The sequence below is a fragment of the Pangasianodon hypophthalmus genome, chromosome 18, assembly GCF_027358585.1.
Source record: "Pangasianodon hypophthalmus isolate fPanHyp1 chromosome 18, fPanHyp1.pri, whole genome shotgun sequence".
Taxonomy (NCBI): Eukaryota; Metazoa; Chordata; class Actinopteri; order Siluriformes; family Pangasiidae; genus Pangasianodon; species Pangasianodon hypophthalmus.
In genome coordinates, this window is record NC_069727.1 from 9,464,376 (window position 1) to 9,535,261 (window position 70,886).

The window sequence follows — 70,886 nt, forward strand, 5'->3', positions numbered from 1 at the left end:
TTGTTCCTTAGACCAACATTGCCTAAAGTACAGGACGCAATGATCACTAAAGATATTCATTAGGTTTTTTTCCACTAAGATATATAGATATTCTTTAAAATCTTGCTTATCGGCTAAATGCTAAAACCAGCTTATTATATCAGATACAAAATTGTGTATAGTTAGTTGCCCAACTCAATTCTTGTGTTTGCACGTTCATAAATTGCGTGTTTGCTGTTTCTTATGCAGAATGTTTCATGGTTTAATAAAGATTTAAATTAACTATAGTTATTTGAGGGTGGGGTTAATCACATGGATAGCATAGGGGTTAAGTCGCTTCTTAAATATTTCAAAGACTAAATGTGTGCATTCTGTCTCCGAGGTATGGAAGAATTTTGTGCCAAAAGTATTCAACAAAGTTATCGCACTTAAATTCTCTCTCTGATTGGTCAGTTTGTTAATTTTCCATTACAGCATGGGTCTGACAAGTAATGCCTGCTGCAAAGGGACACTTATATATTAATGTGTTCGTTCTTTGTTATTTATTAAAAGTAAATTGCATCGTTACACAGGATCTAACACTGATCTACAAATGCTCCAGTCTTGCCAAGTTTTGAAATATCTTTTCCTATATCTAATTTGACCATAAAGAGAAACGATATGCAGCTTAATTTATTATAATATGTATAGCAAGGCTGTCTGAGTCTATATTGTTGATATTGCTGATATTGGTTTTTATATCACAATACTGTTGAATTCTTGAATCTGATTGGTCAGAAGGTGTTGATTAATTTTCTATTACAGCAGTTCTGACAATAGTTCTGCTGCAAGACAAATCACTGGTTTATATTAATACACATATTTTTATTAGTTTATATTAGCACACTTTGCCTTTGTTTGAGGAAATGGATGAGATTTAATTCTGATTATTTGCTATAAAATAATATGTTGGTGACTGAAGAGTCTTTTCAGCTATTACAGTTTGTTGTAAAAAAACAAAAACAAAATGCAACCCTGGTAACTCTGTCTTCAACTGTCCCATCTGCTGCTTCTTCTCCACTGAAAATGTTCAGCATGATTCCTGCCCCAGTGGACCTGTATTAGCGCTTCTTGCAGCAGCATTGCAACATCTAGAAGGTTTAAAAAGTATGGAGTTGTGAATGATGAAGTTATGAAGATTAACCTTTGCTGAACTGAGAGAAAAAAGAAGAGGCTGGTGGGGGAACAACTGTTTTGGCTGTTATAATTTCCCAAATTTCCCCTTGGCGATCAATAATGTACATCTATCTATCTATCTATCTATCTATCTATCTATCTATCTATCTATAAGTGATAAAAGGAACCTAATTTGCTTTGCATCAGGCCAGATGACACAATCTCATTAATGATTATTGTCCTATAACAGCACACCCCTTATTATTTTTCCTTATTGTTTCTAAAGTATTTACTGGAACTTGTTTGGCAGTCACACATAATTTAATAATTTACATAATTTAATGTAGCCTAGCAATAAACAAAGAATGGAAATGTGACGTTCTTAAACAAAAAAAATCGTCTGTTTCTTAACAGATTGTTACAGTTCAAATTTATGTCAGAAGAAAGTCATTTTTTATTTATGATAGGATAAAATATACTTTACATGATCTAAAGATACATAATTAACTAGAATTGGAAACAAGTTAACGTTTATTACCTAATTAGCCAAGTTACATTTGTAACTGTATTACACAGTGGAGGTAGATTCTGTAAAATTATGTAATCATGATATGTTTCTCAAGCCCAATCTGAAAGCTGAGCTGGATGTTTGTGCTCGCACTGACTGCTTCACCACAATGAGTGAGGTGCAACAGTTCACTGAGTGTTTGTGATAAGGGGGAGAAAGGAAACAGAGTAGTAAAGGGGGCACCATTTTTTTTTAAAATATGTTTGCCAAATATTCTTCAAGCAAAGAAGCTTCACATGGAGGCATCTAACTATTATAAGCCTTTTCCCATGAGACTGGTAGATGCTAACTTCATTTGTTGTGATAAGCCTTGAAGCCATAGCATTTATTTTGCCAGCTGTCACCAGCCTGAGGCAGGATTTGCAATTTCTTATTAACCCGGGAAAGACATTCATGGTATAACTCAACTCACAGTTACATTTAAATTCAAATAAGGTAAGATTCAAATATAAGAGAGTGCAGAAACAGCCACAGCAACTTGTTTAGATCCTGTTTCTGTAGAGTCACGTGATAAGAACATGCTGGCATGTTGGGCAGTCTGAGAAAAATGGAAGCCCATTTCCACTAGATGGAAAAGAAAAAGAAAAAAATCCATAATTTTTCATTGACGGCAATGTAGTAGGCCAAATGTTGACGTATTACCTCAAAAGTCTGTTTTATTTGCAATTGTGCTTTTGATTAGTTAATAGGAGCTAGCCATTGATGACTGATCCCATTTTCAGGCTCTACTTTCCATTCACACAAGGAATAGGAGTGATGTAGCTAACAGAAGAGAATTTGTTTGTTGGATGGTATGTATAGAAAACATGTATGCTTAACAGGGGTAACAGGTATCATGTATTATAGGTATAAATTCACCATTTGATATTTTAACAGCTATAAAACTATAAAAGCTAGATAGTTAGGTTATCCTGCTAAACAGCTTTGAGCTATGCATCAGATAGATTTGAATACCCCATCATCATACAGTATGTCAAAGTTTGAGCTAAAGTCAGAATTTTGAGATAAAAAGTCAAATGTTTTGGATGCTTAAATCATAAGTTTAAGAGAGTGAATAAAGATTTTGAGATAATAAATCAATTCTTTTGAGAAAAAAAGTAAAACATTGGAGAGAATACCTCACAATTTTGAGAGAATAAGTAAAAAATCTTGAGATAATAAGTGACGATTTTGAGATAAGAAGTCAAACATTTCAAGTCATAAGTTTGAGATAATAAGGAAAATTCTGAGATAAGTCAGAATTTTGAGAGAGTAAGTAAATATTTTGAGATAATAAGTCAGAATGTTGAGATAATACATCAGACTTTTGGGATCTTTAGTCATAAGTTTGAAGCAACTTTATTAAGTTTTTTGCAATTTTTTTCCTTTTTTTTTTACCTGGCAAAAATGAACTTATTTAATATACTTGTACTGTGTGACCATAACAGTGATTCTGAGGTTTTAAAAGTTACGTAACGTACACTAGGCATACGAATTACCATGATGCTTCGCGGCCCCTCTGCCTTTTAGTTACGGCTGAAAGAACAAAAGTGCCTTATTGTACTTCTACAATTAACAGCAAAGCAGAGAGTCAGAAAGATTAAGAGAGGAAAAACAAAGAAGACTGCACACACATAAAATCTTTTCATACTTGGGACATGAAAGGGACAAAAAAAAAGTTTTTGATTCATTTATTCATGAATAAATATTTGTGTATACCCCCACAACCCACCCCCACCCCCACCCCTCCCTCTAACCCCAACCACAAGTTCACCTCCTCTGTGAGGAAAGCAGTTGGCTTGTTTCTCAGCTCAACAGCAGGAGATTCTGCTCTCTCTGAGGAGGTGCACGTCAGTTGTGAGGGGAACTAAATCAGAGATGGCGGGCCAGAAAGCGGAGGATGAAGGGAAGGAAGATCGGGTTCACCTGAGACGCAGCATTAGTCTGGTGCCTGCAGTCTCTTTCATCGTGGGCACCATGGTGGGAAGTGGGATCTTCATCGCTCCCAAAGGAGTGCACATCAATACAGGCAGTGTGGGACTCTCCCTGCTCATCTGGGCGCTCTGTGGACTCCTCTCCACGTTAGGTATGCTTCAAAAACTTTTACCAGTATGATGTTTAACAATACATTACTGTACATACGAGTATGCAACAAGGAGAACCTCTAGATGTTTTTTTAATTATCACACCTGAGAAAATTAAATGGCTTAACCCCATATTACCACTTATACTGATAACAATCTTTCTTTCATTCAGTTTTGATATTATTGAGTACATTGAGTACAAAAACAAATTACTAAAATTGTATACCAATAAGAAATATACAGTATATACTCCAATACCATGTTTATTAGTGTGTTGCATTATGGATGTGATGATAGCCTCATGATGTGTCCTATCCATGTGAGTTACAGTACTGGGATGTAAAGATATTAAATTGGTGGCTAGTAGTTTTGACAGTATTAGTGTAGATGAATGTAGATTGAAATTAAACCACAGGGCTTTATAATAATAATAATAATAATAATAATAGGCAAAAGCCATAAAGGGCACAAAATAGAGAACAATAGCAGGATTCATGCATGGGGAAAGATTCCTGAACCTGAGAGAAGATTAGAAAATCTGTCCACTGAGTATGGCAGTGTGTCCATATAAGAGTAGTAAGTCAAAGTCCAGTGCAATGTTAAAGCTATGACTAAAACTAATCAGCAACTACATTTGAATAAAGTTTATAAAATACTGCCATAAACCAAAAAACCACAGGGCTATATAATGCCAGATAAAATTTACTAGCTCTTTGGAAATGTCAGACTTTTATCAAATTATGAGAGAGTAAAAAATACCCACGTAAAAACTGCATGTGATTTGAAGTTGCAAAGGTGTTTTTTTAAGCCCCAGGGAACATGAATTCGTAACCTTTTTAATTAGGTTAATATTGAACATGAGCTTATACAACATGCATATACAAAGGTACAAATTATTTCTGTCATTTATAAATTAATAAAAATACTAATAATGAGCAAAGTCTAGCCTGATGAGTCATAAACAAACCTAATGAGCATATCCTCCAGTGATAATTTCATAACTCCGTAGGGCTATATGTGTTGGGTTATACAACCCTCATTTTTTACATCTTGCCCCATGTTAAGTTCTGTTTATTTCTGTCCCTTTCAATCTCTATACAGCATTTTCAAAGTCGAATATTATGACGGCATTGTTAAAAGCATTGTAATATGTAAAAGAAATACACACAGTATATTTCAATTAAGCAATATTAAAAGTGTTGTAGGGTTTTTTTAGCTAACATTGTTGATCAATTTATGAACATGTTGTAAAGGATATGTTTTCTATTTAATGTACTTTTGTTATTGCAGATATTCAGTATGTGTAATAGATGTTATGATCATTTCTGCTGAGCCATACACAAGTCTACATCCCACTGCTTTACTGGAAGTTTCCGGGAATTAGGCTAGGCTTAATAAAATAAATGTAAAAAAAAAGATTTCGTGAAAATTGGTTTAACATAAACTGAGGTACAGCAGATTTTATCAGGGTAGAGCTGCATCATTTTTGAAGGTAGCTACTCAAAGTTAAGTTTGTAATATGATTTTCCCCAAGTGTGCTGTGGAAACGCAAACCTGACTGACAGGCAGTTAGAACGCTTCCTTTTGCTGATTGGTTAAATCCTGCGTGATCATCTCTTTTTCCCCCTTATTTACAAAGCCTGGGGCAGCCACAGAGACTGTTGTTTTCCCTGAACATTTAGTTTAATGTCAGATGTCAGGATGTGAGGAGAAAAAATTCTGAATCAAAAATCACTGAACCCCTTCTTTAATGTGCATCTGTCTTGTCTTGTGTCTCCTTTAATTCAGGTGCCTTGTGCTATGCTGAGTTGGGTACCAGTTTCAAAAAGTCTGGTGCCCATTACACATATTTACTTGAGACCCTTGGGCCACTTCCTGCTTTCCTGAGGCTTTGGTCTGAGTTCATTTTCATCAGGTCAGCTTGTGTCTGTTTGCATTCTAATTCATACTGCCTTAAAAAGCCCATGAAATGGACTGAGAGCCATGATTTGATTCTGGATGTTGTGAAACAGGAAGTCAGGGAAAGAGCCAGTAGTGTCCGAGATACACTATTGATGCTAAAAAACTATTGCTTTAATGGGTGCGTAAGAACAACTTATTTCGTGTCCATGCTTCATTAATGCCTTGCTGATTTAATAAGTATGCAGACTCAGTGTTAATGAATGACATAAAAGTTTGATTTTTGTGTCACTCCAGCATCCCTTGTCACTTGGGAAAGTCAGGGCTAAGCATGGTTCTGTTGCTCTTCTCTTTGCAGACCTGCAGTGACTGCGTATATTGCCCTGGCTTTTGGACACTATGTCGTAGAACCCTTTTTCACACCGTGCCCAGCTCCTCTACCATTAATCAAATTGACCAGTTTTCTTGGACTGAGTGAGTGAAATTTGTATACAAATTATATTTCTACTATGCCAACATCTAACTGAACAGTGGTGCAGTGTGTAGCTTTGACTCTCCACAGTTCTTCCCATATCCATGTGGGCTTCCTCTGTTTTCCTCCCACCTCCCAAAAACATGCTGGCTGGTTGGCTACACTGAATTGCCCCAAGGTGCTAATGTTTGTGTGTGTGTGCATCGTACTATGTGATGGACAGGTGTCCCATTCAGGGTGTATCCCCACCTCACGCCCAGTGTTCTCCTGAGACAGGCTCCGGATCCACCTCAACCCTGACCAGGATAAAGCCGTTTCTGAAGAGGAATAACATCTAACCCATAATAAGCAGTGACATACTGATTTCTAACTTGAACCCTTTTGAAATGATTAAGTCTTGAGCCCTTTTGAAAATAATTTTCTGCTGTTTCAGCATTTTTGGTGGCAGTGAACTGCTGGAGTGTATCGCTGGCCTCTCGTACACAGGTCTTCCTCTTGATCATTAAGCTCTTTGCTCTGGTTCTGATCATTGTCCCAGGAATTATGGCCCTGGCCAAAGGTAGCAAAGATTTGATACTGAACTATGATTATTATAATTGTGTGATCCAGCTATAGTGAACCGAATGTTCTAAACTTTGTTTTTACTCCCTCTTCAGGGCGAACTGAAAACTTCCAGAATTTTTTTAACTCGGAGCAGCTCACACTGACAAAGCTGCCTTTAGCCTTCTACTCAGGACTTTATGCCTATTCTGGATGGTGGGTAATAACATTTTTTCTCAGAATATTAAGAAAATAAATCTGAATCACAGCTCATTTTATAGTTGCCTCATTTTAGAGACTAAATGTAATCAGAAATCTTTGCCTTTGCTTTCAGGTTTGCATTAAACTTTGTGACCGAGGAGGTTATCAATCCAAAAAGGTGTGTAAAACTGGGAAAGAAAAAAAAAAGATCTGATTGCATTACCACATCAGTTCTTACTTTTGTAATTACACTTGTTTCTTGTATTTGCCAGAAACATTCCCCTGGCCATCATTTTGTCCATGGTCACAGTTACTACATTATATGTGCTAGTGAATGTAGCATATTATACTATGATGACTGAAGACGAGCTGCTGATATCCGATGCCGTAGCAGTGGTCAGTGTTAATGGAATTTCTATTTTAACAATGTCAAGAGCTGCTGTGATTTTTTTTTAATTAGCAATGATCAAATCATTCTCAGTCAGTTTCTTTTTCTGTACGGCACACAGACTTTTGCCAGCAAAGTCCTGCCCAGGATGGCATCACTGGTGCCCTTACTGGTGGCCTTGTCCTGTCTTGGGGCCATGAATGGGGGGATCTTTGCAGTCCCTAGGTATAAAGTCTGGTAGAAGTAAACGTAAATACAACATCATGTCTGGTTAATCAGTTTCCTCAGAATTTAATTACACAATGCATTTGTGCGTGTGTGTGTGTGTGTGTGTGTAGAATGTTATTTGTGGCAGCCAGAGAGGGACAATGGCCAGCTCTGTTTTCCATGATACATATACGAAGAAAGACACCAATGCCTGCTGTACTATTGCTGGTAATGTATTTTTGCTGTATAATTGCTGCTTCTATTGAGTAAAATATATTTCAGATATTACATGTGGCTCCTTTTACTGTTATTGCCTTTTTCTCCAAGGAAACCTGGAAATATGTTCCAGACTGTTTTTGTTGTTACTTTCATTCTTTCGTTCATTCATTCATTCATTCTTGATCATACCTTCGTCTTATACTGAAGTGCTGCTGAATACTCAATTCTGATTGGTCAAAAGGTTCATTCTCTATAGCACTCATTTTAATACATTATCACTTCTATAGTAACAACTTAGACAGGGACTTGTATGAAGGACATGCCACATAAACAGATTTTAAAATAATAATTAAATAGTCTGTGATTGTTGATATATTGAGGTTTTTTTGTGAGGAGACTTTATTTAATGTTTTTGGAAGGAATCAGTATCAGCGTCAGAGCTTTGTAACAGTCCTAATTACAAGGGGGTTTTGTTGGCTGGGGGGGTTTGTTTTCATATAACAGCATGGTCTGCTGTGTGTTATTTGTGTTGTGTGTATTTGTGTGTGCAATTTATACAGCGATTTGCCAATGATTACAAAATTAATTAATTAATGAACTGCACATTTTAACAGTTTATAGTTAGAGTTAATGTGGTGGAGCGTCCGAGAAACAAGTTAGTTCCTGTTCTCACTTACATTGTACACAAAATCTATTTTTTATTATTTTTGTTATTAGTCTTAGATTATATGGAGCAGCCACCATATAAGTCCACGTGTCTGAGCTATTCGTATAAAAAAAACCAATAAAGTATTAGAACGAGCACATTAATATAGCTTTGGTGTTATAACAAAATAACATACACCTTCTGACCAATCAGATACGAGCATTTATCCACGCTGTGGTATAACAGTGATAACAGGACCTATCTTGGTTCACAAATGATCCACAGCGTTTAATGTAACTATAAATGGATAAAACATATGACCTGTTGTTCTTTAATAAATTAAAAATTGCAATTATTGGCAAATTGCTGTGATGTAAGAGGAACAAAACATTTCACAACATGCAGTTACTGGAAAATAGTCAACTTCAGGGTAGTAACAGTAACTCTGCTTGACATCAGCTGCATACCATAACCCCATCGTTGATTATTTTCCTATAACAGCACATCCCTTTGTGTTTTATCCCTGACATATCAGTTGTTATTTTTATAGTCCCCTCTAATGATTATCATGTTGGCAAGAGGAGAAATTTATCAACTGATCAACTTCGCTTCCTTCTCACGCTGGTTCTTCATTGCCGTGGTAACACTGGGGCTTCTCGTCCATCGCTATCGATTCCCAGACCATCCAAGAGCATTTAAGGTTTATAGCTGTAATTAACTATGGCTATAGTCTTTTTATATCAGCTATTAATGATATTTTAATGATCTTGTTTGAAAAAAATGGATTATGTTATCTGTTCTACCGAGAAGACAAAAGCCAAATACTATTAGTTTTATTTACCTTGGTTTGATTTTACAAATTATCTCTTTTTTATGTGAGCCTAGGTTCCTCTGGCTGTTCCTGTGATCTTCACAGTGGTGTGTTTCTTTATCGTGGGTCTGTCTCTGTATTCAGACCCCTGGAACACAGGTTGTAGTTTCGCTGTTACTCTCACTGGAATCCCAGTGTACTACCTGACCATAAAGCACTCATATGTACCGACCCGTTGGAGAAAAGCCTTCAGTGAGTTACGCCTTTCCTTTCTCGGCCAAATGTAAATGTATTATTGCTGGCCATGATTGCTGTCCAAGCACACACTTCATTCACTCATTCATCTCCAGTAAACACTTTATCCTGGTCAGGGTCATAGAGAATGCTGAGCCTGTCCCGGAAACACTGGTTTTGAGGTGGGAATACACTCCGGCTGGGACACCTATCAATTGCAGGGCACCTTCCACACACACACACACACACACACACACACACACATACACACACACATACACATACATTCACACCCTCATTTAAATCTGGGGACAATTTTAAGCTCTTAGTGCTCTTCCAAAATTTGCATCCATTTTATAAACATGGATGTTTTCGTATACTATTAATATTTCACTATTACCATTAACTTTTAAACTAGTATTTGGTGATGTATGTAATAACCAGCAGTTTTACCCAAAACACTCATGTTTGTTTCTTCTCTTGCTCTGTTCAGATTACTGCAGTAAACAACTTCAGATCTTGTTGGAGGTGATACAGCAAGAGGTTCAGACCTACTGAAGGAGCACAAACATTGCACTAAGGGGCAGTAAACACTTCAGCTCCATAGTCTGCATTAAGACCCCCTAAAATTGTCAACAAAGCATCCAACAACCTCTCAACTGACTGCCATGAACAAGCCTATCAACTGGTTCTCAACAACATGTGAACAAATGTTCAGAGTAATAATAGAGTAACAGTAGTAGAGAGAGTAACCTGGCCTTCAACAAGGTGCCTGTAGAGCCTGTATAGACTGTGTAGCAGCTCTGTTGATTCATACTCATGCAACTACAAGCAAACGCAAATACTAACCATGTAATGCTAACCAGCAATCACTAGGCATTTAACTATGACAGTAGTGTCAATTTAATTGTCATTTAGTGAGAGTAATTTTATCATCAAAAATGGACTGTGAATCAGAAATGTAGTGTTACACAAGGGCATTGCATTCTGGCAAGTCCCTGGACTTTCCCTTTCAGTCTTCTGATAAGTAATGCAATATCTTCAATGACAAAATGATAGTGACAGTACACTGTGAGAGAAAAAAGAGAGTAAGAGTAAACCTTTTTTCAGTTACACACACATTATGGACTTTCTGTTAATGCAGATTTCATAATTCTTTAATTATTATTCAAAGCAGTTGTGTAGACTCAAATATTTGGTTTGTTTAAAAAAATATTTAAAAAATATAAAAATCCCAAAAATAAAAACTTAAAATAACTGTTGTTACCAGAATTAAAACTTTATATTTTACATCTTTATTAAAACTTTATACTATTAGGAAATGGATTAGTAATGAATAAGACAACTAAATAAATAAAAACACATGTTCTAGAATATTTTTTAGTCAAATGTAGGTAAAAGGCTGTGTGTGATTTATATTGACAAGACACTTTTCTCTTTACTGAGCAAACGCAAAATTTACTAATAATGGGCTATAATAATAATAATTTGTCAAGCTAGATACGAATGAATTCTTTCATACATTGCTCATAGGAGCATTTACATTTTGGTATTCCTGAAATTTTCTTGAAAAAAACAACAGCTTCGTATTGTGCAAATTTCCATATAAGGAAATAGGCTTCAAATCATATAACTAGTATGAAGTTACTACAGTTTTATACATGGGTTACACTATCAAGTGTAGATAGCTGATTTATTTCGATTTCATACACAAATTTTACCAAATTTTGTGAAACATAGTCATTTCATTTGAATGGCATTAATTAGAGAAATATTAAATGTGTGAGAAAAAATTTATAATTAAAGAAAGCAAGCCAACACAAATCCAAAATTCAAGGCAAATAAGACCAGTTATTCAATTAAGACAATAGAAATTGAGCTGTAGAAAATGAGGACTCTCTGCAATGGCTCACCACGTCGTCTTTAGTTCGGTTTGGCCTACGAAAACATTTACATACAATTTTAATAAAAACATTAATCAGTGAGGCTGTTTGTAATTACTGAAGGCTGTTGTTGCAAGTCAGTAAACATTTGCATGAAAAATATGCTTTTCTACAGCGCATTCATGAATTCCTTATTCAAAGGTACATAATATAAGCTCTGAATTTGTTTATACCACATTCTCAAGTGTGAAGGTGTGGATTAATTTCCTACAACAGCATGACACTGACTGCAGTTCCAGCTGTAATTTGAATGATAGCTTCATATTAATGAACTTCTAATACATTATCATTTCTTCTATCACTGTATCGCGTCTTGAAGACAGAGGAGTTCCCAGTTTGTTGGTTACTTATCAAGCTGCATTTTTTGTCTTGTTAAAGTCAAGAGAGAAAAACCAAATGATTGATTATAGCTTCTAAAAAATGAAAAGGGTGACGTTCATTAATAAATTAAAAATTGTAATCCTGCGCAAGCTAATCGCTGTGGTATTAGAGGAATAAAACACTTCAGGCCATGCTGAAATAGGAAAATAATCCACTTTAACAGTAACTCTGCTTGGTGTCGTATCACACCACCCCGGTGTGGATTGATTTAATAATTCAATATAACATCAATAAGACTAATATAACAGCATGTCCCATCATGCTTTATTTCTTACATAAGATGGGACTCTTAAATGATGGGGCATGGATACCACAAAATCTTTCAATGTTTCTTGAGTTTAACAACTGCCTTTACACCTCCAGTAATCAGTTTCGAGTAAGGGAGAGGGGTTTTGTCTTTTTTTTATTGATGCATATACAGAAGATGGAATATAGGCAGAAAAGGCTGACAACCAAAAATTTTAAGTTTCTAATTCTGTTCCCAAATTTCAAATCCCAAATTCCTAAAGGGAAAAACATATTTTAAATGTTTTATATAGTAGAGAGGTTTAATGACATGCAGAAATGTATATTTGTATCAAATGTTGGTGGAAAAAAAATAAATAAATCAATAAGCCTAAAAGCATAAATCAAGGAGCTGAAGTGGATTTTTTTTATAGTCTTTTATAAGATTTTTTTTTTAACAATACACATAGACTGTGATGATCATAACGAACAGCCAAAAATGTTTTAATTGAAAGCCAATGCATGCAAGAGTCCAGGGCTGGGTGATGTGCACAAACATATTATTATTTATTATATGAACTTGAATGTGATTTCAGATGATCCAGCACACCATGTAACAACTGCTACTCTGTGAACTATATGAAACCCTAGCAAGTAATTAAAACAAAATAAAAAAAGAAGGTATTTTTAAGTTAATGTTTTGTCCGAGAGGATTGGCGTAATTCAATAATTCAAGCTTTTACGCAAATCTGTAGCCTAGATTTTTACCAGCGTTGTGTTTTGCAATGGGTCCAGATTTCTTTGTGTACATTAGATGAAAATTCGATGTGCTTCATATCAGTTTGTTGTGGCATTGTGTCTCCCTGTAAACCGATTTTACTTTGCATCACCCAGCCCTAGAGAAACTATAATTCCTGCACCATAAATACAGTAGTAAGCTGCTGGCATATGAGCAACCAAGTGCCAAAACAAGATTGTTAAAGTCATAAGGTAAAAATATAAATCTCAGTTCTATGCTACTGAATATGAGGACTTGTTAACAGATTTGTTCCATTGTGTTGCTCCCACACAAAATAAACTATCAGCTTGAATTGCAGGTCTTTCATTCCCATCAATGCATTGGGTTACGAAGTTCACATGCAGTAGTGTCTACGTGGGGATTCTGTTAAATCTAAGTACTCAATTTACACATTTTAAAACACCTAAATACATATACATATACATATATATATTACAAATTGTGCAAATCAGTCAATTACTAAATACATTCCTTTGACGGTTTCTCACTCATCACTCCTTCTGTCTTTCAGAACTGGAGTGATAAATACACTCTAACTTGACATACATACAGAAAACAGACAGGGAGTTACACAAAAAAGCAGTGAGAATGAAAATACATGCACATGTGAAAGAAGCAGAGGCAGTGAAATCAGCATGAGCAGCTTATGTAGGAATGTGTCCAGGTTTTTTTTTTTAGCTTGGAAATGAACTATGACTGGCTGATGGTGCTTACGTCCAAGTCGTTGTGCTTCAGGGTGGACAGCCATGACAATCTTACTCAAGCAATGCTCTTTAATCCTAACAGATTAAAGAGAGTAACCAAAAAAATAAAAAACCTGACAAACCTGACGTCTGAAAATAGGTTGACAGGCTGTTGCACAAAAAGCAGTGTAGCTGAGGGTCAGATATTAAAAGTAGGGTAAAATGTCTGCATATATTAGCAAGGGGAAAAAAAACCCAGAGACACTGAGGCAGTGAAAAAGCGTGTGAGCAGCTTGAATAGAAAAAAGGATGCGATGTGGCTTATTTCAGCTCAGGAATAAACTGCGACCAGCTGAGGTTGGCCATGCCCAGGTCGTCATCCTCCAGCCCCGAGAAGCTGATGTCCACCAGGATTTTACTTAGGCTGTCGTTCATGGTGTCCAGCACGAGGCCCTCGGTGAGCGAGCGGTTAGCGGTTCCCGTCTGCTGCTCTCGAGAACAGGAAGTGAGCAGCTCACGGGGTGAACTGAATAGCGGCAGCTCTTTGAAGGGCGTGCTGCTGAAGCTCAAACCACTGTGCTCGTTCCGCTGCGGTGTGCGGATCGGGCTGAAATCCAGCACGCTGCGGCTCCCTTTGCCCAGCGGCGTGATCCTCCATGGCTCCAGGGCCTTGCTGGGTGTGGAGGAAGCCGGGTGGCTCCCTTTGATGGGCGTTTTAAAGGTTTCACTTTCCAGCTGGGGGTCACGCCGGGGCTCTGCCTCTAGCTCCACTTCCTGGAAGACGGAGATGTCCGAGGCCACTCCAGAGTCGAAGAACGTGCTGTCTGGGAAGAGCAGGACAGGCTCCTCGGTGGAAGGCGGGACTAGACGCTGCTTACGACGCGAGCTGCTCATCTCCTTCCGTTTGCTGCTGCAGGATTCGGCACTGACGGGTACGCACACGCGCTCTTCCTTCACTTCAGGGACTGGGGTAGACGTCACTGTAGAGCTGGATTCACTCTTCAGAACCTTTTAAAAAACATACCAAAGCAGCTGAGTTACCTCTCTTAGGTTTATCATCAGTTTCCATATGAGCAGAATTTACCTTGGGAGCGATGCAAAGCCTCTTGCACCCCGCTTTGGAGATGGGATTGGAGGCACTGGAACTCTGCTGAGGGGTAGACAGAGGGAGCGCAGCCGGGGAGGGCAAGAAGAGCGAAGGAGTCAGAGGAAGCTGAATGGGCACTAGGTACGAGTCCGTACGAGGCAGGAGAGGCTTCATTTTCCTCTCTGGAAACAGAATTTTTTTTTTTTTATTTGGCTTTATGTATGCTCTCTATCTCTCAAATCATTTTCAATGGTATGTCAAATATTATTTAAGATCTAATTTACAGTGCTGATATACCAAATGTAAAATAATTACGGGGTTTAACCCTGAATTTTCCCACAGGTCATTGTGTGTGCTGATTCACAAGCATTCAAAATTCGTCATTGCAAAAGTGTGAAAGAATTTGGATCAAAATATTAGGAAAAATTGAACGCTTTCAGTGGTCTTGTGAATAATACCAAACTACTTGATTTTTGATCAAATATTCAATACTTGAATACTTGATCAAGATACTATATACGTCTGAATATTTGAGAAACAAGATGTCCATATGGTGTCCATGTCATTTTGTTGATATTATTAGCAAAGCTGTATTGTACTAGAGCTGTTATGGTGCAGGTTGCATGTTTACCTGCGGTGCAAGGTGTAGCTTTCTTAGGATCAGGCATAACTCGCTTCTGTTGCTGTAAAGACACAAAACTTGTCAGTTTCCCAACTCTGTAAGCCACATATGCAGTTTTCCTTTACAGAGAATTCAGCCTGAACTGAAGAGGATGCCAAGATAATTAATCAAAACCCGAGACAAGACATAGTGTAGACATGAACATGCTTCCTGCTCTCTTCCTGCCTGACCCTGGCAAATCCTGGAATAAAATAAGTGTGATCTTTTGGAGACGGTGAAGCGCCATGTGTCCTCCCTGTCTGACTGCAGTGTGAGGAGGCATGGACAGAGGGAAGTTTAAAAAAAAAAAAAGTCTTACTTGTTGGTAACAGACTTGCATGGTTTGTGGGTAAGAGGGGGCCGCTGGATCAATCGCAGGCTGTAGCAGGGTAGGGGAACAAGAGGTGTGGCCACATTTGTAAAGAAATGTGAGATAAGCAAAAGCCATAAAAGTGGTTTAAAATGCAGAGAAGATTCCTGCCTATATGCTTACCTTATACACCTGGTCTAATGTGAGACAGCGGTTTGCCTCAGGCTTAATGGTCCAGTAAGAGATCTTGCCATCTGGTGTGCTCTCTCGGACGAACATATCATGCAAGGAGAGGTTATGGCGAATGGAGTTCTAATGAGGTTCAGGGGAAAAAAAAAAAAAAAAAGCAGGTAAGACATACGGTAATCACAGTGATGAACATTCTGCATGATTTCTGCCCTGTAATGATAAAAATGTTACAACATTTGCTATCATTATTTTTGATTTGATATTAAAACAAAAAATAAACAGTACACCGCAAAGATACAGTCAGTTACTTACCTTCCAACCCGGTTTAGCTACATTTCGGAAGTAGGGGAAATGGTCCTCTATCCAGTTATAGATTTCCTTCAGAGTCATCTTCTTATTTTTCTTGCTGTTGATCGCAAACTGGATCATGGCCATATAGGAGTAAGGTGGTCTTTCTGACAAAGGGCCCTTCACTGCACTCACTTCGTCCTCTGCATGCTGTGGCTAAAGCATATAACAGGAACTCGTTTTTAATAACTAAAGAAAATTTAGGAATCTACACTGCTTAGAGGTGTCTAAAGAGTCGTCGTCTTGCTGATGCAAAGTTAACTGTAATAAACAATGATTAAATGGCTTTTATTTAAAGTGTACTTTAAGGAAGCATGTATGACTCTAGACCTCTGGTGGAATGATACAGACTGAAGATTCAAAGGTTTATTTTGTCACATGTGCATTCGCAGCTGCGAAATGAGATGCAGCAACTCTAAAACTGAGCATAGCAAGAACAATAAATAAACTATACCTCTGGAAGCTGTACACAGCCATCTAAATTCTCTTTATTGGAATCTTTCTTTGCTGGCTCAGCACCAGCGACATGTGTGTTCATTCTCCCCAACCACTGGATGTTTGTCAGGCTGTCATCTAACGGACTGCAGTCTGGTTCATTTTTCACTGTCAATAATGCAAATGGCAGAATGAACAATGGAATACAGGCAGCCATAAACACCAAGTGAAGGGATTATTTTTATATATATATATAAAAATGATATACAAGTGAACACATACATCTGCTGGTTGGGAGAGGTTTGGCGTCTCCGGCTACACATGCTTCAGATCCGAGGTTGTTTTTACACTCTGATGTGGCATGGCTGAGGGCTTCGACTCCATCCTCCGCTCCATTGCTTCCGCTCAGCAAGATAAACTTGTTTGGCCCCTGTGCGCCGTGTTCCTTCCCCTTGGCAGTCAGCACATCAATGACACTCTGAAGATCTGCGGTTTTTGGTATGACGACCACTTGCGTGTCCGGCATTGTGGGATGGTCCATGATGCAGATGCCATCTGGAAAGGACTGCGCTCCTGGTGCCGTAGCAGATTTGCTCTGTGGCCCTTCAGCTTCATTTCTCTGAAATGGCAGTTTCCTCCTCTTGAGGATTATCGGCCTCCTGGGACTCTCCCTCATCCTGTTCATAGCCGACCGGATCCCTGGATAATAAATATCAAGTAAGGTTATAACATATATTATCTTAGAAATGAAACCATATTTATAATGTGACTGACATATCAGTCAGTGGATTGATGCCAACTCACTTCACTACTTAATGTTAACTAACCCAAGCTGAAATGTGTACAGTGCTCTCAAACAGAATTAGATTTAAGAGTCAGTATTTCCATTTATTTATCACATACCTTGAAATTTTGTTGACCTTTCACTTCGACCGAGAGTTATATGGCTAGTTTTCCACTTAACCTACACCCCTTTTGAATATCAACTATTTTAGTGACGTCTTACTTCTAGAACACAATACCGTTAAAACTGATCACAGTGCAGTCACATCATCTACTGGGTCTAATGTGCTAAACAGATAAGAAATTACAAATATACTGACATTAACTCATGTTTTGTCTAATATTATCTACTCAGCCAGCATCCGCAGTAGGACTGCTTGCTAAATACACCGCTAATTCACATTAGATTGCTTACCAGATTGCTAATATTGCTATTTTATGCACCTAGCTACTGATCTAGTCTACCGTCGCTACATTTTGATTAAAGTAGGACGATATTTTTGCAGATGCATTGATTTAAACCAGCCACATTACATTCTAGCTATTCATGTGCAGTCAATGCTAACACAAAGGACCTAGCTAGGTACTTGCTCAATGGCTACATTTATAAAACAGTCGCAAAATGTGACTAGAGAACACAATTATTGGTAACCAAGCAACCCAGTTAATATTAAGGCAAGCAAACCTTCATATTATGTCAGTTCTCAATTTATCATACGTCCTTTTTTTTATCTCGCCGTTGTAAAACCGTAACTTCATTGACTGAGAGGATGAAAGTCGCCACTTCCGTCTTCTTCACCAAGACAGTTTGAATTTTGGCGCAGACCTATCAATATCGGTCACGTGATCATGATCTGACCAATAAGCGCAGGTCAGGGTGCTGTAGCGAACCAATCAGAGGAGACACGGAAGTATAGCTCAGTAAAGCGAAGGAAAATTGACTTGGAAAGCTGCTTATTAAAGAAGAAATGTCCGGCATTTGAGCAACACTGATTTACAAGTTTGTCTGGAAGCGAACGCGAGTAGTTTAAACAGTATGTTGGCTATTAAGGCTGTGTGTATATTTAGAGTTTATTGCTTGTTTACAGGTTCTTAACGACGCGCGCGCGGTTTTGTTCCCCTTTGGAAACAGGGCTATGATGAAGTCTGATGCCTCGCGGTAGGCGGAAAAGGACGCTGCTGAATCCACTGAAATCTCAGCTGCTGTTTGTAGAACAACCCAGAAGTGGATCCAGACACGATTATGGACTACAGTTACGAAGCGCAATTAATCCAAGGTCCTTTGCATCAGAGCAATCACGACAAGGCGTCGCAGTTCATTCTTGGGTAAATGGAGCACTGCTTCAAACTCTTTTCAGGGGAAAGTAGCTAAAGCACGCTCAGAAAGTCGCTAGACCACGTCATAGACTAATTTAGATATTATTAATTCACCACGATCATTGGCATTTTACATTACAAATTAGGGTATATGAAGAAGGAAGATTTCCACTTAGAAAATAATCAAGTAGAATAGAGTTTTATAATAGAAAATAATGTCCCTGCTGAAAAAAAAAACAATAGAAATAAACACAGAAATTCTAATGGTTTCCACTATAAATAAACCGTCAGCTAACCGTTAAAACCATTACCATTATTGGTCCTTAATGGTATCCACTAGACATAACATACCACCAGTAGAAAGCAACAGATTACCAGTAGAGACCCACAGGAACCATTATAGTTTCCATTAAAACCAATACAATCCCCATTATAACCATTAAAACCCATACAAATTCTCTGATTTTTTTTTTTTTCCCCCTTCAGCAGGGGTATTTCTTAAATAATTGAATTCTTATATAAAGAAGTTGTATTTGGTCATAGCACGAAACTAAACTTTTGTGCATTTGCAAAATAATATAGTTTCTATTAATAATGCAGACAAAAAGAAGCAGTGACAGTGAGTAGTCGTGAAAGAAATGGCTGCTTTTCTTACTTGTGAATATCTAAAAAGAGAGTTTAAAATGAAGAATGAAGAAATGTGAGGGTGAGACAAACAGTGGTGGTCAGTTGTGCATGAAGAAAGTAAATGCAGGCCAAACTAATTAAACTAACTAATTAAATAGTTTGTCAGCCCAAACTAATTAAGTAGTTTGTCTATATGTACATTATTTGTAAACAACATTCTATTTTGGTTTGCATTATGGAACTGTAAATACATAAGAAGAGGTATTTTAGCGATTTTAGTAATCTAAAAAATAGTAAACAAAATGGTTTTACAATTTTGTAAGTGTGTCGTTGAGGAATATGTTTTTATCTGCTGTAGGTGTCTCCTCAGTTTACCTCACTGGAAGATACAGCAGTCAGATGTGGTGGGCAAAGTAAGAAGAAGAATCAGCTCCCCACAAGCACCTTAAACAGAATATCGCTTTCAACTCAAGTTAGAAGATCAGCTGTCTGTAAATACCCTAGTTTGTTATTTGATACAAGTAACTCAGTTCCACTGAGATGTCGCCGAGGTCTCGGTAAAAAGAGCGCTGTGTCACATGTTGGGGATTCTCCAGAAATGAGACCTCCTCAAGGTCACAGTGACGGAACCATTTCTCCAGTCAGCCGTGATGATACGCCAAGGCCGACTTCTCTAAGCACATGGAGGCATAACGCGAGTACTTCAGGAGCTACAGTAACCCCCAAACACATTGGTTTTGCGGCTGGGAAACTGTCAACACCAGGCTCTGTTACAGCACGTACATCCACGCCTGACACTAGAAGCGCTCTCACTCCTCCTCACATAGAGACCCCAGAAATGCGACGCTGTGAACACCCTGCTTCGTCTTCCATTCTCAGCCTCCTCTTTTCCCCAAATCAACCAAGAACTCCACCGAGAAATGAAAACGTGTTAGTGAGAGACACACCAGAGAGTGACTATGGGCTGAAAGTGACTTGGAGAAGGAGGAAAAAACTGATGAGATTACTTACAGAGCGAGGTCACCTCCTTGACACTGACGCCATGATCAGCAATCAATGGCCAGAAGTTGTGTGAATGGAAAAAATATCTATTTTTTCATTCTTTTTAACATCTGTTTTGACATTTGATGGACCACATACATGAATGTACATAAAAAAGAGAGAGAGAATGATTGTTTATTTCATGGGTGTCAAAGTTTGAAAATAGCTTCTTGGATTAAATATGAGTTGTTGTTTTTTTTTATCAGTACTGTACTCTTATCATCAAATGCATTAATGTTGCTTAAATGGATTTGGTACAAATTTACAAATTGAAATATTATCATGTTTCACCTCCTACAGCCTCAGCAGCACGTTGCTTACACAGCTGATGAAAGATTGTGTCCAGAATGTCCTGTTTCCCTGGGAACTTTGTGTACTACACTTAATTTGTATTACAGCATCTATTAAGTACTTACTGTTCTTACTTGCTGAATGTTTCTTCAGCAAGGTTGATTTCAGTCATGAAGGATTCAAACATGGGTCAGTTCAGCTGTTTAATAAATAGTGCAACAGAGGTGAATGCTCTAGAAAGGAGAATGTTCCCACTAGAGAACGCTGCCACTAAAACGTATAATGTATGATTACTGTGTGCTCCATTCGGTTTTTTCTTTTTGTTTTTGTTTTTCTTAAAAAGTGAGATTTTTAGATGAAATATGCTCAGATCTTGTTTGTTAAATAGTAAAGTCTGTGTAACAGTTCGTTGCTATTTGTACTGTATATTTTCTCTTCTTCTTCTTCTATAATACAGTAGGATTACTAGTAATAGTAGTTGTTTTTGTTGGTGCTGTTCTAGTAGAAGTAATATATATATTATTTTTAATATTATAAATTTTCTATGTTTTTACATAAAATAATTAAGTGATCTTGTCGAAGTAATAAGGGTTCTTTATTATAAATATATGTATTTTATATATTGTTTTTACATTAAAAAATAATTATATATGATCTTGTCGAAATAATAAGGGTACTTTAACTTCTCTCTGACTTCTACTTTAATTTTCCCACAATTCCTACAAACCGGAAGCAATAGAAGGCAAGGCGGAACTCCAAATAGCACCTTGTCATTATATGTAGTACACTAGATAGGGTGTAGAAGTCATAACTTCGTAGTCGATGTAGTGCACTTCTATAGGGAGCAAATATTCATTCAGGACTAAGCCCAAGTAGCAGTCGATAGTAAATATACAAGACATTGTAGCTTTAAACAGGTTTCCGGACATTCACTCACTTAAAGCAGCTTTAAAGTAACTCATTAGTAAACATTTCCTGTCACATAAGCGATGCTGGTTAGGGATTAATCCGCCATGCAGAGCGGCTCTTCAGCTTCAGCTGGCCTTGGCAGTCCTGCACCGGGTTTATCTGGGGGACACAGCTCAGGGCTGGTGGACTCCGCCATCGACCACTTCATCATCCGGAATGATTTTCACGCCGCGTTTGATGCTTGTGAGAAGGGACTGGAGATTTTAGCTAAAGCTGATGAGCAGGAACAAAGCTGGTGGGTGAACTGCAAGCAACACGTTTGTTAAGCCACTAGCAATGTGCAAGACGTTTGTAAGCTCCAGAACGAAGCGTCGCTTTCCTGCCTGCTCAGTAGTCTAGTGGTTAGCGCGTTTGCCTCCCATCTGCGGGATTGTAGGTTCGATTCCTATCTCCGTGTTGTTGTGGAGTTGTGTTGTAGGCTGATTGGTGTGTGTGTGTGTGTGTGTGTGTGTGTGTCCTGCAATGGGTTGGAATCTGGTCCAGGGTGTCCCCCAACTTGTCCCCTGATTCCCCTGGCAGTGGCTCCAGGTTCCCAGTGACCCTGTGTATGATAAGCAGTACAGAAGATGGATGGATAAAAGAGCATCCATGTGCTCCTTCAATGATCATTTCTATGATTTCTTATTTCTATGATAGCAGCTCATTCAGGGACTTGAATGGCAGATGCTTCATGTAACCCAAGTTATTTCAAATTACTTTCTGTTGTTTAACAAATAAAAACATTACTCAGTTTTCTATATTAAGGCATAGAGTTATTTGAATAGTCGGTTTTGACCATAATTAGTGGACAAGATGGTGTTTAGATGCTGGATTACTGGAGAGATATTGCCACAATTAATGATTCATTAAGCAAAAATTGTAATCATGTTCCAAGCAGACAACAGAAAACGATTCAGAATTTAGATTGAATGCTTGTTTATGCACATCTCTGGCTAAAACCCTTTAGAAAAGATTCAGATTTATTCTTCAGGAGCTGTTTATTTCAAAACCCAAGGTGACTGTGGAGCATAGAGACACAGCAAAATGGGTTCATTCATATAAATAAACGTAATATCGTATTGTTGTATATGCAGTATATTTATAATAGTCTGTGATTTATTTAGTGGAATTGTTTTGGACTTGATAATTTGATAGAAAATAGCAAAAATATCAACTAAGCCTGTGTGTTTTCACAGTTCCAGGCATGGAGAGTTGAAAGCAGCGCTCTGCATAGTTGGAATTCAAGCTCTGGCCGAGTTAAACCAGTGGCATGACGTCCTGACTTGGGTTTTGCAGCATTATGGCAAAACAGAGCAAATTCCTGCAAAGATCATGCAGATGTGGTAAAAAATGTCTACCTGACACATTGTACATGAGGGATATTTGGGTTGGTATTTACTAATCAGGATAACATTTAGGCAGCATGAGTGATGAAAATCACAAAAAAATATTTATATATTGAGTTCAAATCACAGTCACACCAAAGAATCATTTCCATGTTACAATGTCACAATGGCGATGTTTATAAATCATCTGTGAAAGATGATTTGCAAATCATTTATAAAAAAAAAAAAAAAAAAAAAAAAACCCTGTAAAAATAATCACAATATTCTCCCATATTTTCAGTAAGCAAGAAAACGTAAGGAAATACAAGAAAATCTAGTATAATAAATAATTTCTTCTTTTCAATTCAGTTGCATTTCCCATGTCTTTGGCAACCAACTGAGCTAACTGTATTCATCAGATGAGCTTCATGCAAGCAGGAGAGAGTAAGGATAATAAATTAGATGTGTGCTGCATTGAAGAGACATGCAGTCTATCCTGTTCAGTCTAACTGGCTTTATAATAGAGCTATAATAATATAGCTCTATCACATAGCAGCGGCCAACATGTTCAGCTGCTGTTCCATCTACATTCACAGCATTCTTCTCTACACCAAGGTGTCTGAGCAGGCAGCGGTGCAGGAGGCAGTGCGAACTTGGCTACACTACTCCTCGAACATGAGTCTGTCAGGTTACAGCAGCGTGGCCGAGCTCTACATCCTGCATGTTCTTCTGCCACTGGGTCAAACCGCAGAGGCCAAGGAGCTGCTGAAGGATGAAGTGGGACAGGTTGCCTTTACTGAGGATCAGAGACAAACTGCACTTACAATACTCGAGAATCATGACGCTAGAAAGATGAACCATTCTGGTCCAAGCCCTGATCCCGTCCCTGTGGAGGCAGAGAAAATGATTATACCTCAAGGTATTGTTTGTTTTGTAATATTAAATAACAGTGAGGGTGATTCCACACTTAGGCTTTAGGTCATTATTGTCCCATTGATATTACATTTACAAATATGTAAAATATAAATGTAACACAGGTAGAGTGTCCTTTACAATAACCTATGTTTATATTTTAGAAAAATAACTTATATAAAGCACGGAGAACAGTAAATTTTGCCTCTCCCAGCCGACTATAATTACACCTTATCTAAATATAATCATTAAAATCTTACTCTTTTTGCATTAATATGTGAATCCATAAAACAAGCTTGAAATATCATTTTCCCTGACTCATCCATTATAGGGTATGAAAAATGTCCTGCAACATTTTCTCACCCGTGTTACCTGAACACATTCACCCATATGAAATGTTTGGAATATTCCACGTTAAGCAGGAAGTTGCATGATATGAATTTCCTGGAGACCAGAAGAAAGAAGAAGAAAATTAAGTTCTTTTTGAAGAAAGAAAAAAGTTTTTGTTAATGATATTGTGATATTGACTGATGAGGGCATGTTGAATGTACAGACCTGTTACCCAAATTAAATAATGCGGAAATGAACAATGTTTTAAGTAAGACTTTAGAACGTTGTTAATTTCCACATGCCATCAGCATGGATGCTAGTTAACCACAATTTGTGTATTTGCTAAATTTATACAAAAAAGCCTCTTATTTAAAAGCAAGATGCAGCCAGTTCCAGAGAAGAAAGCTTGTAGAAAACATTTAAGATGGGTTCTTGTTTGAGAGGGGTTAACACTTATGATTTGTTAGATTCAATGTTGAAAAATTAAAAAAAGGGTAAATGGCACCACAACTGTGGAATGACATGTTAGTAGAGTATAAATGTTTTGTACATGAAGCTTATTAACTCTAAACCTGGTTTATTGTTCAGTTTTTCATCCTAAATCGTAATATTCAGTAACTAATAGAAAGATGCACTATATGGCCAAAAGTTTGTGGACACCTAACCATCACACTCATATGTACTTTTTGAACATGTCAGTCCAGATTATTTTAATTAAATTACTCCATATTGTTTCAGGGTCAGTGGTCCGGAAGTTGAATGCTGTTATGAGGTTGTTGTACAGAGGACTGTCTCTGGCGGGTGTCACTGCCTGGTCACGCTTTATTCACAGAACTGCTGTTCTGTTATTCCTGCTCTACCTGCTGCTCATACGTATGGACCCAGGTGAGGAGATTATCTCAAAAGACTAATATAAAATCTCAAAAGACTAATATAAACTATGACTGTAGATAATGTGCATGTCATGTTGTATCTTAGTTAAGCATACCAAAATTAACCGATGACTGCATGTCAATAGAGATTGTAAGAAATTGAGTCTTGATTATACTGTGTGTTTCATTTGCAAAATTATTCGAGACATTTATTATAAAGATATTATGAAGAAGATATTATAAATCATCCATTTGGATCAAAATCATTTCAGTGTTAAAACCCTGGCTCAATAGAAGCAACGTAAAAGAGTCAAGACAGCAAATTCAAATAAGACAAATTTATATATTTATTAGAAATAAATGCAACTGCATGGGAGAGAGAGAGAGTCTTTCACAGGCATCCAAGCGAGTGTCAGGAAAGTCCATGTGCTGTTATTAAGTCAACTCAAAAAGAATAAATGTTAGAAAATGCAACAGGCAGAAATACACCAGACGTAAACACTATTTTTGAATGAGAAACACAACTTCAGTATTTAAAAATCTGTCCTGTTGCTCCTATTTTTTTTTTTTTTTTTACTTAAAGACACAATTTGCAGTAAATCATGCTAGATATACAATCTGAAGCTGAACCATAATGATTCACATTACTGAATCTCCTTATATATACATCTCAGTTACATCTCAGGAGCTCTCATAGGATATGAATATTTTTCCGAACTAACAGGCTTTTCATGAATACCAAATTTCTTGTTGATAAATGAGGCCCAATAAGTATAAATTATTTGTTGTGTGATAATATTTCCAAAGGTAGAACTCATTTCAGTTTTTTTTTTTATTAACTGTGTTTTGAATGCACATGTTAAGTCGATATCCTGTGTTACCATCCTAAGAATGAAACTTCCTGCACACATAGTATTTTATTTTAAGCATACGTTGTTGTGTTTGGTTTAAAAAGCATATTCAAAAGCATATATCCTTAATCCACAGCTTTGCCTTCAGCTTACCCATGGATCCTCCGGCTGTATGGACTCTGGCAGCAGATGTGGAATGCCATGTTTGGACCATACTACAGGGCTTCTTCCTGAAAAACACATTTGTGCACAATAAGCTGTAGAAAAACAACAAATGATTGTGAAAACACCGCAAACATGATTATGATTAACACAACCATGATATATGTGCCTGGGACTGCTTGCACAGAAAGGCTCTTGAAAAGTCATCACTTTGTGATGTGTTTTGTGAAGTGTTTGTAACACATACACCCTCAGAAAAAAGCTAAACTGTATTTTTCCTTTTCACTGGTGTGGTATGCTCAAGGGTAGGTCGTTTGTACCTTTAGTGTGTCCTTCACCTGGAAAGCATGGAGTGATCGTTTTCCACCTTTAATATAACATAACACACAACCAAATTCAAGTAAAAAAAAGCAAATAGAATGTAGTACATCATTCTAAAAGCTAATATAAGGTGCAGGCATTGTCCTTAAGGTCCAATTAAGTGTCTTAAATCATTATTAAAGGTATGCTACATTCACATTACCATGTAGAAACTGAACTAAACTGGAAACTAAAGGTATAAAAGATGTACCTAAGTGAAAAGGAAAGGCACATTTTAGTACCCTTTTTCCTGAGCATGTACACTGCAATTGAAGTTTGTTGCTCGCCGCACTATTATTCTTGAGATTTTACCTTATTTAAGATTTAGGGTGTTGAACATCTCTTGTTACTTAATAAAAATGAAGCGATCCAGAGTTTACAGATTCTGTATGTCAGCAGAGGTTAAACTGGGATGTGGGAGGTGGGGAAGCCAAACTTCTTTCATGGATGCCACCAATGTGAGAACAGTACAATTACCAGTTTGCATAAGTGTGCACGTCTTTTCCATAATGGGGCATGTTACTGTGTTCAGATTTAACAAATCGCAATCAAACTCATGTTAAAAAATAATTATCTACCTGTCATCAATTAAGTGATTCTGATTAACCCCAAATAAAGACCAGCTGCTTCTGTAGGATTTCTTGGCATCTTCTTGGTTTCATCTGACTGCTAAAAGCCAAAGAGCTTCTGTAAAAGAGCTTATACAAAGCATTTATGAAATCTCAAAAGGTATCAATCAGGAGAGGGGTACAAAACATTTCAAAAACATTCAATGTGCCATGGAATAAGTGGAGAAAATGGGGAATCACTAGTGACATTACCAAGAACAGGACATCCCTCCAAAATTGACAAAAGGACAAGAGAAAAACTTATCAGGGAGGCTGCTGAGACACCTACAGCAAAGGACCTGCATGAATATCTGACAAGTACTGCTTACTCCTTGCATGTGACAACAATATCTCATATTCTTCACATGTGTGGGCTATGGGGTAGAGTGACTACAGGGAAGCCCAATCACCCCAAACCTATGGTCTGATGAGACCAAGGTAGAACTCTAAAAGATATGTTTGGTGCAAAAATAGGACAGCTTATTACCCAAAGAAGACCATACTCACAGTGAAGCATGGTGGTGGCAGCATCATGCTGTGTGGCTGCTTCTCTTCAGCTGGGACTGGAGCTCTAGTCAAGATAGTGGAATCATGGATAGCTCCAAATACCAAGCTAGGGCAGTGGTGGCTCAATGGTTAAGGCTCTGGGTTATTGATCAGAAGGTTGAGGGTTTAAGCCCCTGCACTGCCCAGCTGCCACTGTTGGGCTCATGAGCAAGGCCTTTAACCCTCTCTGCTCCAGTGGTGGTGTATCATCTCTGACCCCAACTTCCTAACATGCTGGGATATGTGAAGAAAATAATTTCACTGTCCTGTAAAGTGGGGTGGGGTAGACTTTTTATATCCACTGTATATTTGTGTGTATTACACAAAGAGGTAGGATCTGCTATGGTTTTATTGCAACGCACGTGAGAAAGCAAAGTGCGCGTGACGCATTATATTACTAAATAATAGTCTAGTAAAGTGTAGATAATGTTTAGATAGTGTGTACATCTCACCCTGTGATGGACTTGTAGGAGGAGAGCAGGTTTTAGAGGCATTTTGGACAGGTTGTTGCTCCGCCTAGAACAGAAACTTAGGAATGAAACGAAAGTGAAAGTGAAAGTGTTTCGTTTCTAGTTAAGATTCGCTGTGAGTAAAGTTTACACTACAGCAGGTCAGTGTACCACCACTTTGTCCGAAAGCTTCACTGCAGGTCAGTGTCTAATTTCACACCTTTTTGTTTAATGAGGTTATAAATAACCTAATTTGTTCGTTGTAATCCTGAACGTGTTGATGCTAAAGCTATTGCTAAATCTATTGCTAAATGTATTAGACAGTAGACAGAAGTCATGCTACATTAAGATCCATCACAGAGAATCTGTGCATTCAGAAAGGATTCATCCTTAAAATACATCAGTGCAGGTTTAGTTGTGTTACAACACAGTTCTCTGCTTTTTTTTTAATCATTCTATACATCTAGCCCTAATGCTAAATGATGGCGTTTTCTTCATTGTGATTTGTTCTTCATTTTGAATGAATGTTTTCCTATTTCAATGACTCATAAATATCAATAAAATTAATTAAAAACCACAAATGGTAACATTTTCTATAGGTTAAATGTCTGTAACAATACTGTTGCTAGGTACCATCAAATAAAGTCTCCTCAATACTGCCTCTGTCTTCCAGCTGCAACCTACTTATTTTTATTATTGTTATTATTATTATTATTATTATTATTATTATTTTAGATGGGAATGGCTTGGTCCAGATCGGATTCTTTCAACAGAACTAGAGCCGTAGGTGAGTTGTCTCTTTTTTTAACATCATAAAGTGGATATAAGCCAAGATCTTTTTCCCACCTTTAATGTGATACAGCAACCAGTAATTATATTGAAAAACAAATAGAATCATGTTAGGGGGAAAAAAAATAAAACTTACAATAACCTGGTTACATAAGTGTGCATGCCCCTTAAGTAATACTATGTTAAAGCACCTTGTGCTTGTAATACAGCACTCAGTGTTTTTGGGTAAGAGTCTCCCAACTTAGCACATCTGAATTTGGCAATTTTATTCCACTCTTCCTTGCAGAAATGCTCCAGATCTATTATATTGCGAAGGGAATCTCCTGTGCACAGCCCCCTTCATGTCATTCCACAGGTTATCAATAGGATTTAGATCTGGATTCTGACTGCGCCATTCAAAAATGTTGAACTTTTGCTTTGGGTCGTTATCATGCTGGAAGGTGAAATTTTTCTTCAGCTGGTTTTGTGCCAAAATAGATTGATATATGGAGAATCCATGATTCTTTGACTAGAGCTCCAGTTCCAGCTGAAGAGAAGCAGCCCCATAGCATGATGCTGCCACCAGCATGCTTCATAGTGGGTACGGTGTTCTTCGGGGAGAAGCCGTCTTGTTTTTGCACCAAACATATATTTTATGTTATGCCCAAAAAGTTCTAATTTGGTCTTGACATACCGTAACACATTTTACTGCATGATTTTTTTTTTCATGGGAAAGGGCATCCAGACATGTGGAGAATACAAGAGATTGCTGTCACATGGAAATTGTAAATTCTTTTGTACCCCTTAACCTTTCGACAATGTACATACTTTGTAAGCTTTTTGCGGACCATGGCTTCAGCAGTCGGATGAAACCAAGAAAATGTCAAAAAAAAAAAATCCTACAGAAGCAGCTAATCATTATTTGGGGTTAATAAGAATCGCTTAATTGATGACAGCTATATGGTAATTAATTTTGAATGTGTTTGAATGTGATTGGTTCGTTCTGAACACAGTCACATTCCCCATTACAAAAGGGTGGCACACATATGCAACCAGTTTACTGCAAGTTTTTTCTTTTTTTATTCCTAAAAAAATGGGAATTTGTTTAAAGAAAAAAGAATTTGGTTGGTTGCTATGTCACATTAAAGGTGGAAAAAGATCTGACATCATTTTTTACACCCAAAAGGTATATGTAGACTTTTTTATATTCACTTTATGTTGCCTACAAATTGCACTTTATATCGGAGGAAGAATTTGTTTAATATTCTGGATTTATATGTACCAGTATATTTCTTAATAACTAGGAGAGAGTAAATATGCATGAATTGTATAAATGTATATGTAATGCAATCACTCATACTTGCAGGTGTGAGAGGGCTTTCGAATTGCAGTCTCTCCTGCTGTGTAAATGCTTTACTGCAGTCTTTTGCAGCCACTACAGAATTACAGGAGTTGCTCAGCAGGTAAAACAGGATGTCACCTGAGTTTAAATACAGCAATTATTACTAATTTAAACAGAATTATTACTGTAATAAACTTTCTTGATAAATGTAAATAATAATATCACAACTTGGAGCAGATAACTGGACCCAAATGCACAACTCAGTACACAGCTGGTAGTTCAAAAGGCTTGACTGAAGATTAAGGTCCCAAAGGTACAAAAGATCTCAAAAATTCAGGCAGATTTTTCCACATCACAAACACTGAATCAGGATCAAAAACAGGCAAAGCTAAACAGGAAATTAGCTCAACAAAAGTCACCAGAAATTCAGTGAGAAAAGGCTGGACCACTAAGCAGTAAGGAGCTTAAACGAAATAGCAACTGATACAGGGAACACAGGGCTTAAATACACAAGGAGTCAATCAGACACAGGTGAACCACATCAGGGCAGGGCCGTAGTCACGCAGGAAGAAACAGGAAGTGAAGCTATCTGAAACGAGAACAGAGATGAGAACTTTCAAAATAAAGGTAAATGTTTAGGCTGAAACTAACTTGACCTTAAGCAGCAGATGTGACAAATAACACATTTAGGTTTTAAATACTATAAATTAACAAATGTACAATACATGTAAATGCAAATGCTAATTGTAGCTTACAAGACATGAATAAAAATATTATAAATAAAGATATTAAAATTCCAGGTACATTTACAGTTGAGGCCAAAAGTTTACAAACAGTATATCTAGGCTAAAGATATTCAATCTCAGCTTTTCACCACTCCACGCATTTCATTTTACCATACATTTCTTTTGCCAAGTCAATTTAGAGTATCTACTTTGTTCATATCAGCTGTAATTCTAGAACAATCTATTACAGACAGATTTGTATCCGCTTTAATTAAGTATATAAGAATTCCACTGGGTCAAAGTTTTACATACACCAAGTTGACTGCCTCTTAAAGTAGTCTGGGAGATTCCAGAAATTGATGTAACGGCTTTTAGAAGCTTCCGATTGGCCAACTGTCATAATTAACAGTGAACTGGGAGTGCACCTGTGGCAGTAAAAGAGTCTATTATTAGAGACAGTACCTTTTTGCCCTTGATACCAAGGGAAAATCCAACCAACTCCCTCAAAACTTCAGAAAAGAGTTGTGGACCTCCACAAGTCCGATTCCTTCTTAGGAGCAATTTCCAAACAACTGAAGGTACCACGAGCATCTGTACAAACTACAAAGGAAGTGGTGAAGGAATTGGAGGCATCAGGTAACAAAGTATGTACATCTACTATTCAGATATTCCTACATCTCCATGGCCTGAAAGGCTTTCACATAAGGAAGAAGTCTCTACTACAAGACCAGCATTAGTCAGACTGAAGTTTGCAGGTGATCACCAGCCCTTTGTAGGAGTGTTCTCTGCTCAGATGAACCAATAATTGAACTGTTTGGCCATAATGATCAGCACTACATATGAAGCTTTTAATCTGAAGCACACCATCCCAACTATGAAGGTGTGATTTTCAACTATTCTTCCTGGCAGATTTGTTCCAGGTTCTTCTGGTTGGTTAGATGTTGTTTGTGGACCGCAATTTTCAAACAGTGCCACAGACTCTCAAAGGGATTCAGAGCTAGACTTTGACTTGGCCACTGTAGAACATTTGCCTTTTTGTTTTTAACCACTCTTATGTTGCTTTGGTCTTGTGTTTGGGACAATTGTCCTGCTGAAAGGTGAAGTTTCTCCCATGCTTCAGTTTTATTTAACAGACTGAAGCAGGTTCTTTTGTAATATCCCCTGAATTTTGCTCCATCCATTCTTCCTTAAAATTTGACAAGAGGTTTTGAGGATAAAAAAAGCATCACCAGAGCATGATCACCAGACCAAGCTGCCACCACCATATTTCATTATAGGGATTAACTGGTACTAACTGAGGTTTGACCTGTGTTAGTGTTCCACCAAACATAATGCTTTGAAACTTGCCCAAATACAGTGTCTCAGTTTTGGTCTCACCACACCAAAAACACATCTTCACTGGGTCACTCTTATGCTTTCATAAGGCTCTTCTTGAGCAATGATTTCTTTCTAGAAATCATCCTCCCATACAGTCCTCAATTATGCAGAGTTCTTGAAATGATTGTCTGGTGCATGTTCACTCCACTCTCAGCCATTGTACTCTATAACTCTTCAGTGACTCTGGTTTCCCTCACCAGTCTCTGTCTTGTATTTGGGCTGAGTTTTGAGGGACGGACTTGTCTAGGTAGTCCTTGAGTGGTGTGATGCAGCTTCCACTTCCTCACTATCAAGCCAACAGTACTTACTGGGATGTCCAACCTCTTAGACATAATTTTACAGCCTATTCCTAAGGTATCTTTAACTTCCTTAAGGATGCTCCTTAGTTTTCATTTCCACTTTCCTTCAGACTGACAGTCTCTTCAATGACAGTTCAACTGTTTTTGTTCAGAAAATGGGAGGTGTTTTAATATTCCACAGGTGAACACCAATCATAAGTCAACTGTGTGCTTATTAAGACAATTTCTTACACGTGGAGCTTCCGGAACCTGGGGGGTTGAAATACTTGCTGCCCAAATAATTAATTTTGACTGAAAATTCACAAGAGAACATGAGTTTGTAATAAAAATACTGATAGGAGGAATATATGTATTTATCATTTGTTATTCCGTCAAATCTGATAAATTCTGGAGTGGCTGAATACTTTTGCAAGCCACTGTATGTAAACTTTTGGCCTTAACTGTATATGTAAGATAGAAGTACAAATGTTTTTTAGAGTGGCTGATATTTTTGTATTTAGATGGCAGCCATCTAAGGAATCTGGTACCTACAATGTTCCCTTGGAGCTCAAAAGAGCATTAGAAGCCATGAAGGATAAAAGCCAGGCCAGTCCTCATCTGGATTTTCTGGAGTGCCTTCACCATAACCGCATTTGCCGTATGCAATATTTAATATTCCTTCAAACATACAGGTTGACAGTCATTACCATTGTAGCAGAATAATAATTGTTTAAAAAATGTCCTGAACATTTAGGCTTGTAATCTTGATTAATTAGATATTTCAAGTTCATAGAATGCAGTAAATTCTTTTTGGTAGTTTCTAAATAAAGTGTTTTGCTTTAGGGTTAACTCAACATGACGCTGATGAAGTGTTCCACGCCACCCTAAACCTCATTCAGAAGCAGATGTCTGACCAGCAAATTGTGGGTTTAGAATTTAATTCTCCATTCTGTGCTTTAAAAAGTGACTATAAAAAATAGATCAGACATAAACACATATGAGTATCATAGGCAAAAGAATCCAAAATTTCCTACCTACTATGACATACTGTAATTCAGACCTTAATTTATCTCGAAGTGTTATTACAGGTGGACTTGAAAGATCCTAATGATGTCAAGGACATGATTATGTTCTACAAAATCACACAGAGCAGAGGCTTGAGTATGATGAAGAGACTGGATTGTCTTTTTTGTCGCATTTTTTGCAGGCTGCAGAGATAAAAAATCTTTACATAACCGAGGTGGATGTATGCACTCAGTGTTTAGGCTGTGAGAATGTACACCGTGTCCCCAACTTGTTTCTCAGCATTCCACTATATCTGCAGGAGGACGAGACCACCTTGGTGAGGAAAGAGACCTTGTTCATCATTTGCTGAGATATTTTCCATTTGGTGCCAATAATCTAGTTTTAATTAATCATAGTTAAAGTTGCATTTGTCAGTGCAAAAGCAAACATGGCTATTGATGATTGAGATTTTATAGAGAACTCATTCTGTGTAAATGCATTGCAGCAACTGTTAAAGCACAATGTCTTGAGCCACCACAATCTCAGCCTTAAGATTTCTTTTCCTGAGCACCTTCTACCATACCTTACAATAGCAAGTACAGCATGTCTCCCTGAGGTTCACTTAGCATAAATACTTTAAAGAAAATCAACCTTGAACAACTTGCATATTAATCTTTATGATTAACTTGACATGGTAGTCTATGTTATCTTTGGCTAACAGATTCCTACATTATCCACAATGCTGTTCGACTACCTGCTGATAGTGGCGGCACTGGAATTTATCCCTTACTTGATCTCTGCCTAAAGAGAGTGACGCTTTAGTCCTTTAGTCTATCCACCTCTCTCACCTCCTCATCTGTACATACTGCTCAAACAGATAAAGCTCTAAAGCTTCAGCTTTCATGCTAAGACTGCCATCAACAGCATTGTGCTTAACATTTCATAGATAGTTAAATAGCCAAACATAGTTGAGTCTCTGTTGTACTCCAGAGTTTTCCTTTAAATACAAGTACTGGAGTTTTCCATTAAATACAAAAATGTTCAGATTTCCCACTTTGGGAAGGAAAAACTTCCTTACTCTATATCCATGTTACTTTCCATCTATGCAGTGCATAGATGACTCTTTAGCATACAAGCTCCTCAATGCTAATTAATTTAATGTTGTTTTCTTTCCCAGAAGGACTGTTTAAAAATGTCGTTTGAGTCTCAGAAGTTGGAAGGCAGTGACGCTTTTTATTGTGTCAACTGTGAAGTGAAGACACCATCTGTTCAGGTCTTACAATTTGATGATGATGATGATGATGATGATGATGATTATTGTTGTTGTTGTTGTTGTTGTTATTGTTATTATTATTTGTTTCATAGGGGTCCAAGCTTGTTTCCTTGCCATCTATCCTATGCTTTAATCTAAAGAGGTTCAGAAACAACAGTGGCTTTACCAGAAAGCTGAACACCAAAGTCAGTTTCCCTGAAACTATTAATATGGCTGAAATGATACCTGAGGAGCATTCCCAAGTGGTAAAGTTTGCTAAGTAATTTATCTTATGGATTAAAGATTGAAAATATGTTTAGCTCTGTATTACAAGGTTATAAGTGTTGCCTGTCTTTTCATAGTCTGAGAGCAGGTACAAACTGTATGCAGTCATAGTTCATTCTGGGACAGCCATGATGGGACACTACACAGCGTACATCTATTCCACAGACTGCAAGTGGTATTATATTGATGACAGCGACGTGGTTCAAGTGAGACAAGTTCAATTTTAAATAACCTTGAAGCAATGTATATAAAACTGCTATTTACACTCACTGACTACTTTATTAGGAATTGCTCATTCATACAGTTATCCAATCAGCCAATCATGTGGCAGCAGCACAATGCATAAAATCATAGAGAGCCAGGTCAAGAGCTTCAGTTAATGTTCACATCAAACATCAGAAAGAGGAAAAAAAAGATCTCTGTGACTTTAACTTTGGCATGGTTGTTGCTGCCAGATGGGCTGGTTTGAGTATTTCAGAAACTGCTGATCTCCTGGGATTTTCACACATAACAGTCTCTAGAGTTTACACAGAATGGTGCAAAAAAACAAAAAGCATCCTGTGAGCAGCGGTTCTGTGGGCAGAAATGCCTTGTTGATGAAAGAGAGCAGAAGTCAGAAGAGGGCAGGAAGTGTACAGTAACTTAAATAAACACTTATTACAAGGCTCCCAAGTGGTGCAACAGAGAAGCGTTCGCCTTATCATCTGGAGCTCGCAAGTCCAAGAGAACAAAATTGGCCATGTTCTCAGGTGGTATACTCTCTCTCCCCTATCAATCACAGCAACACTACCCAATCATTGGCATCTGTGAGCTCATGTATGCGGATTAGCATTTACATTTACATTTATGGCATTTGGCAGACGCCCTTATCCAGAGCGACTTACAATTATCTCATTTATACAACTGAGCAGTTGAGGGTTAAGGGCCTTGCTCAGGGGCCCAGCTTGGTGGTACTGGGATTTGAACTCTCAACCTTCCAATCAGGAGTCCAACATCTTAACCACTGAGCTACCACTTCCTGAGAGCACTTACCTCAGAGTGTGTTAATCCACCACGTGACATTGCATGAGAAGCCGTTCTAAAAGATGCTATCAGCTGATAGCCTTTGCCCTCACTGGTTGGTAGTTGTCATGTGATAGGGGAGAGCTGACTGATGGGTGGGAATTGGCCATGTCTAAATTAGGGAGAAAATTGGGGAAAAATCCACAAAAATAAATAAAATTAAATAAAAAATAAATAAATATCAGTACAACCGTGGTGAGCAGAAAAGCATCTCAGAATGTACTGCATGAATAAGCAGGGGTACAGGTGTTCCTATTAAAGATGCCAGTGAGTCTATAGTACTGAAGCTTTAACATCTGGAAGAAAATTTGTTTATGTTGTTTGTAGGTCAGCTGGGGGGAGGTTCAAAAAACGTATGGAGGGAGAGGACGGTTCAGGTATATTGCAAATTTCTATTAACAGTTCCTTTATAATGGCCAAGATTATGTAATTCACATTCACAATCTTTACAGATTTTCTTTTTTTAGTAATAATTTTTTTATCTTTTTTTGTGATGTTTCAGTGATACTGCTTATATGCTGCTGTACAGGACACTGAGCTCAGAGAAGCCCAAGAATCCCTAAGATGACGTTAAGCCTCCTTTAAACCAAATTAAATGAAATGAAGTAAAGCACTACACTATAGAACTATTAAAAAAATTAGATTGTACTAGAAATATTTTGTATTAAATATTATATATAAATGAATTATGGTATATAAGACATTTGGTGTATGTAGCATTAATCATCATAGGAAATCATTTTCTTGGTAGTATTTTTGTATCAGACTTACATTAATGATTCAGATTATCTGTCAAAAGGGCACACAGGGAAGAGAGTTGTTTCACTTATTTATGCCTCTATATATTAAATTACATTTTCTGTAAAAAAAAAAATAATAAAACCTGACTTCTTCAATCCACTATATTGGCTTCTTTTGTCCACAAGGTGTCAGTGAACTTTCAGTCCAGAGTGATGTGTGTCCTAATGCATGCTGCAGTGAGACCACTTACTACCTGAGAACACAGATAGAATTCAGCAATAAAGCAGCTAGAAAAAACTACAAGCATTCCTAACATTAATATAAACCAATTTGATGTGATGCATTTTTTTTGGACTAAATGTGTACTTCACCGAAAGACAAGTGTGCCAAGTAAATTAATGTTCTAAACTAAATTGAGTAGGCATATTAGCAGTAGATGGCTTGACAGATTCATTCATCTTCAGTAACCATTTATCCTTGTCAGAGTCACAGTGGATCCGGAGCCATTCCCGGGAACACTGCGCATGAGGTGGGAATACTGTACACTCTGGATGGGACACAAATCCCTCACGGGGCAACCAAAGAAAGAGAAGGGCGCAAAACTTAGTTTAGTAATACCAATGTTGTTATACTTTTTAACATTTCATACATTTTACAAAAGAGGTATTATTTCCTGTTTTATTTAAAGTATGCAGCAGTTCAAAAAATTTCCTCTTATACAAGCACACATGCATGTTCCCCATCAAACAAAGGTATGGTAATGCTTCAAGATCCATGTCAATCAAAGCTGGACTTTTCAGAATACTTTCTTCTGTTCCGGCAGCTTTTTTTCCTCTCACCCTTACACAGTGTTGTTTAACCTGTCACTTGGCTGTGTGCACTTTACATTGCAAGACATTCAGCTAAATGTTAGCATGTTGAACACTGCAGGCCTCTTCTTGTCTGAAGTGCATACATTTCCTTTTGATCTATAGATAGGCCATCTGTCTGCCAGTCATTATGAAAACAAAAGCCTAAAGTCTCAAATACTGCTGCAGTAATTTAGCTCAGAGTGCATCAGTGCAGAAAGTTTTACTCTGTACTCAAGTAGTACTTGTGGAACACTATATCCAAAAGTTCATCACGCCCATATTGCTTGTTGAACATCCCATTCCAAATTCGTTCCCCCTTTGCTGTTATAATAACCTCCTTTCTTCTGGGAAAGCTTTTCCAGATTTTGGAGCATGAAGCTGTGGGGATTTGTGATTTGTCATTCAGCTACGGCGTTCAGATTCGGCATTCCAATTCATCCCAAAGGTGTTCAGTGGGGTTGAGATTAAGTCTCTGTGCAGGACACTCAAGTTCTTCCACTCCAAACTTGACAAACCATGTCTTCAGCCCGTTTTGTGCACAGGAGTATTGTCATGCTGGAATAGGTTTGGGTCTCTTAGTTCCAGTGAAGGGAAATTGTAATGCTACAGCATACAAAGACATTCTGTACAATTGTGTGCTTCCAACTTTGTAGCAATAGTTTGGAGCAGAAGCACATATGGGTGTGATGGTCAGGTGTCCACATACGTTTGGCCATATAGTATATATTAGACCATATGGACTAATAATTATTATTACAGCATTATTGATATCTTAAATTAATGCAATCTATAAATTGCTCTTTTAAAACTAAAAGCACTCTTTGATAGGAAATAATAGTGAGATGAAAGAAATACACAATATTTAGTATAAGTGCTTGCATTCATTCTGTAGAGCTTGTATGATAACTTGTATGTACATTACCAAAAAGATATCCTACATAAAGAACACCAAAAATGTACTCTGTTTTGCTTACTATGGCCTGTCTTGATTTTTCTCATGAGCTACATGACTTTTCTTTCCTAAAAGCCCCATTTTAGTACACATATGTGTCAGGCTTGGCTTGACAGCTGCTGAGCTAAGCTTTCCCCACCTCTGCAGTTATGTAATGTTTGTGAAGAGGAAACAGTTCTCTTTCTGCATGCATGCATCTGGGCCATGACCGAAACTGTCACCCACCAAAACGTGAGGCTTTTCTTGTGCAAACTGTCATAACTCTCTACCTATATGCGATGTGACGTACTGTATGTAACTACGTCCCAGATAGTGTTTCTCGCTTAATATTTTGGACAAGGCATTCTCAAAATTGTGTTTGGAGAATGAAGTGCATAAACAGCAAACATCCTGTGGCCAATTTTGACATGGAAATTTTTACTTTAGGTTTCTTTCCGCAAAATCAAGATCCAGATCTTTCCAGAAAGCAGCTTTTAATAATGAGGCCTTTATTTAACAAGAGTCCAGCACTGTATACCTGTGTCCTAGTATCTTTGCTTCACAAGTCACAGCCTCACAACACTGCTAACAGTGATCTGAAATAAAACACACACTCCTCTGCTCTTGGCCTATTCTGGTCCCCAGGAATTTGGAGCTCTCTCTCTCTTTCGAGCCAAGAGCAGCATATTTACCATGTTATCTAGGAACAGGAATTGTGCATATCCAGCGGCTGTGGCTGAGGATTCTATTCCCATTTCATCCGTCTGCAGAAGTGCTGCATGTGTATCTTTAGAAGGTTGTTTTTTTTGTCCACCCACAGGGCTACATGGCCTTTTGTGATCAAATTATCAAGGGTGTAGTTGACTACAACCCTTATGTATTCTTAAGAAAATGACAGCAGAAAGCCTGGTATGTCTTAACAAGGCAGATAAGAGGGGTGCAGTTTATACATGCCACTGTAAAGCTGACACACTTCTGTACAGACATGTCTTCTGCTCTCTCCTCTGTCTGTACCACAGCTCTAGTCCCACATTTCGCTTTTTTTTTTTTAATAAACTTAAATGTTAATGCCAATTCAACTGTGATCACCTGCAGTATAAAGCACAGACAATGGAACCAACTCTTACATGTTAGGTGATGTGAAACATGTGAAAGTTTAAAGTGAAAGTTTAACCAGGTTGTTGATGCACTTTTTAATGGAGCCCAACACATTCTAACAGTGTCACTAGACTGGAACTTGAGGGTGACAGGAAAAAAAAGAGTGTGAGAGATTGAGCAAGAGAGAGCCCAAGAGGAAGAAAAAAGATATATATCTCTTAAAGACCTTCACTGTAAAATGGAACGACTTTCTCCTGAACTCATTTGACTTGTGCCTATTCCAACACAATAGACAAATTTTTCACTTCTCTTAAGTAAATGTCAACTCAAGAATTAAGAGAGGATGCGCAGAAGAATGGGTGAAAAATCAACATTAAATGACAACAGTGACAACAGAATTTTGGAGATGAACATTATGGGGATGTTTGGTGTCAATGGGCATCACATATAAGGAAAAAACATTAACAAAACATGGCGTTGGATCATGTGCCTTCTTGTGACTGATCACCTTTATCCTATGAGGAAACATTTCAAATCTGATGGAGTGGTCTCTTCCAACATGAATGGCTTAATGACTATAAAAATAATGTAAATCATAAACTATGGTCTTCACAGTCACCGGATCTCACCTGAACACTGGGAGATTATGGATTGACATGTTCGACAGCGCCTTCCACTACCATCGTCAATTAAAACATCGACTGAGTGAATATCTTTTGCTGTTCATCTCTCCAGACTTGTTACACAATTGAGGCCAATCTGGTACACATATGGCTTGTTGTGGCCCAAGCTTTACTACAATGCTTTATGTTGATTTTTCCTTTAATTTGTCACACATCTGTAGAAGGAAAGGTCAATGATGTTGACATCCCCACTGCATCCCAGGTATTGCAGTTGCTAGAGTGTGCATTGAGAAATGGTCAAAACAAAGGTAAACTCTGCCAAACTCTGTAAACTCTGTTTTTTTTCAGTATTGTGGGAAAATGTTGGAAAACATGTAACATCCGCTTTTGCTCGTATTTCCTTCTTCTTCATATATTCTTGCATATATTTACACTAGTTTCTTTCACTTCATTTATTCTTTCTTGGTCAGTTCTCTTAATTCCTGTCTACATTATTTTTATATAGCAAGTGTGTGTGTGTGTGTGTGTGTCATGAGTTCAATCCCCAGCACCACCAAGCTGCCACTGCTGGGCCCTTGAGCAAGGCCCTTAACCCTCAACTGCTCAGTTGTATAAAATGAGATAAATGTAAGTTGCTCTGGATAAGGGCATCTGCCAAATGGCATAAATGTAAATGTAAATGTGTATGTTTAAGTATGTATATACAGTACAAAACACTTCTATACTGAACATACAAACTTGATTTCATCAGTGAACTGACTCGCAACAGTCGGGCCACATAGACTATGGCTACAGTGAGCCTGGAAAGCGCCACAAACATGACACATGCTGCATGAGACGTGACAGATTCTACACCCACTCATGTGAAACTCTCATGTTTCCACTTCCACTATGTGTGTGTGTGCGTGTGTGTATGTATGTATATATATATATATATATATATATATATATATATATATATATATATATACATCGTGAGAGTGTTGCATTTTCCTAGATAGTACTGAACACACTATCTGGCCACCTGATTTAAAAAAATAAATAAATAAAATAAAATTGCATGGGTACCTGTTTTAAAATTGCTTTGCATTAGAAGGCCATGTAGCTTAGGCACATTTTATGCCCAGTATATATAAAATAGATATACTAAATAGATATACTTTCTTGCAAGTGACATCTACATTTCAACTAAAATAAACCACTTTCTGTCAAGAAGGGTCAAATCCAATTTCTTCTGAAATTACTGCTATATCCTGCAATTTTCCTTGTCATTGTCTTCTGTTATCTCTGGGTTTCTACAAATCACTTCAGAGTTCACTTGGAGTTATTGAAACATGGTGGATTAGCCAATGCCTCCTAAGAGGCTTGCAGATTTACTCTCCTCATCTGTAGCTTGTTACAGCACTGTAACATGGTGGGGTGGATGACATCATGTACATTTTGGTAATTTACCCGCCAGCCCTCTTCAGCTGCAAGGAACCCACGACTGGACCCAGACACACACACACACACACACACACATATATGCACTGGATTTTTCCAGAAAAACGAGAGGCCCCTTTGAAAGAGACTAAGCCAACTGTAAATGTCACAAATGAATGAAGGGCCTCAATTCAATATGGAGTGTAATTCAGCTTGCACCACAGCTGCAGTGTTTGATCTGCACAAATCCAATCCGTCCCAACATATTAGCAAAGAAAAGAGGCATTAATTCTTTGCCATGTTATGACATTGGAGAAAAGAATTTTTACATGTTCCCAGACATATTTTGGAGCCAGTCTTTCTTCATCTGTAGTTTGGTCTCTGTTCCAAAAACCTACACAACCTTCTAACCACAGGCCAAACACTAATAACTCTATCAGCACTTGATAAGTTTGCAAAGTCTTTAGGGATTTTAAAAATACACCTCCACGGGCCTTTGACATGAAAGTGTTTGATAATTTGTTGGGAACATGCTTAAAGATTCTGTTGAGAGCTTTCTCATGATTAATGTATGTAATGAATAACAGCACACTGTACAACTACTTTTTGTTCAAATGAAGTAAGCCCTGACAGGTACATCATGTATACTATATAGATGTTGTTCAATTATTTTCCTCTCAATAAAGGGACAAGGGTGTCAGCATAGTGACAAGTGTTTCTACCTTAAATCTACTATTAAGTATCATTTTTGCTAAGAGTGCAACACTTTTAGAAACAGCAGCTGTTCGCATTTTGAAAAGGGAAAACTATAATTTCCAATCCTGTCCACCCATTCATGCCTTTAAAGTCTTTGTGCTTTGTTCTTGCAAACAATACCCTCAGTGTGGGTGCTTTCCAATCTCAATGCCAAAAAAAGGTTTAATATATTGACATTATGGCAGAAACTTCCCAAGGGAATTTGTGCTCTCTGTGTAGAGTTGATTACCTCACTGTGGTAACATTCGATAGTGACACTGAATATCAGTGGTCTCATTCACCACATGGGAGCTGGACAGCCTCAGCCTGAGTCTCTGCAGTGATGCAATCTAACCTAGCATGAGAGTATGTTCTTGGGGTTCTACAGGTTCATTCTCAATCAATATGAAGACTAAGAACCTGCTGAGAATATTATAGACTAAGTAGCACACTCAGGTGAGTCAGGAAAATCAAAGGACAAGGTTATTACAGTCTGTGTGCTTCTGTTGCTTGGACGAATTTCCCTTAGAGAAAAAAAAACAAATTCTCCTTCTTAATGCAGAATTTTAATACTTATTTTGTCATATACAGTGGGGTCCAAAAGTCTGAGAGGACTAGTGAAAATGCATTCTATTCTATTTTGCATTCTTTTCTAATTTAATGCAATAATTTTCATTACAAATGATATTATTGACAACAACTTGAGTGAAAATTAGAATCTTTGAAAAACATGAATTTCAGAGTTTCTTAGTATTTGGTACATCCTCCTTTCTGCTTTAATGACAGTTAGGGACCTAGAAATAGTGCAGAATCTTGAATAGTAAATATTCATGATATTGACCATTTACTTTCTTTGTTTTAAATATGTAAAAATTCTAAAACCTTTTTTCCAATTTTTAATGAGAATTAAAAAAAAAAAATCCAAGATTTTCAATGTGGTCTCAGACTTCTGGACCCCACTGTATATATAAATGGTGTATATGCAATCACTGAATTGCATGAAAGTCCCAACCTGAACCTGAACCTTTCTCCATAATGAGTTTTTCACTGACTGCACTGAACCTGTATTCAATTAATCCACTTCCACATCTGTTTAAATAATCTTTTTCCACATCTGAACTCTGGATATTAACAGGTCAGATTCAAAACTAATCTTAGGCTATCAACATTTTCCTTCTGATGAATCGTCCCATTTAATAAGCCATGTCATATCTGTTGCAGTCATCTAAGACAGTTCTGTCTGTTACTCTCAGTTCAGTCCTGTTACTCTCAGTTCCTCTCACACCCATTCTGCAGTTCCCAGTCTGCATGCTTTACCACCCTTGTACCACACAACAGTGGCACAATCCCAGAAATAGCCTGAAAGTTCATTCAAATGTGGATGTCCTTCATGATTGTATTCAGTACTAATTGTAATTCTGTATTTAGGCTAAACCTGATCCCTGTATATAAACCGATTTATACCACAGTGCTGTTGAATTGTCAGAAACTTTAAAATACAACTGTATTTACTTTTATTATAAAATGAAGATAAGATCATCTTCAGTTGTATCATACAATAGAGCTGAACTGAATGGAAGTGGATTCCTTACAATAATCATTGGAAGGGCACTCTGTAGACTCCTCCAACAAGTGACAAAGAACCATAGGGTGACAGCTAACAGTGTGTATGCATCCATTTTTATCTGAAAACACAATCTGCAAATAATGCAAGCCAAAACCTGTGGTGATATCTGCATTTCACAGCTTCAGCATCCAACCTGTGGATGCTATTAGTTAGCTGTTTGAGTTCGATTAGCTATCCAGATCTTTTGATGTTTCACTGTATGAAAGCTCTGTATTAGCTATTGTACAACCGTTATAATTTAGTTTTATTATAAAATGAAGATAAGATCATATATAGAAGCAAGTTATGTAGATATGCATATAATTCCAAAGGCTGCACAAACCTTTTCTCACAGATACACATTCATACATGAGGCCAGTGGAAGCTCATTAGTTATGGCTGTGACCTAATGACTTAGTGACCTAGTGCTCAATATAACTATCATGTGTTTGCTTGGATTGTGTAAATAGCTTTGGATAAAAGTATCAGCCAATTAAATCAATGTAAATCTAAATATAAAGTTGTCACTCACACTAATATTATTCACTCTTTCTCTCACTACTATTAAGGGTTGAAAAAAGTACTGAGAAATTATACTTAAATTAAAGTATAAAGTTTTAACTGAAACGTAATGAAAAGTAATGTAAATTACAAAGTAAATGACATAGCAAAAAGTGTTAGAGTATGTTTTAAAGTAACTATGCTGTTTTGCCTGAACTATGCTGTTCTGAAGTTAAATACGATGTAAATAACCAATATATACCATTAGCTAGAATCTGACTTGCTGACTAGGCAATTGTGTTGGCTACTGAAATGTATGCTAGTCTAACCTGGCATTAGCAAAGAAAACATACTAATTTAGTTAAATATATCCAGTTATTGTTAGCAAATTAGCAAAACTTACCTCAACATGCCTTTTCAAATTAAATGGAGTTCAGATAGGCAAAGGAGATTGAAACGTTTTACTGAGGTAAGGCTAGGGGCGCTCATCCACAAATTGTACCCTGCGTCTTTGAACGGAAAGCTAGTTAGCATGGGAAAGTCACCACAGATGATGAATTGGGATAATTCTTGATAGTTAATTCAGTGGATATTAAATTTTCAGTTTCAATATCACTCATGAAAAGTATAAATATGGCAAAATAATACTTAGGTATAGTAACAAAGTACAATTACTCATGTATTTTCCACTCTGCTACTATTTATATTGAAGGGACATACAGTTCAGCCACCCTTTTGCTCTAATTTCCTCTACAATAGTGACATTCTCAACCAGGAGACAAAACTTCAGTCACAGGTCCAATCAAAACACACACCCCTTAAACTTCCTGTTACAGTTGCCTTTACAGACGCTTATATAAATATCAAAGGCGCCAACAGCCAATGAGAAGTACTCTGCAGGCTCCACTGTACTGTATGTGTCTGACTGTATGAAAATGTGATGGTTTGGATTTTCACACATTGGTAATGATTTTAAATTCTGAAGGAATGTTTATAGCAAATCAAACATGTCCTGCCCAGCCAACAGAATATAAAATGAACAGAGCACAATGTAGGTCATAGATATGAGACATTTCCTGATATGGAGGCTATGTCCATAATTGCAAGGGAAAGAGGTCCCCGGAGGGACAGCCATGGTCCTGGGAAGTAGTGACCAGGGATCAGAAAGAGCATGGCAGCTGAGACCCCTTACTCCTTTCCTCTTCTCCCTCCCTCCCTCTCCCTCATATGAGTGAGTCTGTATCAGCCAGTCCTCACAAACCTTTAAATGTCATTGTTAACAAAAGTGGAAACTCTCTACCAGATCGCGGAGGGCTTCTCAGAGTCTGCTGGTGGGAAGATTTAGGATTTCCGCTTAGTTGACCTTGGTGAGAAGATCAGAATGGATTTTCCAATGGGTATTGGTTATTATTAGTCCTTATATGAGCAGTAATTGTTGTTGTGTGGGAATGTTTTAGTGAAACTTCACCCTGAGTGTTTCTTGGAAGAAATCACTAAAAGCTTTATTTCATTAGCCCATTATTGAACATACAGTTGTATGCAAAAGTTTGGGCACCCCTCACCAAATAACATATTATGTTGATTTTTTTTTTTTTTTTTCAAATTAAAACACAACTTCACAAGTAAACTTTTTAAAATATTTTTTTTCTGCAAATGTTAATGCCCTGCTACTTCATATTTGATAAACTTGATACAAAAAAGGAAAAAATTAAGAAAATATTAATTGTGGATTTATTAATTTTTTGCACTGTATACAAGAGTTTGAATACCCTACTAAGTCAGTACTTAGTAATGCCCCCTTTGACAGACATCACAGATTACAAATGCTTTTTGTTGCCAACTAGTTTGAGATATTATTGGGCCATTATCTGGAATGCACTGAATGTTTAAGATCTACCCCCAGATTTTCAGTGATCAAGTCAGGGGAGTGTGAGGTCCATTCCAAAAGCTTCAGCTTGCATTAACTGAAGTAGCTCATGGTGTAGTTTAGGGTATATTTTGAATCATTATCCTGTTGTAGAAGCCAGTCTCATTTCAGCTTCAGTTTCTTGACTGACTGTGTCACATCTGCTTCCAGAATTTGCTGATATTTACTAAAATCCATTTTTCCATCTATCTGTGCAATGTTTACTATGCCACTGGCTGTCACACAACCCCAAAGCATAACAGATCCACCCTCATGCTTAACAGTTGGCAAGGTGTTCTTTTCACCAAATTCCCATTTTTCTCAGTCAAGTGCTTTGGACTTAATCAGTCTCCAAAACGCATCAGACTTATCTAGATATTGTTTTGCATACTTCAGATGTTTTTTACTTCTATGATGAGGTTGCAGGTAAGATTTGCTTCTGATGACTCTTCCATGCAGATTATTGTTGTGCAAGCAATTCTGCACAGTAGAATGGTGCCCCACCACTTCTGTGTCAGCTAAACCTTCCTGCAAGTTCTTTGGGGGTTTGCTTTGCCTTTCTGCCCAGCATACCGGCCTTTCTTGGTCTTCCAGATTTGACATTTCAGACAGTGGACATTTGTGTGTTGGAAGTACTTTGATATCTTTTTATAACCTTTCCCTGCTTTGTAGGCATCAGTTAGATTCTTTTTCAGATCATTAATCAGCTGCTTAGAGGAGCCCATGGTTGTCAAGTGTGAGCAGAGTCAGAAGATTTATTACTCCCTGGAATTGTTATCATTCCTAATGACTATTCTTGACCTGAGTCAGATTTGCAACTGTTATCAGTCTTTGCTGCATAAGTGTAAAGCTAATGTACATTCATTATATTAAAGTACCTTCAGTGTAGGTCAGCTGTGCTTGAGTGTGCAGAGCAGGACTGGTGCCAGAAACACCAGAGTATTTTGTACTTGTTAGTTAAGGGAAAATTACTGTTAAATGTGGGATTTCTGTAGCAGGCATGTGGGCAGAGCAATGTTTGCATAATGACAGGTATTGCCTTTGAGCATGATGACTATAGATTTATTAGAGAGAGTGGTTTGCTTAAAGATTGTATCTTCTAGCATTTTGTATAGGGTGCTTATCAACAGCAAGGTATGCACCAATTCCTTAAGTATTTGCTCTTGGGTGTTGCACTGTACTGCTGCCTCAGGCTGAAAGACTTTCGTGGGCGGGTATGGGAATGAATCTGCCTTCCCCCAGCTTCATTGATAAGACATCTGTTCTATTGCAGGCCCACGCTGCTTACTTTACAAGCCAAATGTGCGATTTCTTGATTAGAAAATTCCAAATAGAGTGCAGCTCAAACTTTTCCCAGAAATTCCCAGATCTTCTCAGACCACCCAAGTCCGCATGTCCACAACCCACGTGGCATCCATCTCTCTATAATAAACTCCAGATCAAAGCCTTACTGTATACTGGGCAGTGTGGCCATGGCATCCTGTCCTCATCAAGGCCAATCTCACAGTCATAACACATTTTTTGCTGATAAGTTTGGTATGCCCTCTGATTGCTCGCAAGCATAAAATGAATCTATGATCATGAAACTTGGAATGTGATAACTATAGTGTAAAAGCAGATGGTGGTAGCTTCTGTATCCATTTGCTTAAGTTTATGACAACTTTCATTATACTACAGCACTGTTCAATTCTGATTGGTCAGCAGGTGGTAATTTATCTTCTAAAACAACAGCTCTAATGTTAGTTCCAGCTGCAAGGCGTATATTCATGTGCTTATTCTAATGTGTCATTATTTCTATAGTAACAATTTACACAGAGACTCTTTATGCAATTGTCAATATGGTTACGTTTTCTGTGAGGAGACTTTTTTTAGCATTTTTGGAAGGAGTCTCCAGTGTCAGTGCTTTGTAATGGTCAAGCCGTTTTCTTTCATTCTTATACAGAAAAGTCTTCAGGATTGTGAGCATTGCGTTTTGTGGTTTCTCTGTAACATAACAGGCTGTATGTTTGTCTAATTAACTTCATGAGAGAAAAAAGAAAGGCTGGTGAGGAAAAAACTGTTTGTAACTGCTATAACTCAAGTTATAACAGGAACTAACTTGTTTCGCGGGCATTCTACAATATTAAATAGTAGTAACAGTAAATGGTTAAGTAACAGTAAATGGATATAATGTATGTGTCATTCTTTAGTTAATAGAAAAGTGTAATCATTGGCAGGTTGCTGTGGTTTAAGAGGAATAAAGAACTTTGGGATGTGCTGTTATTGGAAAATAATCAACTTTAGGGTAGTAACATAACAATACGTCCAGCTGTGTTTTATTCCTTCCTTAATATATTAGTGATAGACATGAACAAATAACTAATTATTTGACAATTGACAAACGTTTATAACTAACACTTCGTGTCGTTGCTCATGTGTGTATACACTATTATATCATTTATAACTATAAACAAAACCAGGTGCAACCAGGTGCAATGTGAGTTACTGATAACACCCAGAAGATTAATTTCAATTAACAGCATATCCCAAAGTGCTATTTCCTCTTATACCACAGCAACTTGCTGACATGTTGTACATTTTATCTGTTTATAGTTATATTCAATGCTGTGGAACATCCACAACCCAAGTTAGTTCCTGTTATCACTTATATTACTGCAGTTAAAAACAGTTGTTTCCTCTCCAGCCTCTCTTTTTTTCTCTTTCGTGAAGTTAATAAGACAAAAACAATGCAGCTGTCCTGAAGACTTTCAGTAGTTGAATACTTATTGACTGTTACAAGGCACTGACACTGGAGACTCCTTCCATAAATGTTAAATAAATGTCTCTTTACAGAAAACATCACCATATCAACATATAGGTCTCAGTGTACAGTACAGTACTATACAGAATAATAAACTTCACCTTATTTTATGCTCTTGTCCAGAATGCTGACTCTAAACTGTCCTACAGGACATAGGAAACAGGTCTGTTTGGCTGTGCTCATTAAACAGGGCTAGGCCGGCATCTGTGGAACCCAGTGATTCTGCTTTGGACGGTAACAAAATAGTAAATCAATCAGGTGAACTAGAGGCCAAAACCAAGGCTGGGACAGCTGTGTAGAAAACAATTTATTTTCAGAACATCTGCCAAAGAAGAAAAAGTGCAAGAAGACTGAACATATTTATGTCATTTATGTCAGAGTTTGTGGAGGATTACCTTTAGCTGCATAAATAGTGCCTGGTTTGAATTAGTGACTAGAAAGTGATCTGTCTTTAGCCAGTCACTGCTCACTGTTTTTCTGTTTCTAGTTGAGTTCACTATTTCATTCAATAACTGCTTATAAGGAGACCACATCTCAGAATCAACTGGTTCTATGATATGACTGGTTCTGTGTGATATGACTGGTTCTGTGTGATATTAGCATTTTACAGAACCTCACGTGGTTCACAGCTTGCAGTGGTTTCAGTTATAAACAGAAACCTGAAATAAAATAAACGTTACCCACACAAACAGAAGCATGAATTGAAATGACTTAATTCCCGCATTGTGTATTGCTTTTTATTTCATTTGAGTTGTACCTGGTTCCACATGGTTGGAAATACACTGCAAGTATGAACCTGTCAATGTAGCCAATACTGTGTTATAGTTTTACTGTTGACTGGCCTATTCTGCCTTCTACACACAATTTTCACATTGGAATCAGCATTAACCCTAAATCTTGAACAATGTTTTTGTGTTGTGATATCTTCAATGTCTGTATATTTACATTTACAGAATTTAACAGATGCCCTTATCAGAAGTGCTTTGTAGACTTCATTATCAGGGACTAAGAGTACCATCGGTCTAAAAACCCTGTTGAGGAGGTTAGTATAGTATATAAAGAAAACACAAGATCCAGAGCCAATCCTAGGTACAGTGGGCACGAGGTGGGAATATACCCTGCCATCCATCACAGGGCACCATGCACACACACTCATTCACACCAAGAGCAATTTATCTTAGTCAATCCACCTACTGACATGTTTTGGAAGGTGGGAGGAAACTGGAGAATCCAGACGAAACATACACAGGGGAAAACATGCACAGAAACTCCACACAGACAGTAACCCAAGCTCAGGATCAAACCGCGGACCTTGGAGCTGTGAGGCGGCTACCCACTGCACCACCAAACTGCACAACTACACACTTTTTGCCCCTAAAATATTTCTCTTTGTGTTTTACTTGAATTTTGTTGGATGCTATATCACATTAAAGGTGGAAAACATCTGACATCTTTTTTTCTTTCTTTCTTCCTTTTACATCACAAAAACCTGCAATTTTAAGAGGTGTGTGTAGACTTTTTATATCCACTGTATTCAGTGCCATTCTATATGGTTACAAGTTCCTTGTTATTAAAATCTCACAAATGCTTTGTTTTATGTGCACATTAAGAAACATACCATAGTGAATGTCTGCATATACTAGGCCACACTATATATATGCCAAGCTCAGTGGATGTTGACAGATAGAGAGAGAGAGAAAGGGGAAGAGAGAGAGAGAGAGAGAGGGAGAGGGAGGGAGTTCCTCTTATCTTCCTCTGTTTAGAGATGTGAGGATATGATCTCATGCTCCAAAAATCCAACCTATGTCGCTACTCTCCGCGCTGCAGCCAGGCTTTTCTGCTCTGCTGACTCTTACACACCACATACATACACACACAGGACAATGATGTACATAGATGAATATAGCAAACTTATATATCAAAATAAATCAGTTTCATTTTACAAATTCACTGCAGAAGACTTCAGGACTTCACTCCACAGTCAGTAAAGGATTTGATGAATGCTGTTGGGTCATCAAGGGAAGGGGTGGTGTGAGGAAACAGAGAGAAGCAGAAACAGACTCATCCTTTGGAAACTATCGCTCACAAAACTAGAGAAATCAACCAACAGAAAATATTCTGTTTTGCAGTTACACAGGATATAGGGTGACTGCTTTCTTTTTGTTATGTTTCTTAAAATGCTTTGGTCCTGTGACTAGTACTATGTTCACACAAAGCGCAAAAAATGTAAATGCACTCTCACCTAGTGCTACACTTACAGACAGAGGTTTGTGGTATTCATTAGTGTAAGGCACTTTTCTAAGAAAATACCTGAACAGGCTAATTGTGGAATTCAGGAGCAGGTTAGGGTTGGAATAATGCCTGAGTGGAGAATAACTAAGATCGTAATTACATAAGAATGGCAGCGATCTCTGTCTCATCCTGCCGGCATTGTCTGTAATTTAATTAGTTTGTTGAATCAGTGTGCTGAATGCATTGCAGCATTCCATCTTTAACTAGCTTGTCTCAAAGTCAGATGCCCATGCATTGAGCAAAAACATCTACAGGAACATGTTATAAAGCTTTATACCACAGCACTGCTGAATTCTCAGTTAAGGTGTTGATTAACATTCTATAGCAGCACGGCTCTGACAGAAGTTCCAGCTGCAAGCTAAATCACAGGGTTGTATTCATGCACTTGTTCTAATACATTATAGTTTTTATAGGAACTAGAAGCAGAAGCCTTTATTTGTCACACATACATTACAGTACAGTGAAATTCTTTTTTTCACATGTCTCAGCTTGTTAGGAACTGGGGGTCACAGCACAGAGTCAGCCATGATACAGTACACCTGGAGCAGAGAGGCTTAAGGGCCTTGCTCAAGGGCCCAACAGTGGCAGCTTCCCAGGGCTGGGGCTTGATCAGTAACCCAGAGCCTTAACCACTGAGCCACCTGCCCCTAGACAGAGATTTGTCAATAGTGTCAGCGCTTTGTGTCAGTCACAGGTAAAGCTGTAATTTTAGGTTTTGACACACACCTTCTGGTTTCTGGTTGCACTTTTTGCCATATTAAGAGAGAAAACTGAGTGTCATGTGGGAACGACTGTTTATAGCTGCTATAACGTAAGCGTAAGTGATAACAGTAGCTCACTTGTCTCATAGACAATCAACATTAAAATGTAACTATTAATGGGTAAAAAGTATGACATTCTTTAATATATAAAAGATTGTTAAAAAAGAGTGTTGGCACTCTGTTGTGGTATAAGTGGAATAAAACACTTCAGGATGTGCTAGTATAGGAAAACAATCAACCTGAAGGTGGTAACAGTTCAATTCAACTTTACGTTGGGCTCCTTGTTTATTATTTTTCTATAACATGCCATGTCTTTTTTATTCCTTACTGGTGGTTGTTTTATTTGTTTTGTTGTCGCCAGAGCAATAAAAATCCCTTAATCAGTAAAGTGATTTTCTGGGTGTCATAATTCTAGCATTTATTACTATGCTGCTCTTCCCCACATGTGTATGTTTGTGGTTTGTGGCTGTGCGCTGGTATGCAACTGGAATCTTTTCAGGCATTTCTTAGCATTTCTTCTGACCGTTGTTCAAAAGTATCTAAGTGAATTTGAGCACATCTGTGCAACTGTGGAGAAAAATAGTCAGTGCACGTTGAAGTATGTGCAGATAAATGATAATGAAGTTTACCAAGACGTCTAGAAATTTATGACCTACGGGTTAAAATTTGCAGCTATCATGCAGTGCTTGCATAAAAATAACCAATAAAACACATGCATTTTACTTTCCAAGAAGTTTCACTGGCTTTCATGTGAAAGTCATGAGAAAATTCAACATTGCTAACCTTGCCCCTTGCCCTGGCCTTAGCTGGTCAGAAATGTTCACATGAGTTGGATTGTGCAAATTCCTGTATGTGTGTGATCACATTAGTGAGTCATCAATTTTCCTGTGTAAAGAGTAAAAATGAGTAGCAGAGCTAAACTCTATACTATAATCTATCATTTCATACCATAAAGCAATGTGTTTTGAGAAATATGATGCAAGAAATTTGTGTGGTACAGAAGAAATCCTTCTGCTGAAGGCATGAGGGAGGGATGTTGTAAAAATTCTCTCAGGTGCTATCGCCAGGCAACACTGATCCACTTAATTCCCTCCTGCTTTTTGACCTAGGTGGTATGGTCATCTCACCTGTAAGCACTCAACATTCTTCGGGTCATTTTGTGTGACTGTGTGGATGCCAAGATTTTCTGATTCCCTCAAGAATGAGTTAATAACAAGACTTATTGCAGATTGCTTATGTTTAGTTGGGCTGGTGATAGGTTTATAATATTATGTTTTGTATGTGGATAAATACTTATGCATATACATGATTCCAACCTCTGTGTCTTTTTAAATTGCTGCTGATATTGCATCACAGGAAAGCGTAACACACAAGGAAGAAAGTGGTATCTACTCTCTTCTGCATACATGAGCTCACAGGCGCCTGGGATTGGTTAGTGACACTGTGATTGACAAGGGAGAGAGCGTATGCCATCCCTCCCACCCAGTGAGCAGGGCCAAACTCATAATGTTGCTAATCAGATCAGCTTTCTTCTTTAGTTGGCTATAAATAAATACTTAATATTAGTTCAGTTTTAAGTTTACTATGAGCATTATAAAGTTCATTATTAACTATTGTATTGATAGCATCATATTGAATTCAACAGGTAACTTAGGACTTGTAAGCTAAAATATTTAATTAAAGAAAATTAAAAGTGGAGGGACAAGAGCTTATGAAAGAATGGAAGGATAAGATAACAGAGATTAAAAATTCACAATTGTTGTAGTCAGGAGCGGCTCATGACCATATACTCTGATGTAGCAGGACAACATTTGTAATGACACAGCCTCATGCAAAATTAATTTAAGAGGCTATCACACTTGACTTATGTTATAGGCTACCATTTAGTGAATAGATATAGAATAGATTAGTGAACAGAATAGATTATCGGCACAGATGATTATCATAAAAAATTCAAACAATTCCCTTAGTTGATCAAACTGAACATTTCTGACATGACAGTTTCACCTCACTGTTGAATTTGCTTTAGTTGTTAAGATATTTGCTTGTCAATCTTTTAGATGTGCAATCTTTAAATTTTTTAAATCAGATGTTATAATTTTATAAGGAATTGGTGCAGTTATGATGGTTTCTGGTTGCTGATAATTGATATTAACAACCTAGCTACCTAGTAGCTAGCTAGATAACAGTGTAGATTAAATCATATCCTATTTAATCAGGAAAAGGACTGAAAACTATGTCCTAAATATTGGCAGCGTTAATTTTGATGACTAATGTTCAAGTGGATTTTTAAAAGAAGAAGTGCCGCTGTATAAAAGGAGGGCGGGCCGCTCTGTGCATGTGTGAGCCGTAAGCGCATGGAGTCCAAAATGGCAGAATTGATATTACTGGAAGAGTTAGCACATGCCATGCATAGGAAGGAATATTTAGAGAATGCTTTATTTTTGCCTTTTCACATTTTGCAGTGATTGGCATATTTGCTTTAAACTTGAACTCTTGTCTCTTAAAGATACTGCAATTCAATTCAATTTTATTTGTATAGCGCTTTTAACAATGGATATTAAATACATTCAAATTAAATTGAATCAAAATAAATTGTAAATATGTGAATTTATCCCTAATGAGCAAACCAGAGGTGACAATGGCAAGGAAAAACTCCATGAGACAATACGAGGAAGAAACCTTGAGGGGAACCAGACTCAAAAGGAAACCCATCCTCATCTGGGTGATAACGCAATGTCCTCCACCTCTATAGGTATAGCTTCCTGCTTTTCCAAGACAACATTGATGAGGACTCTTTGTTTCTGTGATGCTGCAAATAATATTTTTTTATTCTCATAGATGTGAGTCAAAATTACTTCCACTTCTGCCTCTAAAAAAATTCTTCCTCTTTGGCCATTTAGTACTAGTTATTTTATGCTTTCTGCTCTGTGAGCTTTGTCATTGTCTTATATGTTTTGTGGCTGTCACTAAATGCAAATCAGTTGTGCCATGCAAACGCCTGGTGAATTACATGCGATTGCCATTTATCAACATAGACTCGTGAATACGAAGAAAATTAGCATTTCCGAAACTTTTGTAAATAGGCAAGAAATTCTAAGTTTGGTTTGGCTTATGCAAACATTTACGCAGAACTTTACTAAACGATTGAGAAATGAGACCCATTGATACCATGAGCATGGGGCAGAGCGAGTCCTGTCCCAATGTGTCTCTATTAGCACTTGTTGTAGTTCCCATTTTTGACCACTATACGCAATAATAACTGTATGGAGCTAAACGGGAGACTGAGCATGCTGCCCGCAATTGCACATCATCTAGAAAGGTGATTAAATCAGCTTATATCTGTCAAATAGCAACATTTGTTTAAATCGTTAGTCTACTCAAAAGAGGTAATTAGTATTTCAGCTGAATTTAAAAGGCGTGGGGTTGTGAATGAGGACTTTATGAAGCTTAACATTTGTTGAATGGCTGATATACACTCACCATCCACTTTATTAGGAACACCTGTAAACCTGCACATTCATGCGGTTACCTAATCAGCTAATCATGTGGCAGCAGCACAATGCAAAAAATCATGCAGATACACATCAAGAGCTTCAGTAATGTCCACGTCAGACATCAGAATGAAGAAGAAGTGTGATCTCTGTGACTTTGATTGTGGCATGGATATTAGTACCAGATGAGCTGGTTTGAGTATTTCATAAACTGCTGATCTCCTGGTAATGTCACACACAACAGTCTCTAGAGTATACACAGCATAGTGCGAAAAACAAAAAACACTGAGTGAGTGACAGTTCTGTGGGTGGAAGTGCCTTGTTGATGAGAGAGGTCAGAGGAAAATGGCCAGATTGGGTCGAGCTGCCAGGAAGGATATAGTAACTCAGATAATCACCCTTTACAACCGTGGTGAGCAGAAAAGCATTTCAGCATGCACAAAACATCGAACTTTGAGGAGGATGTACTACAACCGCAGAAGGCCACACTGGGTTTCACTCCTGGCTGCCAAGAACAGGAATCTGAAGCTATCATGTGCACAGACTCACCCAAACTGGACAGATGAAGATTAGGAAAAAAAAAATCATCTGGTCTTTTCCGTGTCTTCAGCTGTCCAGTTTCGGCCATGGTTAAAGTCACAGAGATCACATGATCACTGCATGACTGTATGCATTGTGCTGCTGTCACATGACTGGCTGATTGGATAACTGCATAAATTAAGCAGGTGTTTAGGTGTTCCTAATAAAGTGCACTGTGAATGTGTGGTTGTGGTGCACATTAAGAATTGTGATATATTACCTATGACACATTTCTGCAGTGTGAACTTCACAAAAAATGCTGATCCTGGTTGAATATACGTGTACATACTTGTGCATGGAAACTTTTGCACTCAGCTGTATATGATCAGATGGACACAAATAAACAAGACTGAACCTACGTACGTGATGACGCGCATGCGCAAAGCTCAACGTAACGCAGAGCGTCTGAAATAACGTCTGGCTTAAAAAGTACACGGTTTGTTCAGTTCAGTGTTGGAAAAGGGTTAAACGGCACCGCAATCGCGGCTTGATGTGCACCGGAAGCGCGCAGGATCGTGAACGCGCATGCGCAATGACAATGTGGACAGCGCGCACGGCGAAAAGTTTTTTTTTTTTTTTTTTTTTTTTTTTCTTTTTGCAAAGTGGAGAGGAGAAGAGGAGGGGCAGAACTACTGGGTGGTCGTGAAGCTGGTTAAGAGTTCCTACGTGCAAGTGATGGCCCACTGTGGTTGGGAACTTGTGCGTGTGCGTGTGCGTGTGCATATGCGTGGCTGCGCGGTGCTGGCCCACTTTGTCGCTTGATGCGTGCGCGGCACAGCGCTGGTGAAGAAGGGAAAGGCCTAGAGGGAGAAGGTGGTGATGAGGTAGAGAAAGAGCGAGGCTGCACAGTCCCGTGGCGACCCTGATGCTTGTTTTTAAAGTGCACTCCTGCCTTTTTCTCTCTCTCATCGTCTCCTGCCGCAGTCACTTTAAAACGTGGGGAAAGTAAACATGGAGTTGTTCTGCCACGAAAAGGAAGGAGTCGTCAGGGCTCTGCTAGACCCCACCATTTTCAGCGACGACAGAGTGCTGCAGAGTCTGCTGACTATCGAGGACGCGTTTCTCCCACAAGCCTCTTACTTTCAGCGCGTGCAGAAAGACCTGCAGCCCTACATGAGGCGCATTGTTGCCACTTGGATGTTGGAGGTTAGTTACTGCTCGCTTGGGCTTGTTCTTGTGTGTGTGTGTGTGTGTGTGTGTGTTTCCCACTCTTTGATATAAATACTTAAACTCACAGAATGGTGATTGGATTCTAAAACTGACATGCATTAGATCATCCTGAGAATTAGGCCTTAAAGGTGTAACAGTCGATTAGTGTTATTCCTTAATTGTACAAATACCCTGGAAGATATGTAAAACATGTTTTAAAAAATATTGGCTGAAAACTTGGCGTTTAAAAAGTTCATAAAGTCGCTGAGAAAACCCGTATGGCTTCCGGTCCGGAATGCTTATTTTCGTGTTTGGATGCGCCTCATGCCAGTCAGTTTATAGCCTCAATGTCATACCCACTAACTGTTAGAGACCTACATAGGGAGGGGGGGTATTTATTTTTACCAAATGGACCTTTAAACAGGTATGCAAGCCCTTCTTAGCCTGAAATGTGCAGTAAGTTCTGCCACTGAATCTCTTTCATTTAATAGTTGAAAGCTGAAAAGACCTGACAAGATCCTACGGAAGTGATGAAAGCTCCTAAAGTTACATTTATGTACGTGTTAAGTCCATATGAGGTAGCTAGTATGTAGAGTGGGCTTTTAAAGTTGTTGAACTGTCACTGCATTTTTTAAAAGAATACACCCCTAGCTCTTCCCAGCCACTGGTGTAACATTAGGCTGCACATTTCATTTCTTTAAAATCCTTTTTAACTTGACGAATCACCAAAGCAGCTCGACTGTGTGGGTGTTTGCAGCTTTGCGGTCTTGTGCGACTCCATGACTTCCTATGTTGAGTCATAAATAAATGAATTGTCTTCAGTGAGAGGTTGTTTTCCTGCTTCAAGAACAACATTCAACATGACCGCTTGGCAGAATTGCAACGAGCTGTTTATGCTTTCATTGTAGAGGGTTTGTAGAAGCCGGCACATAATTAGTGGAAATGAATGAGCATTTCTGTTTGTTTTGGCAAATGCTGTGTTGCTTGTTTCCACAGGTTTGTGAAGAAGAGGAGTGTGAGGAAGAAGTTTTCCTTCTAGCAGTCAATTACCTGGACCGATTTCTTTCTGCAGTGCCAACAAAAAAGTCGTATTTGCAGCTTCTTGGTGCTGTGTGCCTCTTCCTGGCGTCCAAACTGAAATCATACCGGCCATTATCGGCGAAAAAACTCTGTCTTTACACGGACAACTCGATCACATCTCAAGAGCTGCTGGTAAGACTTGGTATTGAATCAATAGCCTTGTTCATGTTCGTAACCTACTCTGGCTTCTTTTCCACTGTAAGGTAGAGCTGGGCGATATGGACAAAATCTTACATCACGATATATTACATTTTCTTTAAAATGGAAAATTATGAAAAAATGATCTATGCAAAATACCTGCATGCATTCATGACTGGTCTGCAGCGTACCTTACAAATGACCGTTTTGTGGTCAGTGACTGATTTGTCATACCCGTACCACGTTCAAATGAAGGAAGTACCTCCCTTTTTAGGGACGAGTTCCTCTTCTGTTAGTAGGGCCGATGCCTGGTTTGTGTTGGAGTGTTGCGTGGAGTTTGGCTCCGGGTCACTCCTCCATGCTTGTTTTTGTTACAGCACACCGCTAGTAGCTCCTAGCTCCGACCATAGTGTTGTAAAGTGGCTTTTGAGACATTGGCGATATAGACGATATCGGAAATATCTATCAATAGACATTTTTTCTTTCGTCGTATGATGTGATATCCCATATCCCAGAGCCCTAACCTAGGGCCAAACGGTTCTGCGTGAGGAGATTCAAGTTACATTTTCAAATGAGCGTGGTTAATCAAAGAATAACAACCCCTTTCAGGTAGGATGGCTTGATCTGGTAAAAATGGAGCTATTTGGGTCCATTTTTACCAGATCAAGCCATCGTATCTGCAACATATTGAACAAGCTGCGCTGCTCCAGTGATGCAGCTGGGCATACGAGATGCATCCAGTGTAAACCTTGGTGTGCAGAAGCAAAGAACGTTTACATGCATCACCTCTCAATGCTCTGCACGCAGAAGTGCCCTTGCACGTAAAAGCTTCCACAGCTCTGGGCTTGCCGATACCATTTTATGTGCTCATTTCACAGGTCCTTGCTTTATCTATTAAAAGATGTTATTTCAATACCATGCACTGTTTTGCTGCCATTGCTATGGTGATGTGAACAACTTATTGAACATCCAGGCAGAGGAATGTGGCCTGACAAAACTAGGTTTGCCTTCTGTTTTTTTTGTACCCACTTCCCTTACTGACCTGATTAATATTTACACTGTCTTAAATGTCATTTACCATCATCCTCTGTGAAAATGTGAAGTTGTAGACAGATACCAAAAGCAATGACATACTGTTCCTCAATGTTCCTGTACTATTAAAACTATAAAAGTATATCCATCTCACTTTGCACTATTATATACCCATTTTCATTGCATGTTGTTTCTATGTTCATGTTGATGTTTCTAATTCTAATGATGCTGTTAATTGAAATTGTTGCAGAAATTATTTCAGTCCCATTAGTAACTGAAATGTGTACTAGAAAATAAGCAACACTGGAAGTTTGGATGTACTTACTGTCTAATATATGCATTGTCCATCTAAGAAAAATGAGAATCGCTATCTGATGTACTTAGCTCAGCTAGCAAACAAGAATAGCTCTGTGAAGGTTTTCGGTCATACAACTCATTGTGAAGGTCTAGTCATAAGTCGATGTGAATGAACTTGTGTTACTATTAGTACCACTACTGTGTAGGCTATGTGTGGTCCTCACTTTCACCACAAGCAGTTGCATAGAGATTGCAGTGAGAGTCACTTTTGATTTTGTTGGAACTGTACATTCAAAGGAAAACCCAAGCAATGTATTGTGTCCGTAAATGAGAGCAGGCCACAAACACGCAGATGTAATGGGAAAATGAGAGGTTGCATGTGCTATGACAATAGACATGCTTGTAAAGCATGTTTTTTTGCTACTTAAACAAAAAGCATATTTCATGTTGGAATGTGTCTGATTTGGGCATCTCCGGATGTACTGGTTTAGTGGACAAGGATGGTACTATGATTAACACCTAACCAATGCTGTAATTTGTAATTAAGCACTTAATGCTTAAATGCTGCCTTAATAGCATCATCTTAACGCCTCTACAGGAAATGACTACACAAGTATTTTGCCATGTCATGTCTTTAAATTGAACTGAATCTGCTATCTTGGTAGAATCAGTTCTGGAGTTAGTACAGCATTATTGGCTTTTTGCATTTAGTGGTTATAACTTTCTTTTAAATTGGGCTGGGTGGAATTACAAGAGGAAAACAACAGATGTGTCAGTGGAAACAGAAAATGTGCTTAGGTTTTTTGCAGAGATGTCAAGATGCATAAGGCAATGCAGTGTCGGTATGGTGCGTGGGTGAAGTGGAGCAGTGGAAATGTGAGAGGCTGACTCAGTCAGTCCCATCCTTCTGCCAAATCTAAAAGGTCTTTTCTGTATTGTTTCAATTCCTTTTCGGTTTGATTATTCTTCTTGGTTTAATAGACCACATTTTCACTCTTTACTGCCAGAGAGTTTGAATATAACTCCCAGGACCAGCTGAAAGGCTTTTTTCTTTTTGTTTGTTCTGCAAACTCTTTAGATTCACTTCCACTTAAAGGTTGGGTCATAGATATTGTCATATAAAACAATGAAATTGTTTAGAGTAGATTAACCAGAGCGACAAGAAGGAAACTGATGCAGAAAAAGAGGTTAGTTCTAGCTTTATTTAGGCCGTGTTGCAAAAGCTATGAGCTGTAGTGCTTATAAAAGAGTCTGTGGAATCTGGTGAGTCCAGGAAAATGTCTGTAAATTCTGGTTGGCTCTTAATGATTTGAATTATTTAAATCAGTTTAAATTAGTGTTAAACCATGGTTAAAGCCTCGTTCAACAGAGATCATTGCAATACTACAGAATCTAACACTCAGTAATCCGATACTGGTATAGTTATAAAATTTACAGTACCTTGCATAAGTACTCACCCTCCTTGAACTTTTAATTGGAATTACATACAGTGAATTTACAAAAAAAAAAAGGTTGTGATTGCATAGATATTTGCCTCACTACTGTGAAACCCGTAAGTTAGTTCTGGTGCAGTCAGTTGCCATCAGTAGTAAAAATAATTAGTTGACTGGAGTAAATTAAAGTATCATGTAATCTCAATATCAATACACTCTGATGCAGTAGATTAGCTGTTTACAGGATAACCAAAATATGGACACTCCACAAAGCTGGGCTTTATGGACCACTAGCAAGAAGAAAGCTATTATTGGAAAGAAAGCCATATGAAATCCTGTTTGGCGTTTGTCAAAAGGCACGTTGCACAAATAGCAAATTTGTGGGAAACGGTTCTGTGGTCTCATGAGACCAAAACTGGACTTTTTGGCCTTGGAGCAAAGTGCTCTGCTTAATGAAAACCCAACACTGCTCATCAGCCTATGAACGCCATCCCTACAGAGAAGCATGGTAGTGGTAGCATCATTTTGTTGGCATGCTCTTTATTAGCAGGCAACAGGTTAAGGATGTGGAGAAAAATGGGTGGAGCCAAATACAGGGCATTCCTAGAAGAAAACCTGTCTCTGTCTGTAAGAGACTTGAGACTGAGTGGCAAAAGTTTACCTTCCAACAGGACAAGACCCTGAGCAGACTGCTAAAGGTACACAGGAGTAGTTTAAAACCAAGAAAACCAAGAGGGTTAGACTGACCCAGTCAAAGCTCAGACCTCAATCCAATTAAGAATCTGTAGCAAGACTTGAAAATTGCTTTTTTTTGGTGCTTCTACCAAGTATTGACCCAGGGGCTGAATACTTATGCAACAAATGCCTACTTTTTTTGTTCAAATAATTTTTGTATCACAATTAAATAGTTTGCAACTACTAATCTTAGACATATTGTGGAAATCAGATGGTAAAAATCCCAGTTAAGTCCGTTTCACTTCCAGGCTGTGACACTACTGTCACAGTCTCAATGGAAAATACAATACCACACCACACCACTAGAAGTTCTTATCACCTGAATACTAACCACGTCTAGTTCACCTATGCTCACCTAATGTTTATATACCCCAGTGTTCAGATAGCCCTTTGTGAACACTCCACCTGGCTTTGTAATTTCTGGTTGTCTTTTTTTTTTTTTCCCCTATGATTTTTTTTTTCCCCAACTCTGCACGTGGATTCAGCTACTGCTCTCCATGAAGTGAGTTGAAATACAAAATGTGGAAAAGTTAAAGGGTCTAAAAAAAATCCCATGCTTATTCATGTATCATGCTCTATGATTGGTTGGTACTTGCCTGCAAGCAGATTGTAGAATCCGTAGCAGCGCCTGAGGCGTCATTTTAACTGAAAACAGAGCTCCAAAGTCGGCTAAAATACCGATTTCCGCAGTCATGTTCTCGGGCACTGTAGATTGCAGGGGTGGGGGCTGGTGTCATTTGAAAGCTACTGAAGAGCCCTTTTTCAGTGGTTGCACACCCATATAAACTATAACGCAAGTCAGTCGTTGTGGTCCAGAGCTTCACAAGTGCCGATAACTCCCAGTAATGGAGTAACTTCCAGGCTCGCCACGAAAGAATGAGATCATGTGACCAGCGTGTTCTCTATATATTTTAACTATATGGCTTGCGCAAATTGGGACCTCTGGTGTTAAAAAGTGCAACTGCATTAGATGCATAATTAATAGAATGCTAATTTCCATGATGTGAATCGTACATTTCCCCATCACGTTTTTGCTTCGCGGTGATCATGATGCATCATTACACCCTTAGTTACTCGGCAGGTCTGTGTCTGTTGTGCATGTTTATACCTAACTTTGTCATACTTGGTCAAGTGTGCTGAGAAAGTTAACTAGCCGGGTACCAAACTAACAAAGATAAACTCCTTCGGCCAGTGTAGATTCTGGGAGGCGGGGCTTCATGTACATGGGCATGGAGGGAAGATGGGGTCAAGGAATAAACAAAGGATTCGAATGTTCAATGTAGTTCACCCTGTAACTGCTGGACACTGTCCAGTGCAGCATTAAACAACATGCACTGTTTTTCTCTGATTGCTATAGTGATATGAATGACTTTGCTAATCGGAAATTTGAAGACTGTAATCTAGCCAAGAATAGCATGCCCAATCTTGTTTCAGTAGGAGAAAGTCTGGTACCATGAGACCAAAAACAGTTTAGGAGCAGTTTCACAAATAAAAATTCTTAATGCTGTTACTGAGGCACACATTATATATTTGAGATGACTAGCTGGGCATTGAGTGTCTTCCTCTGTGATCAGTGGCACTTTCTCAGTTAACTACTTAACAAAAAGAAAAAGCAGAAGCTGCTGATGTGCCACACTTGGTGTGTTTCCACCATGTATATCAGCTGTGGAGAATTTCTCAGAACACTTGCCTGTAGGAAGGAAGTGTGTGTGTGTGTACAAGAGGAAGGAGAGCTAGGTTTTGTTTGGCCATTATTAGAATGAGCTGGTCTGCCGTGCTTGTTGTCCTGACTTCATCATTTGTCTGTGTTGAGGTTTCAGATGTTGACTGGTTATGGAATGGAAACTTCAGCCCATAGGTTTTCAACCTTGGGGTCCTGCCCAGACCTCAAGTGGGGTCGCTTGAGATGTGGGTATTTTTGCCAATCATTTTTTATAATGCAGTCCTATGCATATAAAATAGATTTACAAAATATATAATAATAATTAAAGCTGATTGAGCCATTTAAGATCATGACTTTATTCAGTCTGAGCTCCTTAAGCCCATTTTACACCAGATCACAATAGTGATGTGTCCAGCACGCTGCCATGTACATCATTGTGGCAATAATCTTATTTTTGCATGACGTGGGCAATGTTTCGGTCTGTACCCTACTGTAGCATTGTACACTTCTGGCACTGGTTAAAAATCCAAACACAGTGTTCTACCTGCCACAAAGCAAGCAAAGGAAGTGAACATCTAATTGATTAGCAAACTTTATGATGATGTACAGGAGGTTCAGAAAGTATTCAAACAACTTCAGTTTTAGCACACTTTATAGTGATACAGATTTTATTTAGAATGAATTAAACTGACTTTCTTAGCCATTAACCCAGACACAGTAATCCAAAATGACCAAGTGAAAACATGTTTTTTAGAATTTTTTGCAAATGTATTGAAAGTCAAAACTGACATCTCTCATGTAGAGAGATTAATAATATTCAATAAGTATTCAGACTCTTAATTCAGTACTTTGTAGAAGCACCTTAGTTACAGTATTGAGTCCTCCTTGGGTAAGTTTCTATAAGCTTTGCACACCTTGATTTAGGCCATTTCTCCCGTTCTTCCTTCCAGTGTCTGTGAACTCCCATCTTCAAGTCTCTCCAGAGAGGTTCTGTGGGTTTCAAGTCTGGGCTTTGGCTGGGCCACTCAAGGACATTCAGAGGCTTGTCCGGAGCCACTCCAGTGTTGTCTTGGCTGTATGCTTTGGGTCATTGTCATGCTGAACTTCTGCTCCAGTCTGAGGTTGTTTGCACTCTGGAGCAGGTTTTCTTCAAGAACCTCTTTGTATTTGGTTCCAGTCATCCTTCCACTGATTCTGAACCTGATGCTGAGAAGCACTCCCATAGTATGATGCTGCCACCACCATGTTTCACCATAGGGATGGTATTACCAGTTGATGAGAAGTACCTGTTTTTTTTTGGCCAGACAGAACATTTTGGGCTTCTATTTAAGTTCATTTACTGTCTCATCAGACAGAATCTTTGTCCTAATGCTGTCAGAATCACTTTAGTGCCTGCTGTATACCTTATACTCAGGATTGTCTTCCGTATAGCCACTCTACAATGAAGGCTTGATTGATGGATTATTTCTGAGTTGGTTGTTCTGGCAAGTCTATCTCTGTGGAGGATTTCTGAAGCTCTGTTAGAGTGGCCATTGGGTTCCTGGTCACCTCCCTGACCAAGGCCCTTCTAGCCCAGTTACTGATTTTGTTAAGAGCTCTAGGAAGAGTCCTAGTGGTTCCAAACTTCATTCATTCCACAATTATGGAGCTCACTGTGCTCCTGGCAACATTAAGAGTTTTAGAAATGGTTTTATGCCCTTTGCCCAGATTTACGTCTTAACACAATTTGGTTGCCAAGGTCCTTGGACTTCATTGTTTGGTTTTTGGTCTGACATGCACTGTACTGTAAATTGTGGTACCTTATACACACAGGTGTGTTCTTTGTAAATAATTTATAGTCAATCAAATTTGCCAGAGGTGGACTAGAATTAAGTTCTAGATGTGCAGGATGTGCCTGAGCTCAATTTCAAGTGCCTTTAGCGAAGGATCTTAATACTTGGCTAAATGAGATTTAAGTTTTTTTATTTTTAATAAATGCAAAAAATATCTAAAACTGTAGAAAATGTGTTTTTGCTTTGTCATTATGGATTACTGTGTGTAGATTAATGGCCAAAAATGTCACTTTATTGTACGTCAATACAATAAAGTGTTCAAAAACTACAGTAAATAGGGCCACAGACCCAAAAAGGTCAACTACGCCTGCTTTAGCCTATATTTTGGACATCCAGCTCTTTGCTGAAACAGATGGTTCCTTAATTCTCCTTTCTTTTATTTTCTATCTCTCTGTCTTTCTCTCATTTCTGTTTTTATAGGACTGGGAGCTGATAGTTCTGGGAAAATTGAAGTGGAACCTGGCAGCTGTTACACCTCACGACTTCATAGAGCATATCCTACGCAAGCTACCCTTACCTGAGGACAGAGTGGCGCTGATTCGAAAACACGCACAGACTTTCATTGCCCTTTGTGCCACAGGTACTGTGTAAATACACGAACACAGACATTCATTAATTCTGAGCATAGCAATTCACTTGGGCATGTAGGATATTTACCTAATTTATCATTTTTTGGTAGTCCATCAACCCATGCAGCCAGAAAGTGTCTTTTGGAATCTTACCGAATACGTCCCTGTTGTTTATATGCACATCACTCCAAAGAAGGGCAGCCGGGAAGTTGTCTAGGGTACAAGGACATCCACTGACATTAAAAATAGGCTTGATCAGAAAGTGCAGGTCAAAACCTGCCATGGGCATTATGCCCTTGGGACAGCTGTAAACATATAGAGCTGTACATGCAAAAAAAAAAAAAAAGTAAAATAATAAAAAATATAGTCTTCAAGAGAATGAGCATACTTAGCAATTAGTAGGAGCGTAACGATTCACTCCAGTCATGATTAGATTTATGAGCTACTGTCTTTGATTCAATTTGAGTGTCAGGATATTTTGAACAAAATTTTAATGAAGAAAAGTTACGACTGAAAAGACTTTTTTAATTCAAAACACTAAGCAATGCAAAACAGTTTGCATTTTTGTCTGTATAAAACTAAAAATCAAAAATTGCTACAAACAGAGGTTTAATATTGTAAACAAAATGTACTACAGGTTCACCATATCCTAAAAATAAATAAACAAATAAATAAATTTGTTAATTCTCCCAAAAATTTGATTAAATAAACAAAGCCTCTAACCCATTGAAAATGATCAACTGAAACATAATGAGCTCTGTAGCAGTGCCTGAGGTGACATTTTAACTGGAAATAGAGCTCCAAAGTTGGCTAAAATGCCCAGCTTCTGCATTTGATCTCCCAACTTCCATGTCATTTGAAAGCTATCGAAGAGCTCTTTTTAAAGGTTATATAATGTGGTTGTATAACCTATAGTGTGCATCGGTCTTTGTAATCAGGAATTATTGGTCACTTCACAAGTGCAGCTGGTATGCTGAAGTACAAGCATACTCTCTATATATTTTAACTCTGTAAAATGTGCAGATTGGGACCTCTGGTGTTCAAACAGTGCAATTGCATTAGATGCTTAATTAATTGAATACTGATTTCCACAATGCACATCAATTTTTTTGTATGGTGATGCATTGTGTCACGTTGTCTCATTTCACCCTGGATTAGATTATGCACACTGCTGTGCTGGTGTTGTTCCTGGTCACTTTGAATCGGCCAAATAGTAGCCAGATCTTCTGAGAATATAATAATCCTGAATACTTTTAGCCATGACCATCAATTTAATTTCTCATTGCAGACTTTGCAGAAGCAGGTCTGTGAAGAAACCTTAATTTTTCACACAATAAACTGGAATTGCATACTATGCTTTCTCAACAAAGCATTTAATATTATTTTGTGTGTTCAATTAACAGGCAAGAAGCTTGGGGGGTGGTGAAAAATTGTGGCTGCAGCAGAACAGAAAAAGGAATTTGTCAGAATAAACAGATTTGTTTGGAGGGGGAAACAGAGCATCATTTATGTTTCTTAATTCCCACTTTACCGCTATGTTTGCTATGTAAACAGCTTCCAGTCAGTGGACTGCTTGTGAGGTTTATAACTACTTGGTCTATAAGTTTAAGTTCATTTTTGTGTAAATTATTGATGGGGCTTTGTTACTGTTGAAATTTGTGTGAAATAACAGATAGCATAAATTACATCCTTTGGTTGTGAATGAAGCAGTGTATCAGCATCTGCTACTTGCTCCTACCCTGTCAGTTTACATCATGATATTATAGAACTGTAGGCTTTTACACTGTCAACCTTGTAAGTACAGTGCAAAAGAGAACCAAAAAGATTGCACAACTTGGCTTGCGTTGCATCCATGCTGTAATTTTAGTAACTCTAAAGGCTTGAAAATAATTTTTTCCCTAATATGGGAGCAGAAAACTGAGGGTCCCTCGTCTTCGTACAGCAAGTCTAAGATGAGTAGGAAAGTCTGTCTTTTTCTGGAGGTCTTATCTTATTTTTGTGTCAGTGGGAATAGTTTCCTGCTTTGGGTGTGTTCCGGCAGGCCTGTGTCTATTCATAAGGCCTATAAACCGAGCAAAAGACGGCCACAGCAAAGACCGCGCCGCTGCTTTTGGGAGTAAATGTAAATGTTTGGGGTTTTCTTTTCGTGTTTGGATATGTAGTTCTCATGGCATGAGAGGCAGCCCACGGCACAGCTGGCTTGCTCCCTGTGTGTTTATCCAAGCCTGTCCGTCACATCCTCCATGGCCCCAGAGAAAAGAATCGCTGATTTGTAAACTCTAATTAAACTAGACACACTAAATTCAAACTTATTCAAAGTTAGTGGTGTAACTAGGTTGTAGCTAGTGTTTGAGTTCACTTTTAGGTGTAACCACCCAATGTCTGTCTGTAAAGCTGAACAGATGATGACCTGAAGAGACGTTTCTTAAAAAAAAAAAAACTGCAAAGCCCTTCAAAAATGTGAGAGGGTGGAGGAGGAAGGACGAAGGCTCTACTCTCTGTTTTTCTAATCACAGCTGCATCTTTGAGGAAAGGCAGTGATTCAGTGATGTGTAAGTCAGGTTGGGGTTCGCAGCTGAATTCGGAGCAGATGTAAAAAGCCCTGGAAACCATTCAGATCTCCTCAAGCCTTGTCCCTCCCCTATTCTCTCTCTCTTAGACTGGTGGTTATTAGCCTCATTGTCTGCAGGGAGTTTTGTTGATTCACAGGTGAAAGATTTTCTTGTGTGCTCTGTTTCATGTTTTCTGATGTCTCTCTTTTTAGATCACAGCTTTGCGATGTTCCCTCCCTCTATGATAGCCACAGGGAGTGTTGGTGCGGCGGTGTGCGGACTCCAGATCAGCCGCATGGAGAGCAGTGTCTGGGGGGAGAGCATGACTGAACTGCTGGCCAAAATCACCCATATTGAAGTAGTAAGTGTGTCACACTGTCCCTGCCAATATATGCATTTTTACTGCCAGGCGCAGCCTTTCATTGGAAATTAAATGGGTATTAAATGAAGTTTCCTATCTGACATAGTAACATAGTCTAGACTTAGTTTTAATTTGTGTCTTAATTACTTATAGAGAATCATGTCTTTATTTATAATGGAGACTCATTCTTGACACAGTCACATAGCCTTGGCTTAGCTTTGATTTGTTTCTTAATTTTTACTGGTCATAATGGAACATAGCCCAGCAATGGTCTAAATTCATGTATTAATCATGGAATTTATTTTTTCATCAATAGTGACATGGTAGCATATAGAAAGACATTCAGCTAACAGTCAGAATCACTAATGAAAATGCTGGACCAGAAACAAGAAACGAGATGACAAAAAAAGAATGCATCCCTCAAAGTCTCTCATTTTAACACTTACTGATCTGTTTTTTTATCTATTATCAGCCAATACACAAGGATTCAGTATCAAAATCATAGTAGAAAATGATTGTGATATTTTCATCTGTGATGGGTTGTTGTGATTAGCCTTAATTTGTGACTTAGTTTGTGCCTTAAATTGTGATTTTTTTTTTTTTTTTTAAAGATCCATACTGATTTTTGCCAGACTATTCTGAAACTAAAGAAAGTTCAAGCGCTAGCTTTGTCTGATTTATTCACTTGATCTCAGACTACTAACCAAATAAGCGTCAAATCAAGTCTTTGCAGTGGTTAAGTGCTGTCATTTCCAGAAAACTCCTAACGTTTGGGTCTTCATGAAATACAGCCCTGATGTTTGTGCATTTGGTGACTGTTGGTGTTTCCACTAGTTGCATATTGAAGCTATTTACATTTCATGATGAGAGCCTGCAGGGTTTGGCTGTAGCTGTAGTTGGCAGCTATAAAGCAATGTGTGCATGTGTCTGTGTGCGTGTGGGCTTGGAGGTAAATTGCTTCTCGGTGTGTGTATGCGTCTGTCGTCGTTCGTGTGTGTGTGGGAGCGCGCAGCAGTGGAGGAATGTGTGCTCCGAGTTGCATTCTTGTGGCCAGACATAGGCCTCCACTTCTCATGGCTATGGCTTATGGCTCACCGCTGCTCAACCGAAACACACACATACACATTAGAATGTTAAGCTGCATAGCCAGCTCAGGAGAACAGTATGTACGCTTACACACACACACACACACACACACACACACACACAAACACACACAGCCTTCCATGCCTAATTTTTTCCCATGTTGTGTTACCTTATAAAGAAATGGGACATTTTACTACTTTTAGCTGTGAAAAAAACTGCAACGTTTCAGCTTGGAACCACAAACCTGCTGAAACCTGACATCAGGATTTCTAGAATGTGGCCATGACATAGGATAAAAGAGCAGGCCCAGGTAGAAGACAATCAATAGTACAGGAATGCTCTTGGTAATATTAAAGAGAGAGAGAGAGAGAGGGAGGACCAAGAGATAAAACAAACACATACCTGAGAATGTGTCAGTGATTTTTCAAGTATGTATGTAAGCTTTATTTGTATGTATCTGGAATAATATATTGTTCTCATCTTTCTCCGTTTTAGGAATGTCTTAAGTCATGTCAAGAGAAGATTGAGCAGTTGTTGGCTAGCAGCCTCAGAGAAAGCCAGCAGCACAAGCATCAGGAGGGCGGGGCCACCAACAAAGAGGCGGAGCCTCAGAGCCAGTCATGCACCCCAACAGACGTGCGCGACATCAATTTATGATGG

General features: G+C 38.2%; 6 protein-coding genes across 8 annotated transcripts in view; 5 read left to right on the forward strand and 1 right to left on the reverse strand.

Moving 5' to 3' along the window:
- The first annotated feature begins 3,480 nt into the window (after positions 1-3,480).
- Positions 3,481-11,365, forward strand: si:ch73-352p4.8 (cystine/glutamate transporter). Its single transcript, XM_034312992.2, has 12 exons — positions 3,481-3,767; positions 5,554-5,680; positions 6,023-6,138; positions 6,570-6,695; positions 6,793-6,892; positions 7,011-7,055; positions 7,150-7,273; positions 7,387-7,490; positions 7,604-7,700; positions 8,888-9,037; positions 9,223-9,400; positions 9,876-11,365. The coding sequence occupies exons 1-12, from the start codon at positions 3,560-3,562 to the stop codon at positions 9,938-9,940; spliced, it is 1,440 nt and encodes a 479-aa protein (XP_034168883.2). The 5' UTR covers positions 3,481-3,559; the 3' UTR covers positions 9,941-11,365.
- On the reverse strand, positions 11,184-17,128 carry foxm1 (forkhead box M1). The gene is made up of 8 exons (XM_026923557.3): positions 16,726-17,128; positions 16,463-16,611; positions 15,973-16,164; positions 15,655-15,783; positions 15,481-15,540; positions 15,132-15,183; positions 14,498-14,682; positions 11,184-14,421 (listed from the first exon to the last, which is right to left on the reverse strand). Exons 1-8 carry the CDS (start codon positions 17,126-17,128, stop codon positions 13,735-13,737), a joined length of 1,857 nt encoding a protein of 618 aa, XP_026779358.2. The 3' UTR covers positions 11,184-13,734.
- A 1,247-nt stretch (positions 17,129-18,375) lies between these two features.
- Positions 18,376-20,909, forward strand: rhno1 (RAD9-HUS1-RAD1 interacting nuclear orphan 1). Its single transcript, XM_034313223.2, has 2 exons — positions 18,376-18,552; positions 19,529-20,909. Exons 1-2 carry the CDS (start codon positions 18,376-18,378, stop codon positions 20,243-20,245), a joined length of 894 nt encoding a protein of 297 aa, XP_034169114.2. The 3' UTR covers positions 20,246-20,909.
- Positions 20,910-21,228: 319 nt separating this feature from the next.
- Positions 21,229-26,899, forward strand: pex26 (peroxisomal biogenesis factor 26). Of its 2 annotated transcripts, XM_026923740.3 has the most exons (5): positions 21,265-21,706; positions 22,647-22,793; positions 23,372-23,694; positions 24,756-24,902; positions 25,877-26,899. In XM_026923740.3, the coding sequence occupies exons 1-5, from the start codon at positions 21,516-21,518 to the stop codon at positions 25,972-25,974; spliced, it is 906 nt and encodes a 301-aa protein (XP_026779541.3). In that variant the 5' UTR covers positions 21,265-21,515; the 3' UTR covers positions 25,975-26,899. The 2 variants fall into 2 exon arrangements, with proteins under 2 accessions (XP_026779542.1, XP_026779541.3); XM_026923741.3 differs by lacking the exon at positions 22,647-22,793 and having other exon boundaries at positions 21,229-21,706.
- A 1,016-nt stretch (positions 26,900-27,915) lies between these two features.
- Positions 27,916-36,854, forward strand: usp18 (ubiquitin specific peptidase 18). Of its 2 annotated transcripts, none has more exons than XM_026922660.3 (11): positions 27,916-28,065; positions 28,601-28,652; positions 30,000-30,096; positions 32,877-33,013; positions 33,199-33,278; positions 33,563-33,697; positions 34,538-34,633; positions 34,726-34,878; positions 34,975-35,103; positions 36,287-36,336; positions 36,462-36,854. In XM_026922660.3, the coding sequence occupies exons 2-11, from the start codon at positions 28,601-28,603 to the stop codon at positions 36,520-36,522; spliced, it is 990 nt and encodes a 329-aa protein (XP_026778461.3). In that variant the 5' UTR covers positions 27,916-28,065; the 3' UTR covers positions 36,523-36,854. The 2 variants fall into 2 exon arrangements, with proteins under 2 accessions (XP_026778461.3, XP_026778462.3); XM_026922661.3 differs by having other exon boundaries at positions 34,541-34,633.
- Positions 36,855-56,909: 20,055 nt separating this feature from the next.
- Positions 56,910-70,886, forward strand: part of ccnd2b (cyclin D2, b) — a 17,036-nt gene continuing 3,059 nt past the window's right edge. Inside the window, exons 1-5 of the mRNA XM_026922572.3 lie at positions 56,910-57,445; positions 58,445-58,660; positions 66,079-66,238; positions 68,992-69,140; positions 70,722-70,886. The exon at positions 70,722-70,886 is cut by the window's right edge and continues 3,059 nt beyond it. Of these exons, the coding sequence (XP_026778373.1) occupies positions 57,251-57,445; positions 58,445-58,660; positions 66,079-66,238; positions 68,992-69,140; positions 70,722-70,883 (882 nt within the window). The 5' untranslated portion in view covers positions 56,910-57,250 and the 3' untranslated portion in view covers positions 70,884-70,886. The remainder of the gene's footprint in view (positions 57,446-58,444; positions 58,661-66,078; positions 66,239-68,991; positions 69,141-70,721) is intronic.

Excerpts from the sequence above, each read along its gene's own strand:
- si:ch73-352p4.8 (XM_034312992.2), top strand. The coding sequence starts at position 3,560 with ATGGCGGGCCAGAAAGCGGAGGATGAAGGGAAGGAAGATCGGGTTCAC. Across the intron at positions 6,893-7,010 it reads CTTTATGCCTATTCTGGATG|GTTTGCATTAAACTTTGTGA; the intron begins GTGGGTAATAAC and ends CTTTGCTTTCAG. Across the intron at positions 7,701-8,887 it reads TGCCTGCTGTACTATTGCTG|TCCCCTCTAATGATTATCAT; the intron begins GTAATGTATTTT and ends TTATTTTTATAG.
- foxm1 (XM_026923557.3), bottom strand. The coding sequence starts at position 17,128 with ATGAACAGGATGAGGGAGAGTCCCAGGAGGCCGATAATCCTCAAGAGG. Across the intron at positions 15,784-15,972 it reads TAGCTAAACCGGGTTGGAAG|AACTCCATTCGCCATAACCT; the intron begins GTAAGTAACTGA and ends GAACCTCATTAG. Across the intron at positions 14,683-15,131 it reads AGCTACACCTTGCACCGCAG|AGAGGAAAATGAAGCCTCTC; the intron begins GTAAACATGCAA and ends TTCTGTTTCCAG.
- rhno1 (XM_034313223.2), top strand. The coding sequence starts at position 18,376 with ATGCCTCGCGGTAGGCGGAAAAGGACGCTGCTGAATCCACTGAAATCT. Across the intron at positions 18,553-19,528 it reads GCGTCGCAGTTCATTCTTGG|GTGTCTCCTCAGTTTACCTC; the intron begins GTAAATGGAGCA and ends TATCTGCTGTAG.
- pex26 (XM_026923740.3), top strand. The coding sequence starts at position 21,516 with ATGCAGAGCGGCTCTTCAGCTTCAGCTGGCCTTGGCAGTCCTGCACCG. Across the intron at positions 23,695-24,755 it reads GAAAATGATTATACCTCAAG|GGTCAGTGGTCCGGAAGTTG; the intron begins GTATTGTTTGTT and ends ATATTGTTTCAG. Across the intron at positions 24,903-25,876 it reads GCTCATACGTATGGACCCAG|CTTTGCCTTCAGCTTACCCA; the intron begins GTGAGGAGATTA and ends CTTAATCCACAG.
- usp18 (XM_026922660.3), top strand. The coding sequence starts at position 28,601 with ATGGGAATGGCTTGGTCCAGATCGGATTCTTTCAACAGAACTAGAGCC. Across the intron at positions 33,014-33,198 it reads TCACCATAACCGCATTTGCC|GGTTAACTCAACATGACGCT; the intron begins GTATGCAATATT and ends GTTTTGCTTTAG. Across the intron at positions 34,634-34,725 it reads TGAAGACACCATCTGTTCAG|GGGTCCAAGCTTGTTTCCTT; the intron begins GTCTTACAATTT and ends TTTGTTTCATAG.